This window comes from Aegilops tauschii, chromosome 2, assembly GCF_002575655.3.
Source record: "Aegilops tauschii subsp. strangulata cultivar AL8/78 chromosome 2, Aet v6.0, whole genome shotgun sequence".
Taxonomy (NCBI): domain Eukaryota; kingdom Viridiplantae; phylum Streptophyta; class Magnoliopsida; order Poales; family Poaceae; genus Aegilops; species Aegilops tauschii.
Genome location: NC_053036.3, coordinates 384,811,991 through 384,883,927, shown reverse-complemented (window position 1 = coordinate 384,883,927; position 71,937 = coordinate 384,811,991).

Here is a 71,937-nt window from a genome sequence, read left to right as displayed (position 1 = left end):
ATCAATAACATGTATATCAAATATACTTTTGTTCACTCTGCCATCCTTCTTATCCGCCAATTATTTGGTGTAGTTCCGCTTCCAGTGATTAATCCCTTGTAGTAGAAGCACTCAGTTTCAGGCTTAAGTCTAGCTTTGGGTTTCTTCACGGGAGTGACAGCTTGCTTGTCATTCTTCTTGAAGTTCCCTTTCTATCCCTTTGCCTTTTTTTCTTGAAACTAGTGGTCTTGTTAATCATAAACACTTGATGCTCTTTCTTGATTCCTACCTTCGCTGATTTCAGCATCGCGAAGAGCTCGGGAATTACTTTCGTCATCCCTTGCATATTATAGTCCATCACGAAGTTCTAGTAACTTGGTGATAGTGACTAGAGAACTTTGTCAATTACAATCTTATCTGGAAGATTAACTCCCACTTGATTCAAGCACTTGTAGTACCCAGACAATCTGAGCACATGCTCACTGGTTGAGCTATTCTCCTCCATCTTGTAGGCAAAGTACTGTCAGAGGTCTCATACCTCTCGACACGGGCATGAGTATGACATACCAATTTCAAATCTTGGAACATCTTATATGCTCCGTGGCATTCAAAACATTTTTGAAGTCCCGGTTCTAAGCCGTAAAGCATGGTGCACTAAACTATCAAGTAGTCATCATACAGAGCTTTGTCAAACGTTCATAACGTCTGCATCTGCTCCTGCAATAGGTGTGTCACCTAGCGGTGCATCAAGGACATAATTATTCTATGCAGCAATGAGGATAATCCTCAGATCACGGAGCTAGTCTGCATCATTGCTACTAACATCTTTCAACTTATTTTTCTCTAGGAACATATCAAAAATAAATGAGGAGCTACATCACGAGCTATTGATCTACAACATAATTTGAAAATACTATCAGGACTAAGTTCGTGATAAATTAAAGTTCAATTAATCATATTACTTAAGAACTCCCACTTAGATAGACATCCCTCTAGTCATCTAAATGATCACGTGATCCAAATCAACTAAACCATGTCCGATCATCACGTGAGATGGAGTAGTTTTAAATGGTGAACATCACTATGTTGATCATATCTACTATATGATTCACGCTCGATCTTTCGATGTCTGTGTTCCGAGGCCATATCTGCATATGCTAGGTTCGTCAAGTTTAACCCGAGTATTCTGTATGTGTAAAACTGGCTTGCACCAGTTGTATGTGAACGTAGAGCTTATCACGCCCGATCATCACGTGGTGTCTCGGCACGACGAACTGTAGCAATGGTGCATACTCAGGGAGAACACTTATACCTTGAAATTTAGCAAGGGATCATCTTATAATGCTACCGCCGTTCTAACCAAAATAAGATGCATAAAAAGATAAACATCATATGCAATCAAAATATGTGACATGATATGGCCATCATCATCTTGTGCCTTTGATCTCCATCTCCAAAGTACCGTCATGATCTCCATCATCATCGACATGACACTATGATATCTATCATCTTGATCTTTATCAATGTGTCGTCACATGGTCGTCTCGCCAACTATTGCTTTTGCAACTATTGCTATCGCATAGCGATAAAGTAAAGCAATTATATGGCGCTTGCATCTTATGCAATAAAGAGACAACCATAAGGCTACCGCTAGCTGCCGATAACTTTAACAAAACATGATCATCTAATACAACAATTTATATCTCATCACGTCTTGACCATATCACATCACAACATGCCCTGCAAAAACAAGTTAGACGTCCTCTACTTTGTTGTTGCAAGTTTTACGTGGCTGCTACGGGCTTCTAGCAAGAACCTTTCTTACCTACGCATTAAAACCACAACGATTTTTCGTCAAGTGTACTGTTTTAACCTTCAACAAGGACTGGGTGTAGCCACACTCGATTCAACTAAAGCTGGAGAAACAGACACCCACCAGCCACCTTTGTGCAAAGCACGTCGGTAGAACCAGTCTCGCGTAAGCGTACGTGTAATGTCGGTCTGGGCCGCTTCATCCAACAATACCGCCGAACCAAAGTATGACATGCTGGTAAGCAGTATGACTATTATCACCCACAACTCTTCGTGTTCTACCCGTGCATATAACATCTACGCATAGACCTGGCTCGAATGCCACTGTTGGGGAACGCGGTGATTTCAAAAAAAATCCTACGATCACGCAAGATCTATCTAGGAGATGCATAGCAACGAGATGGGATAGTGTTGTCCACGTACCCTCGTAGACCGAAAGCGGAAGCGTTTAGTAACGCGGTTGATGTAGTCGAACGTCTTCCCGATTCAACCGATCCAAGTACCGAACGTACGGCACCTCTGTGATCTGCACACGTTCAGCTCGGTGACATCCCACGAACTCTTGATCCAGTTGAGGTCGCGGGAGAGTTCCGTCAGCACAACGGCGTGGTGACGATGATGATGAAGTTACCGGCGCAGGGCTTCGCCTAAGCACTACGACGATATGACCAAGGTGGAAATATGTGGAGGGGGGCACCGCACACGGCTAAACAATGAACTTGTGTGTTCTAGGGTGCCCCCCTGCCCCCGTATATAAAGGAGCAAGGGGGGGGGCGGCCGGCTCTCATAGGCGCGCCAAGGGGGGAGGAATCCTCCTCCTAGTACGAGTAGGACTTCCCCCTTTCCTAGTCCTACTAGGAGAAGAAGGAAGGGGGGAAAGAGAAGGAAGGAGGGGGCGCCGCCCCTTCCCCTAGTACAATTCGTACTAGGCCCATGGGGGGGGGTGCGGCCAGCCCTTGGCAGCCCCTCTCTCTCTCCCCTAGGCCCAATAAGGCCCATTACTTCTCCGGTCGTTCGGATAACCCTTCCGGCACTCCGATATTTATGCGGTGACCCCCGGAACTCATCCGGTGTCCGAATAACATCATCCAATATATCATTATTTATGTCTCGGCCATCTCGAGACTCCTCGTCATGTCCGTGATCACATCCGGGACTCTGAACAACCTTTGGTACATCAAAACACATAACTCATAATACCGATCGTCATTGAACGTTAAGCGTGCAGACCCTACGAGTTCGAGAACTATGTAGACATGACCGAGACACATCTCCGGTCAATAACCAATAGCGGAACCTGGATGCTCATATTGGCTCCCACATATTCTATGAAGATCTTTATCGGTCAAACCGCATAACAACATATGTTGTTCCCTTTGTCATCGGTATGTTACTTGCCCGAGATTCGATCGTCGATATCATCATACCTAGTTCAATCTCATTACCGGCAAGTCTCTTTACTCGTTTCATAATACTTCATCCCGCAACTAACTCATTAGTCACATTGCTTGCAAGGCTTATAGTGATGAGCATTACCGAGAGGGCCCAGAGATACCTCTCTGAAACACGGAGTGACAAATCCTAATCTCGATCTATGTCAACCCAACAAACACCTTCGGAGACACCTGTAGAGCATCTTTATAATCACCCATTTACGTTGTGACGTTTGATAGCACACAAAGTGTTCCTCCGGTATTCGGGAGTTGCATAATCTCATAGTCTGAGGAACATGTATAAGTCATGACGAAAGCAGTAGCAACGAAACTGTAACGATCATAATGCTAAGCTAACGAATGGGTCTTGTCCATCACATCATTAGGATGTGATCACGTTCATCAAATGACAACACATGTCTATGGTTAGGAAACATAACCATCTTTTATAAATGAGCTAGTCAAGTAGAGGCATACTAGGGACACTTTGTTTTGTCTATGTATTCACACATGTACTAAGTTTCCTGGTTAATACAATTCTAGCATGAATAATAAACATTTATCATGAAATAAGGAAATAAATAATAACTTTATTATTGCCTCTAGGGCATATTTCCTTCAGGTGGAGCTATCAAGATGTAATGGCAAGGAAGGAAAAGTTTATGACGGAATTGATACCTCCGTCACACTTAACCTTTCACAAAGTCAGGGGTAACCGGCCTTGCTTCCGGTTGAAGATGGTCTCAAAGGATGGATGGTCGTCGTCGATGTGTAATGTCGTGGAGGATGTAGTCGATGGAGCGATACAAGTGTCCGGTGGTGGATGAAGATGTAACCGTCCCTAAGTAGCCGAAACACCTTAAGAGACTCAAATCACAATTCAAACAACCACAAATGCAATGCAATAAGAACCAAAATTGGTTAGGTTGCGGAATATTTTGTGGTGGTGCAAAAGTTATGGCGGAGGGCCTAGGCAAAGATGCCAAAATGCACAAAATTTAATGGAGTCAAATGGTGGTAAAAAAAACAAGATGAGTAGCTCGGGCACGTTGCTAGCTTTCAAACGAGCCAAAGAACACTTAGATCGGAGCTTTGGAGTGGGACATATGGCCGAAACAAGTAATCAGACGAAGTAGTTTTTGAACTAGCGGACAGTCCAGTCCTAAGGAGCGCACAGTCCGGTCCTCGTCTGAAACCCTTCTGAAACGAGCGGACAGTCCAATATGGGGGAGCGGACAGTCCGGTCTGTGAGCGATTTGCTCCTGATGCGAGCGGACAGTCCGGTATGAGGGTCCGGACAGTCCGGTGTGGGCTGGGAAGGTACGAACTTGAATTTTTTGGGCGGAAATGGATGATTTCAAGCTCGAAATTGATGGGGGGAGAAAAAGGGACTAGGGAACGCCAAGGGAGGTAGATCCACTTGCCAAACACTAGATCCATGGATCAAAATCAACAAAAACTCACAAGAATTTTTTTTGGCTACTTTTTGGGGAAATTTTCGAAATTGGGGAGAAAAATTCAAACTAAGGCAAGAAAGTTGGGGATTGGGGCTCCAAATTCGTGAGAACCTTGCTCTGATCCAAGATGTAGTAGGGTGGAGACCCTAACTGGAGATCTTTCATGAATTGGAGGGGAACCCACGAAGAACGCGGAGAACACGAAGAACAAGAGGGGAAAACACAAGCAGAAAACACTCAAGAACAAGTCCAATCACACATCCACTAGACTCATAATCACACAAGATGCACAAAGGTACAAGAACAATAAAGGGAAAGATACAAGGTAAAGTTCATCCCAAATCCAAAGGAGATGAGGTCTTGATGATCTAGATAGATCCTTCCCTAGAAGGGGTCTTGAATCCCTAGGGATCTTCTCCAATGGAGCCTTCTCTCTCAAGAGGAATCCCACAAGGGGAGATACATGAGCTAAGCTCTAATGTCTAGATCTATTCTTAGCTAACCTAAAATGGAGGAGAAGGAGGGATATATATATAGGTCCAAGGCAAGGAAGGGGTAAGTGAGGGCGAAAGGGTAAAGTTACATGGGCCTTGCCCAAATTCAGCCAGCAGATGCACTACCGGACAGTCCTGTACGCGGGACCAGACAATCCGGTAGAAACCGAAACTTTTGGGCATTCAGAAATTGTACTACCGGACTGTCCGCTTGGGGGACCGGACTATCCGGTAGTGCAATTTCTGCACAGACCAAAACTGCTCTCTGGATGGACCGGACAGTCCGGTTGGGCGACCGGATCTGGTAGTGCAAATTTTGCACCGCCTTATTTCGTCGTTGCTTCCAAGCTTCCCTCGCAGAAGGTGTAGGCGTACACTTGCGCTTGCACTCCTCCTTGTCATTTGTGGTGCTCCAATGATACATATGCATGCACACGAGAGGAGTGTCAAGTAGTATACCATCCTCGATGGGGTCAGGTGAACACGTGTAAAGGAGATGATTCACCTTTGTGTATGTGAAGTAGATGTCGCACGTGTCACTCGCCAAACGGACTCTTGACATGATGATGTCTGTAGGATGCTCCGCATCAAAGAGCCAGTGTTCGACACCGAACCATATTACAGGCAGGGTCCTCTTTGCCAAGTTGATCACCAGCTAAAGGCATCATGTGATACCTTCCTCAATATGCGTGAGGAGGTCCGGGACCCACATGTGCATCAAGAACTGCAGCACGATCTGGTGGAGCACCTATGGAGGCTCAAGGGCAGCGCCTAGTTCGACGTGTGATGAACTATGAGTTTTAGTTCGTGTTTGAATTATGAGTTTGCTTCGTTGAATTATTTGACTTGTATTGATTTCTGTGATGAACTGTGTGATAAAAATTATTTTATGTTGAATTTTGTGCCGAAGAACGCCGAATTTGAGCCGATCGCCGGCTCGAGGCGAACTCCAGGGGCCGGCTAGAAACCCAACCCCCCCTTCCCACAAAAAAAATTATCGCTGATTCACCCCCAAGCGGCGATATTGTTTAAACTAATTAACCCCAGCGGTTAGTTAGGGGAATCCCCGCATTCCCGCACCATGCATGCGGTTGCCACTTTGGCAACTGCCCAACGGTTGCTCGTCTCCTCCCGATCGACGCCTTTTGCAACGGACGCTTCTCTTGGATGCCTCCTTCCCGATTGTATATATACGTGAACATGATCAATAAAGATGACACTTGAATCATTTTGCTTTGTCTCTCATTCTACTCTAAACACGTTATCAGCACGCTCGTAACCGAGAGCACCAGGCCTCAAAACTTGCCGCACGGCCGCACCTCGCGCCCTCGTCGCCGGCCGTGGCCACGTTCGCACGCGCCGTGGCCGTTCTTGGCCGCGTCAACGCCGCTCCCCGGCCTCCGCATGTCGCCCGCGCCAGGCCGTGGCCGGCTTCGCCCGGCCACGCCGCGCCTTGCGCCATCGCCGTCTGACTGCGTCGGCCCCGCTCACGCGCCCGTCCGCACCGCCGGACTTGCGCTTTCCGCGCCGCGCCCCAGACCACGGCCTCTGCGCTGCGAAGCGCCCCCGCGCCCGGCCGCCCGGCTGCGCGCCCTCCTGCCCATGGCCGCTGCCCGGCCGCGCCGCGCTCCCGCGCTCAGCCGCGGCCCCCTGGCTTCGTGCCCGTGGCATTCGCAGAACACGCTGACGCCAACGCGGGCTGGAGCAGGCTCGCGGAGAGGCTTTACGGCCGCACCATGGCCGCCATCGACCGCTGCGCCGGGACTTGAGCACCGTCCAGCCGGACGACGTCGTCATATCGACGACGATGACGAAACCGCGGCACTGCCGTCTCCAACCCCTGCGGTTGTTGAAGCTGAAGCCAGCGATGTGGTTGTCGACGCGGACACTGCCGGCCGTCGCGCCTGCCGTCCCCGACACCCGCCACTCCTCCGCCTGCGCCACGCTCCGGCGCCCGCCGCCGTCTTATCGGCCTTCTCCTCCTAGAGCGAGAGGATTTCTATGGTAGTCTCTGTGAGTGAGGGATCCAGCGCTGGAGATTTCATCTCTAGTGGGGACTTGTTTCCTTATCTCTTTGGTTGACCAGACCGTGGGCTGCCACACATGCCTTCACGTGGCATACGCGCATGTGGCTGGTAATTAAGCCATGGCCCACGAGCGGCTAAAACATGCCGTCTAGCACATTTCAGCTTTTAGTTTATTTGTGCTTTAACAGTATTTTTAAGCGATGGTTAGTTCCCGCTTTAAACTGTTAAAATCAGTACATCTAGTACTGTCTTCTCTTGAATATCAATGTATTCCAGATCCTAAATTGATGTTATATATCTTCACGTTTAACACGTGTCGAGATTAATTACATCTATTTGCAATTGAGATTTTTAATCTCTTGCATACATAAATTCAGTATTTCTACAGTACTGTTTCTTCGTTGAGTACAATGTATTCCGAAATATTTCTATGATGTATCTATCTCCATGTTAAACACATGTCGAGATTAATACGTCTATTTACAATTGAGATTTTCAATTTCTTGCAAATACAGATGCAAAATTCTTAGTGATTTCCTCAAATTGATGTATTGAGATCACAAGGTAGTGTGTAGATCTACTGCTTTGCAGATTATCACCACTACAGTTAAAGCCTACATTTTGTCATTTTGACATTATGATTGCTTGACAAAGTGCTCTCCCACATATTTTACTATGTCGTGACATAAGGCATTACGAGTGAGTATCTGCTGATTTCATCAGATTATACTCCATAGTGCTGCGAGATCTACTCCATTTTGGAGATTATCTTCAAGGTGTCATACTTAGCAATTTGAGATTCACACTATTGGTTTCAAGCTAAGTTCTTGAAATATCCATTAATTTTGCAAAATTTATTACAACACTGACCATGATGGTCTTTAATTTACTACTCGTAAATTAATTATCTCTGGTTTGCCCCTATAAGTAATTGATGGCTAAGTAATTTGAGGCGCTTGTCCTTAATGGCTACAACTTACTTAAGCAGGTCATGGACATCAAGATCAGTCTTGCCTCCCACGGGATAGCGCGTGTAATCCAAGACACACCACCGGGACGCAAAGAACCTCAAGGGTAAAGGTTTGAAACTCACTTCAAACCTTAAACCTGACACCATCATGGAAGTCAGTTGTTTGCATAATGTTCTTCTAGAACCGAGCAATGAAATGACTACCCTGCTATCACGAGACCCTATGGGCATGGAGAACATGAAGGTTGAATATGCATCAACTGACATGTTTGGAGACTACATTTAGTCCCTCAATCTCCTTAGTGATCAATTTATTTATGTCCATTTCTGATGTTCTAATATGAACATGATTATTGTTGTCATCATATATTGTATATCACAATATATTGTATCAGCACTTTGGTACAAATACATTTATATGTATTATATATATTTGACAGTGATTTTCTTGAGAATCCTCATGTCTATATATAGATTTCTACGGGGGTCAATCTGATGAAAGATGACTTGTGCCTTGTGGACATATGCACCACGAACTCTATACTCAGGGAAGTAAATGTTTTCGCTCTAGTTGAGAGAAAGGGCATATTCTAAAATCGCTAGACGCGATGAGGTATTTTTTGGCTCAACTCGAGTCATATTTACTATTCCTGTGGGTACTCGAGCAACGTCAGGATGCTTTATTGCTTCCCGATTTAACTCGTACCCTACTAAACTATAGAGGTATCCGTCAAAATAGTTTCCATAACGAAACTTATGATGACAACAAAGAGGACTAACTTCTCTTTAACATATGCAACGGATATGGCAAGCACATTCTCTGTGTATCATCTGGATTGTACTGCACATACGACACAACCCATAGCACATGTTGTGTACGAGATAGTTTTTCAGAGTGTCTTGTACATGACAAACTTGGCATACTCGCCTTGTTCATCGAGACATTAGGTTGAAACCGAAACTATCAGCAATTCCAATAGTTTATGATTATTATGATGCTAAATTCTAATAACATTTGGATTTTATGTGCACTATAATTGACACAGGGAAGCTAATTTTAAGGCTCGCACACCTTAAAGTCTACGTTGAACCACTCAGACTCCTTGAATACATCAAGTTGAGGTAAGTGGCTCTTCTCATCCATTGACTAGACTATTCAGGTACTCCATGGTTCTAAAAGACATATCTACATGATGGTCTTAAGTGTGTGCTTTATTCACACGAAACTGTTGGCTCATTATCCTGACATCGACTTCAAGCAAATCGAATGGATAGCATTGCAGAATTCTCCTTGAGTGCCTTCTCTATGGCCTTGGATTGAAGTTTAGCGATTTGTCCTAATGTCTGGACTAAAAATGGTTTGGTAGAATCCTATCCAAAGAGTTAAGCTCATTGCATTATCTTTACTTTGGAATTGCAACTTACCAACTTTATGTTGGAGTCATGCAGTTTTACACGCTCATGACAGAACTGCATAATATTATTCCCCTCTATCTTTGATGCATGGAAATCTACCAAGTATTTTCCATCTGCGGTAATTCGGTTGCATACCGATATCACCACCCGGCATACATCATTGGCCCCTCAACATATAGTTGGGATCTATGTGAGGAATAACTGTATTTCCGTCAATACCTCAAGCCCCTCGCATGGGGAGTTATTCAAGGCCAGTATGCTAATTCAATGAGGAACATTTCCAGGCATTAGGGGGAGATTTCAAGTACCATAAAGAATGCCAGGAAATTAGTGGAATGTTCAACACATTTCTACCTCAAATCCATGTACTCAAAGATCTGAACCATGCGTTCAGAAGATTTGTAACACATTGCAAATAACCTGCCAGATTCATTTACTGACTATAAAGGTGTCACACAATCCTACAATCATGTAAAAGTACGCCTGAAAGAGTGGAGGTACCAGCAAAATCCACTTCACTCCCCGTTCAAAGCAACAGGGGGAGATGTATGGGAGAAATATATCAGGATTCAGCTTCTCGCAAGCAAGGATGTCAAGGCCTGTGAATCAGTAAATGCAAGTCAACTTCACGTTGAGAGACACCTAATGGGTAGTATACACCCAATGGACGGGAAACCTCCACCAACCCAGGTCATAGTGCACACAATGACCGGGACATCGGAATACTCGACTCAATCGCATTGGGAAATCGCGAGCAGTCACCATGGGTAACGATATTTCCATCAACTATATATTCATATATAGATTCTGGAGAATCATATAACCGGAAGTCTACAAATTGTCGACATACATTTCTCAACTAGATTGCAAAAACCTTTCGAATGATTCAGATCCAAAGACCATGGCCATGGCAAAGTGTGAACAACACTCGAACTGAGCTCAAGCAAAGGGTATAATCTAGGTAGAAATGATCTTGCTCAATAATGGGAAGGTATTCATAAGCAATACCTACACCAGTTTTCTTCTGGGAACATAATTGAGAACAATGAGGTGGTGAAAACAAAGAGAAAGTATTGTAGCATAAGGGTTCACGCAGATACCCAACTATTCTCCAGAGGTGGAATCTCTTTCCAATAACTTATATCATTGGCAGTACAAAATCATCTATCTCTGCAGTTGATAGTGTTGGGGAACATTGCAGAAAATAAAAAATTTCTACGCTTCACCAAGATCAATCTATGGAGTCATCTAGCAATGAGAGAGGGGAGTGCATCTACATACCCTTGTAGATCGCGAGCGGAAGCGTTCAAGAGAACGGGGTTGAGGGAGTCGTACTCGTCGTGATCCAAATCACCGAAGATCCTAGCGCCGAACGGACGGCACCTCCGCGTTCAACACACGTACAGAGCGGAGACGTCTCCCGCGCCTTGATCCAGCAAGGAGGAGGGAGAGGTTGAGGAAGAGAGCTCCAGCAGCAGCACGACGGTGTGGTGGTGGTGGAGAGGCAGTACTCCGGCAGGGCTTCGCCAAGCTCTTAACAGAGGAGGAGAGGTGTTGGGGAGGGGAGGGGCTGCGCCTTGGATGTGGTGTGCAGCCCTCCCCTCGCCCCTCTATTTATAGGGGAAGGGGGGAGGGGGCCGGCTCCCTCTAGATGAGATCTAGAGGGGGGGCGGCGGCCAAGGGGAGGGGGCTTGCCCCCCAAGCAAGGGGGCGCCCCCACTAGGGTTCCCCCCCAACCCTAGGCGCATGGGCCCAAGGGGGGATGCGCCCAGCCCTCCAGGGGCTGGTTCCCTACCCACTACGGCCCATGAGGCCCTCCGAGAGAGGTGGCCCCTCCCGGTGGACCCCCGGAACCCCTCCGGTGGCCCCGGTACAATACCGATATGCCCCCGAACCTTTCCGGTGACCGTATGACAACTTCCCATATATAAATCTTCACCTCTGGACCATTCCGGAACTCCTCGTGACGTCCGGGGTCTCATCCGGGACTCCGAACAACATTCCGTAATCACATACAAGTCTTCCTAATAACCCTAGCGTCACCAAACCTTAAGTGTGTAGACCCTACGGGTTCGGGAGACACGCAGACATGACCGAGACGACTCTCCGGCCAATAACCAACAGCGGGATCTGGATACCCATGTTTGCTCCCATGTGTTCCATGATGATCTCATCGAATGAACCACGATGTCGAGGATTCAAGTAATCCCGTATACAATTCCCTTTGTCAATCGGTACGTTACTTGCCCGAGATTCGATCGTCGGTATCCCAATACCTTGTTCAATCTCGTTACCGGCAAGTCACTTTACTCATACCGTAATGCATGATCCCGTGACCAACCACTTAGTCACTTTGAGCTCATTATGATGATGCATTACCGAGTGGGCCCAGAGATACCTCTCCGTCATACGGAGTGACAAATCCCAGTCTTGATCCGTGTCAACCCAACAGACACTTTCGGAGATACCTGTAGTATACCTTTATAGTCACCCAGTTACGTTGTGACGTTTGGTACACCCAAAGCACTCCTACGGCATCCGGGAGTTACACGATCTCATGGTCTAAGGAAATGATACTTGACATTGGAGAAGCTCTAGCAAACAAACTACACGATCTTGTGCTATGCTTAGGATTGGGTCTTGTCCATCACATCATTCTCCCAATGATGTGATCCCGTTATCAATGACATCCAATGTCCATGTTCAGGAAACGAGCTAGTCAACTAGAGGCTCACTAGGGACATGTTGTGGTCTATGTATTCACACATGTATTACGATTTCTGGATAACACAATTATAGCATGAATAATAGACAATTATCATGAACGAGGAAATATAATAATAACCATTTTATTATTGCCTCTAGGGCATATTTCCAACAGATAGATGTAGTGATTACATATCCATGTGCATCACTAGATTCAGACATATATGATTGATTCCCGATGGAATCTCAATTCTGAATCGAAATACAAAATGCAACATACATTGTGTAAAATCAGTAAGTCACCATACGACTTATTGTTGTCGGTACATTTGGTACAGCCGACTTAGTGAGTTCCTTTCCACAAGGATTACTCCTACGATGATGATTATCCATGTTTGTGTGTCTGCAATGACGACACATGTAATCATCTAAATGACGGAGTTTAAAATGAAGGATCTGGGTAAACCAAAACACTGCTCGTTACTACAACTTGAGCACCTTCATTCATACATTATGGTACACCATGTTGTCTATATCCAAAACATATTGGAGAAACTCATTATGGACAAATCTTATCCATCCATAACTCTCATGGTAGTTCATTCTCTAGATGTAGAGAAAGATCTATTTAGACCAAGAGATGATGGAAATGAGATATTGGGACTCAATGTTCCATAATGCCATTGGATCCACCAAACACAATTGGTTGGTACTCAAGAATATCTTTCGATATCTGCAAGGCATCAAACATCTTGTCCTAGTTTTCAGTTTCACAGGAATGTGAACTCCGATATCATTGGATACATCGATCAGATCCCACTATGTTGGATCGTAGACAAGCTTAGTGTTCCTATTAGGTGTGGTAGCCCTCTCATGGAGAGTCTTCGAAACAGACCTCATGGCTACATCCATCAACCATTATCTCAACGATAATGTTTCTTGTGTTGTCCGGATGCAAACAGGTTACTAATAAGCAATATATTTATATTGCATATCTTGCAAGTCAAATCATGCAACTGATTTGTTCACCAAGTTTCTACCAACTTTTACATTCCAGAAACATGTTCATGGAATTGGTATCTGACGACTTTGGAATTTGCAAGAATCAGGGGGAGTATCTTCCTGAATTGTTCCTGTTCAAAGCATCATATTATACTCTTTTTTCCTTCATGAGTTTACTTTACAAGTTCTCATAAAGGTTTTTAATGAGGTAATATCAACATGAGATCATATGTCATACTTTCTGTTTTACCCCACCCGGGTTTTTAGGAAAGTATAAACGACATATTTATTGTCCTCTTGATTCTATGAGTTTTCTCGTATTGAATTGAAAGAGACAATAACCATTATATGTTGCATAATTTTCTCCTTATTTTTCCCACTGGGTTTGAAGGAGTTTTGGCAACATATCAAATACTATACTCCTCACATTTTTCCCACAGGGTTTTTGAGGAGACTTAATCAAGATGATGATCAAACAAACAGTTAAGCGGTGATTAGAGGGAGTGTTAAAACTAATTAACCTCAGTGGTTAGTTAGGGGAATCCCCGCATTCCCGCACCATGCGTGCGGTTGCCACTTTGGCAACTACCCAACGGTTGCTCGTCTCCTCCCGATCGACGCCTTTTGCAACGGACGCTTCTCTTGGATGCATCCTTCCCGATTGTATATATACGTGAACATGATCAATAAAGATGACACTTGAATCATTTTGCTTTGTCTCTCGTTCTACTCTAAACAGATATTTCACGTCCCTTGGGGCCGAACGACTAGAGATGCTCTCAGGCACTCAACGGTGGAAAAATGAATGGCTAGAAAGCGCATGTGTGACGGGATAAGGAAAGCTGAAGCGGTGTGTGAGTGGGCCCGTTGATGTGACCGGCGGAGTTTCGGCCGGTCATCCAAGGGGCCGAACGACTGGAGATGCTCTCAGGCACTCAACGGTGGAAAAATGAATGTCTAGAAAGCGCATGTGTGACGGGATAAGGAAAGCTGAAGCGGTGTGTGAGTGGGCCCGTTGATGTGACCGGCGGAGTTTCGGCCGGTCATCCAAGGGACCGAACGACTGGAGATGCTCTCAGGCACTCAACGGTGGAAAAATGAATGGCTAGAAAGCGCATGTGTGACGGGATAAGGAAAGCTGAAGCGGTGTGTGAGTGGGCCTGTTGATGTGACCGGCGGAGTTTCGGCCGGTCATCCAAGGGGCCGAACGACTGGAGATGCTCTCAGGCACTCAACGGTAGAAAAATGAATGGCTAGAAAGTGCATCTGTGACGGGATAAGGAAAGCTGAAGCGGTGTGTGAGTGGGCCCGTTGATGTGACCGGCGGAGTTTCGGCCGGTCATCCAAGGGACCGAACGACCGGAGATGCTCTCAGGCACTCAACGGTGGAAAAATGAATGGCTAGAAAGCGCATGTGTGACGTGATAAGGAAAGCTGAAGCGGTGTGTGAGTGGGCCCGTTGATGTGACCGGCGGAGTTTCGGCCGGTCATCCAAGGGGCCGAACGACTAGAGATGCTCTCAGGCACTCAACGATGGAAAAATGAATGGCTAGAAAGCGCATGTGTCACGGGATAAGGAAAGCTGAAGCGGTGTGTGAGTGGGCCCGTTGATGTGACCGGCAGAGTTTCGGCCGGTCATCCAAGGGAGCGAACGACTGGAGATGCTCTCAGGCACTCAACGATGGCAAAATGAATGCCTAGAAAGCGCATGTGTGACGGGATAAGGAAAGCTGAAGCGGTGTGTGAGTGGGCCCGTTGATGTGACCGGCAGAGTTTTGGCCGGTCATCCAAGGGGCCGAACGACTGGAGATGCTCTCAGGCACTCAACGGTGGAAAAATGAATGGCTAGAAAGCGCATGTGTGACGGGATAAGGAAAGCTGAAGCGGTGTGTGAGTGGGCCCGTTGATGTGACCGGCGGAGTTTCGGCCGGTCATCCAAGGGGCCGAACGACTGGAGATGCTCTCAGGCACTCAACGGTGGAAAAATGAATGGCTAGAAAGCGCATGTGTGACGGGATAAGGAAAGCTGAAGCGGTGTGTGAGTGGGCCCGTTGATGTGACCGGCGGAGTTTCGGCCGGTCATCCAAGGGACCGAACGACTGGAGATGCTCTCAGGCACTCAACGGTGGAAAAATGAATGGCTAGAAAGCGCATGTGTGACGGGATAAAGAAAGCTGAAGCGGTGTGTGAGTGGGCCCGTTGATGTGATCGGCGGAGTTTCGGCCGGTCATCCAAGGGGCCGAACGACAGGAGATGCTCTCTGGCACTCAACGGTGGAAAAATGAATGGCTAGAATGCGCATGTGTGACGGGATAAGGAAAGCTGAAGTGGTGTGTGAGTGGGCCCGTTGTTGTGACCGGCGGAGTTTCGGCCGGTCATCCAAGGGACCGAACGACTAGAGATGCTCTCAGGCACTCAACGGTGGAAAAATGGCTAGAAAGCGCATGTGTGACGGGATAAGGAAAGCTGAAGCGGTGTGTGAGTGGGCCCGTTGATGTGACCGGCGGAGTTTCGGCCGGTCATCCAAGGGGCCGAACGACTGGAGATGCTCTCAGGCACTCAACGGTGGAAAAATGAATGGCTAGAAAGCGCATGTGTGACGTGATAAGGAAAGCTGAAGCAGTGTGTGAGTGGGCCCGTTGATGTGACCGGCGGAGTTTCGGCCGGTCATCCAAGGGGCCGAACGACCGGAGATGCTCTCAGGCACGTAACGGTGGAAAAATGAATGGCTATAAAGCGCGTGTGACGGGATAAGGAAAGCTGAAGCGGTGTGTCAGTGGGCCCGTTGATATGACCGGCGGAGTTTCGGCCGGTTATCCAAGGGATCGAACGACTGGAGATGCTCTCAGGCACTCAACGGTGGAAAAATGAATGGCTAGAAAGCGCATGTCTGACGGGATAAGGAAAGCTAAACGGTGTGTGAGTGGGCCCGTTGATGTGACCGGCGGAGTTTCGGCCGGTCATCCAAGGGGCCGAACGACTGGAGATGCTCTCAGGCACTCAACGGTGGAAAAATGAATGGCTAGAAAGCGCATGTGTGACGGGATAAGGAAAGCTGAAGCAGTGTGTGAGTGGGCCCGTTGATGTGATCGGCGGAGTTTCGGTCGGTCATCCAAGGCGCCGAACGACCGGAGATGCTCTCAGGCACGTAATGGTGGACAAATGAATGGCTAGAAAGCGCATGTGTGACGGGATAAGGAAAGCTGAAGCGGTGTGTGAGTGGGCCCGTTGGTGTGACCGGCGGAGTTTCGGCCGGTCATCCAAGGGACCGAACGACTGCAGATGCTCTCAGGAACTCAACGGTGGAAAAATGAATGGCTAGAAAGCGCATGTGTGACGGGATAAGGAAAGCTGAAGCGGTGTGTGAGTGGGCCCGTTGATGTGACCGGCGGAGTTTCGGCCGGTCATCCAAGGGGCCGAACGACTGGAGATGCTCTCAGGCACTCAACGGTGGAAAAATGAATGGCTAGAAAGCGCATGTGTGACGGGATAAGGAAAGCTGAAGCGGTGTGTGAGTGGGCCCGTTGATGTGACCGGCGGAGTTTCGGCCGGTCATCCAAGGGGCCGAACGACTGGAGATGCTCTCAGGCACTCAACGGTGGAAAAATGAATGGCTAGAAAGCGCATGTGTGACGGGATAAGGAAAGCTGAAGCGGTGTGTGAGTGGGCCCGTTGATGTGACCGGCGGAGTTTCGGCCGGTCATCCAAGGGGCCGAACGACTGGAGATGCTCTCAGGCACTCAACGGTGGAAAAATGAATGGCTAGAAAGCGCATGTGTGACGGGATAAGGAAAGCTGAAGCAGTGTGTGAGTGGGCCCGTTGATGTGATCGGCGGAGTTTCGGTCGGTCATCCAAGGCGCCGAACGACCGGAGATGCTCTCAGGCACGTAATGGTGGACAAATGAATGGCTAGAAAGCGCATGTGTGACGGGATAAGGAAAGCTGAAGCGGTGTGTGAGTGGGCCCGTTGGTGTGACCGGCGGAGTTTCGGCCGGTCATCCAAGGGACCGAACGACTGCAGATGCTCTCAGGAACTCAACGGTGGAAAAATGAATGCCTAGAAAGCGCATGTGTGACGGGATAAGGAAAGCTGAAGCGGTGTGTGAGTGGGCCCGTTGATGTGACCGGCAGAGTTTTGGCCGGTCATCCAAGGGGCCGAACGACTGGAGATGCTCTCAGGCACTCAACGGTGGAAAAATGAATGGCTAGAAAGGGCATGTGTGACGGGATAAGGAAAGCTGAAGCGGTGTGTGAGTGGGCCCGTTGATGTGACCGGCGGAGTTTCGGCCGGTCATCCAAGGGACTGAACGACGGGAGATGCTCTCAGGCACTCAATGGTGGAAAAATGAATGGCTAGAAAGCGCATGTGTGACGGGATAAGGAAAGTTGAAGCGGTGTGTGAGTGGGCCCGTTGATGTGACCGACGGAGTTTCGGCCGGTCATCCAAGGGGCCGAACGACTGGAGATGCTCTCAGGCACTCAACGGTGGAAAAATAAATGGCTAGAAAGCGCATGTGTGACGGGATAAAGCAAGCTGAAGCGGTGTGTGAGTGGGCCCGTTGATGTGACCTGCGGAGTTTTGGCCGGTCATCCAAGGGACCGAACGACTGGAGATGCTCTCAGGCACTCAACGGTGGAAAAATGAATGGCTAGAAAGCACATGTGTGACGGGATAAGGAAAGCTGAAGCGGTGTGTGAGTGGGCCCGTTGATGTGACCGGCGGAGTTTCGGCCGGTCATCCAAGGGGTCGAACGACTGGAGATGCTCTCAGGCACTCAACGGTGGAAAAATGAATGGCTAGAAAACGCATGTATGACGGGATAAGGAAAGCTGAAGCGGTGTGTGAGTGGGCCCGTTGATGTGACCGGCGGAGTTTCGGCCGGTCATCCAAGGGGACCGAACGACTTGAGATGATCTCAGGCACTCAACGGTGGAAAAATGAATGGCTAGAAAGCGCATGTGTGACGGGATAAGGAAAACTGAAGCAGTGTGTGAGTGGGCCCGTTGATGTGACCGGCGGAGTTTCGGCCGGTCATCCAAGGGGCTGAACGACCGGAGATGCTCTCAGGCACGTAACGGTGGAAAAATGAATGGCTAGAAAGCGCATGTGTGACGGGATAAGGAAAGCTGAACGGTGTGTGAGTGGGCCCGTTGATGTGACCGGCGGAGTTTCGGCCGGTCATCCAAGGGGCCGAACGACTGGAGATGCTCTCAAGCACTCAACGGTGGAAAAATGAATGGCTAGAAAGCGCATGTGTGACGGGATAAGGAAAGCTGAACGGTGTGTGAGTGGGCCCGTTGATGTGACCGGCGGAGTTTCGGCCGGTCATCCAAGGGGCCGAACGACTGGAGATGCTCTCAAGCACTCAACGGTGGAAAAATGAATGGCTAGAAAGCGCATGTGTGACGGGATAAGGAAAGCTGAAGCAGTGTGTGAGTGGGCCCGTTGATGTGACCGGCGGAGTTTCGGCCGGTCATCCAAGGGGCGGAACAACCGGAGATGCTCTCAGGCACGTAACGGTGGAAAAATGAATGGCTAGAAAGCGCATGTGTGACGGGAAAAGGAAAGCTGAAGCGGTGTGTCAGTGGGCCCGTTGATATGACCGGCGGAGTTTCGGCCGGTCATTCAAGGGACCGAACGACTGGAGATGCTCTCAGGCACGTAACGGTGGAAAAATGAATGGCGAGAAAGCGGATGTGTGACGGGATAAGGAAAGCTGAACGGTGTGTGAGTGGGCCCGTTGATGTGACCGGCGGAGTTTCGGCCGGTCATCCAAGGGACCGAACGACTGGAGATGCTCTCAGGCACTCAACGGTGGAAAAATGAATGGCTAGAAAGCGCATGTGTGACGGGATAAGGAAATCTGAAGCGGTGTGTGAGTGGGCCCGTTGATGTGACCGGCACAGTTTCAGCCGGTCATCCAAGGAACCGAACGACTGGAGATGCTCTCAGGCACTCAACGGTGGAAAAATGAATGGCTAGAAAGCGCATGTGTGACGGGATAAGGAAAGCTGAAGCGGTGTGTGAGTGGGCCCGTTGATGTGACCGGCGGAGTGTCGGCCGGTCATCCAAGGGGCCGAACGACTGGAGATGCTCTTAAGCACTCAACGGTGAAAAAATGAATGGCTAGAAAGCGCATGTGTGACGGGATAAGGAAAGCTGAAGCGGTGTGTGAGTGGGCCCGTTGATGTGACCGGCGGAGTTTCGGCCGGTCATCCAAGGGGTCGAACGACTGGAGATGCTCTCAGGCACTCAACGGTGGAAAAATGAATGGCTAGAAAACGCATGTGTGACGGGATAAGGAAAGCTAAAGCGGTGTGTGAGTGGGCCCGTTGATGTGACCGGCGGAGTTTCGGTCGGTCATCCAAGGGGCCGAACGACTGGAGATGCTCTCAGGCACTCAACGGTGGAAAAATGAATGGCTAGAAAGCGCATGTGTGACGGGATAAGGAAAGCTGAAGCGGTGTGTGAGTGGGCCCGTTGGTGTGACCGGCGGAGTTTCGGCCGGTCATCCAAGGGACCGAACGACTGCAGATGCTCTCAGGCACTCAACGGTGGAAAAATGATTGGCTAGAAAGCGCATGTGTGACGGGATAAGGAAAGCTGAAGCGGTGTGTGAGTGGGCCCGTTGATGTGACCGGCGGAGTTTCGGCCGGTCATCCAAGGGGCCGAACGACTGGAGATGCTCTCAGGCACTCAACGGTGGAAAAATGAATGGCTAGAAAGCGCATGTGTGACGGGATAAGGAAAGCTGAAGCGGTGTGTGAGTGGGCCCGTTGATGTGACCGGCGGAGTTTCGGCCGGTCATCCAAGGGGCCGAACGACTGGAGATGCTCTCAGGCACTCAACGGTGGAAAAATGAATGGCTAGAAAGCGCATGTGTGACGGGATAAGGAAAGCTGAAGCGGTGTGTGAGTGGGCCCGTTGATGTGACCGGCGGAGTTTCGGTCGGTCATCCAAGGGGCCGAACGACTGGAGATGCTCTCAGGCACTCAACGGTGGAAAAATGAATGGCTAGAAAGGGCATGTGTGACGGGATAAGGAAAGCTGAAGCGGTGTGTGAGTGGGCCCGTTGATGTGACCGGCGGAGTTTCGGCCGGTCATCCAAGGGACCGAACGACGGGAGATGCTCTCAGGCACTCAACGGTGGAAAAATGAATGGCTAGAAAGCGCATGTGTGACGGGATAAGGAAAGTTGAAGCGGTGTGTGAGTGGGCCCGTTGATGTGACCGACGGAGTTTCGGCCGGTCATCCAAGGGGCCGAACGACTGGAGATGCTCTCAGGCACTCAACGGTGGAAAAATAAATGGCTAGAAAGCGCATGTGTGACGGGATAAAGCAAGCTGAAGCGGTGTGTGAGTGGGCCCGTTGATGTGACCTGCGGAGTTTTGGCCGGTCATCCAAGGGACCGAACGACTGGAGATGCTCTCAGGCACTCAACGGTGGAAAAATGAATGGCTAGAAAGCACATGTGTGACGGGATAAGGAAAGCTGAAGCGGTGTGTGAGTGGGCCCGTTGATGTGACCGGCGGAGTTTCGGCCGGTCATCCAAGGGGTCGAACGACTGGAGATGCTCTCAGGCACTCAACGGTGGAAAAATGAATGGCTAGAAAACGCATGTATGACGGGATAAGGAAAGCTGAAGCGGTGTGTGAGTGGGCCCGTTGATGTGACCGGCGGAGTTTCGGCCGGTCATCCAAGGGGACCGAACGACTTGAGATGATCTCAGGCACTCAACGGTGGAAAAATGAATGGCTAGAAAGCGCATGTGTGACGGGATAAGGAAAGCTGAAGCAGTGTGTGAGTGGGCCCGTTGATGTGACCGGCGGAGTTTCGGCCGGTCATCCAAGGGGCTGAACGACCGGAGATGCTCTCAGGCACGTAACGGTGGAAAAATGAATGGCTAGAAAGCGCATGTGTGACGGGATAAGGAAAGCTGAACGGTGTGTGAGTGGGCCCGTTGATGTGACCGGCGGAGTTTCGGCCGGTCATCCAAGGGGCCGAACGACTGGAGATGCTCTCAAGCACTCAACGGTGGAAAAATGAATGGCTAGAAAGCGCATGTGTGACGGGATAAGGAAAGCTGAACGGTGTGTGAGTGGGCCCGTTGATGTGACCGGCGGAGTTTCGGTCGGTCATCCAAGGGGCCGAACGACTGGAGATGCTCTCAGGCACTCAACGGTGGAAAAATGAATGGCTAGAAAGGGCATGTGTGACGGGATAAGGAAAGCTGAAGCGGTGTGTGAGTGGGCCCGTTGATGTGACCGGCGGAGTTTCGGCCGGTCATCCAAGGGACCGAACGACGGGAGATGCTCTCAGGCACTCAACGGTGGAAAAATGAATGGCTAGAAAGCGCATGTGTGACGGGATAAGGAAAGTTGAAGCGGTGTGTGAGTGGGCCCGTTGATGTGACCGACGGAGTTTCGGCCGGTCATCCAAGGGGCCGAACGACTGGAGATGCTCTCAGGCACTCAACGGTGGAAAAATAAATGGCTAGAAAGCGCATGTGTGACGGGATAAAGCAAGCTGAAGCGGTGTGTGAGTGGGCCCGTTGATGTGACCTGCGGAGTTTTGGCCGGTCATCCAAGGGACCGAACGACTGGAGATGCTCTCAGGCACTCAACGGTGGAAAAATGAATGGCTAGAAAGCGCATGTGTGACGGGATAAGGAAAGCTGAAGCGGTGTGTAAGTGGGCCCGTTGATGTGACCGGTGGAGTTTCGGCCGGTCATCCAAGGGGTCAAACGACTGGAGATGCTCTCAGGCACTCAACGGTGGAAAAATGAATGGCTAGAAAACGCATGTGTGACGGGATAAGGAAAGCTAAAGCGGTGTGTGAGTGGGCCCGTTGATGTTACCGGCGGAGTTTCGGCCGGTCATCCAAGGGGACCGAACGACTGGAGATGCTCTCAAGCACTCAACGGTGGAAAAATGAATGGCTAGAAAGCGCATGTGTGATGGGATAAGGAAAGCTGAAGCGGTGTGTGAGTGGGCCCGTTGATGTGACCGGCGGAGTTTCGGCCGGTCATCCAAGGGGCTGAACGACCGGAGATGCTCTCAGGCACGTAACGGTGGAAAAATGAATGGCTAGAAAGCGCATGTGTGACGGGATAAGGAAAGCTGAAGCGGTGTGTCAGTGGGCCCGTTGATATGACCGGCGGAGTTTCGGCCGGTCATCCAAGGGACCGAACGACTGGAGATGCTCTCAGGCACGTAACGGTGGAAAAATGAATGGCTAGAAAGCGCATGTGTGACGGGATAAGGAAAGCTGAACGGTGTGTGAGTGGGCCCGTTGATGTGACCGGCGGAGTTTCGGCCGGTCATCCAAGGGGCTGGACGACCGGAGATGCTCTCAGGCACGTAACGGTGGAAAAATGAATGGCTAGAAAGCGCATGTCTGACGTGAAAAGGAAAGCTGAAGCGGTGTGTCAGTGGGCCCGTTGATGTGACCGGCGGAGTTTCGGCCGGTCATCCAAGGGGCTGAACGACCGGAGATGCTCTCAGGCACGTAACGGTGGAAAAATGAATGGCTAGAAAGCGCATGTGTGACGGGAAAAGGAAAGCTGAAGCGGTGTGTCAGTGGGCCCGTTGATATGACCGGCGGAGTTTCGGCCGGTCATCCAAGGGACCGAACGACTGGAGATGCTCTCAGGCACGTAACGGTGGAAAAATGAATGGCTAGAAGCGCATGTGTGACGGGATAAGGAAAGCTGAACGGTGTGTGAGTGGGCCCGTTGATGTGACCGGCGGAGTTTCGGCCGGTCATCCAAGGGACCGAACGACTGGAGATGCTCTCAGGCACTCAACGGTGGAAAAATGAATGGCTAGAAAGCGCATGTGTGACGGGATAAGGAAATCTGAAGCGGTGTGTGAGTGGGCCCGTTGATGTGACCGGCACAGTTTTGGCCGGTCATCCAAGGAACCGAACGACTGGAGATGCTCTCAGGCACTCAACGGTGGAAAAATGAATGGCTAGAAAGCGCATGTGTGACGGGATAAGGAAAGCTAAAGCGGTGTTTGAGTGGGCCCGTTGATGTGACCGACGGAGTGTCGGCCGGTCATCCAAGGGGCCGAACGACTGGAGATGCTCTTAAGCACTCAACGGTGGAAAAATAAATGGCTAGAAAGCGCATGTGTGACAGGATAAGGAAAGCTGAAGCGGTGTGTGAGTGGGCCCGTTGATGTGACCGGCGGAGTTTCGGCCGGTCATCCAAGGGGTCGAACGACTGGAGATGCTCTCAGGCACTCAACGGTGGAAAAATGAATGGCTAGAAAGCGCATGTGTGACGGGATAAGGAAATCTGAAGCGGTGTGTGAGTGGGCCCGTTGATGTGACCGGCACAGTTTCGGCCGGTCATCCAAGGAACCGAACGACTGGAGATGCTCTGAGGCACTCAACGGTGGAAAAATGAATGGCTAGAAAGCGCATGTGTGACGGGATAAGGAAAGCTGAAGCGGTGTGTGAGTGGGCCCGTTGATGTGACCGGCGGAGTGTCGGCCGGTCATCCAAGGGGCGGAACGACTGGAGATGCTCTTAAGCACTCAACGGTGGAAAAATGAATGGCTAGAAAGCGCATGTGTGACAGGATAAGGAAAGCTGAAGCGGTGTGTGAGTGGGCCCGTTGATGTGACCGGCGGAGTTTCGGCCGGTCATCCAAGGGGTCGAACGACTGGAGATGCTCTCAGGCACTCAACGGTGGAAAAATGAATGGCTAGAAAGCGCATGTGTGACGGGATAAGGAAAGCTGAAGCGGTGTGTGAGTGGGCCCGTTGATGTGACCGGCGGAGTTTCGGCCGGTCATCCAAGGGGCTGAACGACCGGAGATGCTCTCAGGCACGTAACGGTGGAAAAATGAATGGCTAGAAAGCGCATCTGTGACGGGATAAGGAAAGCTGAAGCGGTGTGTCAGTGGGCCCGTTGATATGACCGGCGGAGTTTCGGCCGGTCATCCAAGGGACCGAACGACTGGAGATGCTCTCAGGCACGTAACGGTGGAAAAATGAATGGCTAGAAAGCGCATGTGTGACGGGCTAAGGAAAGCTGAACGGTCTGTGAGTGGGCCCGTTGATGTGACCGGCGGAGTTTCGGCCGGTCATCCAAGGGGCCGAACGACTGGAGATGCTCTCAGGCACTCAACGGTGGAAAAATGAATGGCTAGAAACCGCATGTGTGACGGGATAAGGAAAGCTGAAGCAGTGTGTGAGTGGGCCCGTTGATGTGACCGGCGGAGTTTCGGCCGGTCATCCAAGGGGCTGAACGACCGGAGATGCTCTCAGGCACGTAACGATGGAAAAATGAATGGCTAGAAAGCGCATGTCTGACGGGAAAAGGAAAGCTGAAGCGGTGTGTCAGTGGGCCCGTTGATATGACCGGCGGAGTTTCGGCCAGTCATCCAAGGGACCGAACGACTGGAGATGCTCTCAGGCACGTAACGGTGGAAAAATGAATGGCTAGAAAGCGCATGTGTGACGGGATAAGGAAAGCTGAACGGTGTGTGAGTGGGCCCGTTGATGTGACCGGCGGAGTTTCGGCCGGTCATCCAAGGGGCCGAACGACTGGAGATGCTCTCAGGCACTCAACGTTGGAAAAATGAATGGCTAGAAAGCGCATGTGTGACGGGATAAGGAAAGCTGAAGCAGTGTGTGAGTAGGCCCGTTGATGTGACCGGCGGAGTTTCGGCCGGTCATCCAAGGGGCTGAACGACCGGAGATGCTCTCAGGCACGTAACGGTGGAAAAATGAATGGCTAGAAAGCGCATGTGTGACGGGAAAAGGAAAGCTGAAGCGGTGTGTCAGTGGGCCCGTTGATATGACCGGCGGAGTTTCGGCCGGTTATCCAAGGGACCGAACGACTGGAGATGCTCTCAGGCACGTAACGGTGGAAAAATGAATGGCTAGAAAGCGCATGTGTGACGGGATAAGGAAAGCTGAACGGTGTGTGAGTGGGCCCGTTGATGTGACCGGCGGAGTTTCGGCCGGTCATCCAAGGGACCGAACGACAGGAGATGCTCTCAGGCACTCAACGGTGGAAAAATGAATGGCTAGAAAGCGCATGTGTGACAGGATAAGGAAAGCTGAAGCGGTGTGTGAGTGGGCCAGTTGATGTGGCCGGCATAGTTTCAGCCGGTCATCCAAGGAACCGAACGACTGGAGATGCTCTCAGGCACTCAACGGTGGAAAAATAAATGGCTAGAAAGCGCATGTGTGACGGGATAAGGAAAGCTGAAACGGTGTGTGAGTGGGCCCGTTGATGTGACCGGCGGAGTTTTGGCCGGTCATCCAAGGGACCGAACGACTGGAGATGCTCTCAGGCACTCAACGGTGGAAAAATGAATGGCTAGAAAGCGCATGTGTGACAGGATAAGGAAAGCTGAAGCGGTGTGTGAGTGGGCCCGTTGATGTGATCGGCGGAGTTTCGGCCGGTCATCCAAGGGGCCGAACGACTGGAGATGCTCTCAGGCACTCAACGGTGGAAAAATGAATGGCTTGAATGCGCATGTGTGACGGGATAAGGAAAGCTGAAGCGGTGTGTGAGTGGGCCCGTTGATGTGACCGGCGGAGTTTCGGCCGGTCATCCAAGGGACCGAACGACTGGAGATGCTCTGAGGCACTCAACGGTGGAAAAATGAATGGCTAGAAAGCGCATGTGTGACGGGATAAGGAAAGCTGAAGCGGTGTGTGAGTGGGCCCGTTGATGTGACCGGCGGAGTTTCGGCCGGTCATCCAAGGGGCCGAACGACTGGAGATGCTCTCAGGCACTCAACGGTGGAAAAATGAATGGCTAGAAAGCGCGTGCGACGCGATAAGGAAAGCTGAAGCAGTGTGTGAGTGGGCCCGTTGATGTGACCGGCGGAGTTTCGGCTGGTCATCCAAGGGACCGAACGACTGGAGATGCTCTCAGGCACTCAACGGTGGAAAAATGAATGGCTAGAAAGCGCATGTGTGACGGGATAAGGAAAGCTGAAGCAGTGTTTGAGTGGGCCCGTTGATGTGACCGGCGGAGTTTTGGCCGGTCATCCAAGGGGCCGAATGACCGGAGATGCTCTAAGGCACATAACGGTGGAAAAATGAATGGCTAGATAGCGCATGTGTGACGGGATAAGGAAAGCTGAAGCGGTGTGTCAGTGGGCCCATTGATATGACCGGCGGAGTTTCGGCCGGTTATCCAAGGGACCGAACGACTGGAGATGCTCTCAGGCACGTAACGGTGGAAAAATGAATGGCTAGAAAGCGCATGTGTGACGGGATAAGGAAAGCTGAACGGTGTGTGAGTGGGCCCGTTGATGTGACCGGCGGAGTTTCGGCCGGTCATCCAAGGGGCCGAACGACTGGAGATGCTCTCAGGCACTCAACGTTGGAAAAATGAATGGCTAGAAAGCGCATGTGTGACGGGATAAGGAAACCTGAAGCAGTGTGTGAGTAGGCCCGTTGATGTGACCGGCGGAGTTTCGGCCGGTCATCCAAGGGGCTGAACGACCGGAGATGCTCTCAGGCACGTAACGGTGGAAAAATGAATGGCTAGAAAGCGCATGTGTGACGGGAAAAGGAAAGCTGAAGCGGTGTGTCAGTGGGCCCGTTGATATGACCGGCGGAGTTTCGGCCGGTTATCCAAGGGACCGAACGACTGGAGATGCTCTCAGGCACGTAACGGTGGAAAAATGAATGGCTAGAAAGCGCATGTGTGACGGGATAAGGAAAGCTGAACGGTGTGTGAGTGGGCCCGTTGATGTGACCAGCGGAGTTTCGGCCGGTCATCCAAGGGACCGAACGACAGGAGATGCTCTCAGGCACTCAACGGTGGAAAAATGAATGGCTAGAAAGCGCATGTGTGACAGGATAAGGAAAGCTGAAGCGGTGTGTGAGTGGGCCCGTTGATGTGGCCGGCATAGTTTCAGCCGGTCATCCAAGGAACCGAACGACTGGAGATGCTCTCAGGCACTCAACGATGGAAAAATAAATGGCTAGAAAGCGCATGTGTGACGGGATAAGGAAAGCTGAAACGGTGTGTGAGTGGGCCCGTTGATGTGACCGGCGGAGTTTCGGCCGGTCATCCAAGGGACCGAACGACTGGAGATGCTCTCAGGCACTCAACGGTGGAAAAATGAATGGCTAGAAAGCGCATGTGTGACAGGATAAGGAAAGCTGAAGCGGTGTGTGAGTGGGCCCGTTGATGTGATCGGCGGAGTTTCGGCCGGTCATCCAAGGGGCCGAACGACTGGAGATGCTCTCAGGCACTCAATGGTGGAAAAATGAATGGCTTGAATGCGCATGTGTGACGGGATAAGGAAAGCTGAAGCGGTGTGTGAGTGGGCCCGTTGATGTGACCGGCGGAGTTTCGGCCGGTCATCCAAGGGACCGAACGACTGGAGATGCTCTGAGGCACTCAACGGTGGAAAAATGAATGGCTAGAAAGCGCATGTGTGACGGGATATGGAAAGCTGAAGCGGTGTGTGAGTGGGCCCGTTGATGTGACCGGCGGAGTTTCGGCCGGTCATCCAAGGGGCCGAACGACTGCAGATGCTCTCAGGCACTCAACGGTGGAAAAATGAATGGCTAGAAAGCGCATGTGCGACGCGATAAGGAAAGCTGAAGCAGTGTGTGAGTGGGCCCGTTGATGTGACCGGCGGAGTTTCGGCTGGTCATCCAAGGGACCGAACGACTGGAGATGCTCTCAGGCACTCAACGGTGGAAAAATGAATGGCTAGAAAGCGCATGTGTGACGGGATAAGGAAAGCTGAAGCAGTGTTTGAGTGGGCCCGTTGATGTGACCGGCGGAGTTTTGGCCGGTCATCCAAGGGGCCGAACGACCGGAGATGCTCTAAGGCACGTAACGGTGGAAAAATGAATGGCTAGATAGCGCATGTGTGACGGGATAAGGAAAGCTGAAGCGGTGTGTCAGTGGGCCCATTGATATGACCGGCGGAGTTTCGGCCGGTTATCCAAGGGACCGAACGACTGGAGATGCTCTCAGGCACGTAACGGTGGAAAAATGAATGGCTAGAAAGCGCATGTGTGACGGGATAAGGAAAGCTGAACGGTGTGTGAGTGGGCCCGTTGATGTGACCGGCGGAGTTTCGGCCGGTTATCCAAGGGGCCGAACGACTGGAGATGCTCTCAGGCACTCAACGGTGGAAAAATGAATGGCTAGAAAGCGCATGTGTGACGGGATATGGAAAGCTGAAGCGGTGTGTGAGTGGGCCCGTTGATGTGACCGGCGGAGTTTCGGCCGGTCATCCAAGGGACCGAACGACTGGAGATGCTCTCAGGCACTCAACGGTGGAAAAATGAATGGCTAGAAAGCGCATGTGTGACGGGATAAAGAAAGCTGAAGCGGTGTGTGAGTGGGCCCATTGATGTGATCGGCGGAGTTTCGGCCGGTCATCCAAGGGGCCGAACGACTGGAGATGCTCTCAGGCACTCAACGGTGGAAAAATAAATGGCTAGAAAGCGCATGTGTGACGGGATAAGGAAAGCTGAAGCGGTGTGTGAGTGGGCCCGTTGATGTGACCGGCGGAGTTTCGGCCGGTCATCCAAGGGACCGAACGACTGGAGATGCTCTGAGGCACTCAACGGTGGAAAAATGAATGGCTAGAAAGCGCATGTGTGACGGGATAAGGAAAGCTGAAGCGGTGTGTGAGTGGGCCCGTTGATGTGACCGGCGGAGTTTCGGTCGGTCATCCAAGGGGCTGAACGACCGGAGATGCTCTCAGGCACGTAACGGTGGAAAAATGAATGGCTAGAAAGCGCATGTGTGACGGGATAAAGAAAGCTGAAGCGGTGTGTGAGTGGGCCCGTTGATGTGACCGGCGGAGTTTCGGCCGGTCATCCAAGGGACCGAATGACTGGAGATGCTCTCAGGCACTCAACGGTGGAAAAATGAATGGCTAGAAAGCACATGTGTGACGGGATAAGGAAAGCTGAAGCGGTGTGTGAGTGGGCCCGTTGATGTGACCGGCGGAGTTTCAGCCGGTCATCCAAGGGGCCGAACGACTGGAGATGCTCTCAGGCACTCAACGGTGGAAAAATGAATGGCTAGAAAGCGCATGTGTGACGGGATAAGGAAAGCTGAAGCGGTGTGTGAGTGGGCCCGTTGATGTGACCGGCGGAGTTTCGGCCGGTCATCCAAGGGGCCGAACGACTGGAGATGCTCTCAGGCACTCAACGGTGGAAAAATGAATGGCTAGAAGCGCATGTGCGACGCGATAAGGAAAGCTGAAGCAGTGTGTGAGTGCGCCCGTTGATGTGACCGGCGGAGTTTCGGCCGGTCATCCAAGGGACCGAACGACTGGAGATGCTCTCAGGCACTCAACGGTGGAAAAATGAATGGCTAGAAAGCGCATGTGTGACGGGATAAGGAAAGCTGAAGCAGTGTTTGAGTGGGCCCGTTGATGTGACCGGCGGAGTTTTGGCCGGTCATCCAAGGGGCCGAACGACCGGAGATGCTCTCAGGCACGTAACGGTGGAAAAATGAATGGCTAGATAGCGCATGTGTGACGGGATAAGGAAAGCTGAAGCGGTGTGTCAGTGGGCCCGTTGATATGACCGGCGGAGTTTCGGCCGGTTATCCAAGGGACCGAACGACTGGAGATGCTCTCAGGCACGTAACGGTGGAAATATGAATGGCTAGAAAGCGCATGTGTGACGGGATAAGGAAAGCTGAACGGTGTGTGAGTGGGCCCGTTGATGTGACCGGCGGAGTTTCGGCCGGTTATCCAAGGGGCCGAACGACTGGAGATGCTCTCAGGCACTCAACGGTGGAAAAATGAATGGCTAGAAAGCGCATGTGTGACGGGATAAGGAAAGCTGAAGCAGTGTGTGAGTGGGCCCGTTGATGTGACCGGCGGAGTTTTGGCCGGTCATCCAAGGGGCCGAACGACTGGAGATGCTCTCAGGCACTCAACGGTGGAAAAATGAATGGCTAGAAAGCGCATGTGTGACGGGATAAGGAAAGCTGAAGCGGTGTGTGAGTGGGCCCGTTGATGTGACCGGCGGAGTTTCGGTCGGTCATCCAAGGGGCTGAACGACCGGAGATGCTCTCAGGCACGTAACGGTGGAAAAATGAATGGCTAGAAAGCGCATGTGTGACGGGATAAAGAAAGCTGAAGCGGTGTGTGAGTGGGCCCGTTGATGTGACCGGCGGATTTTCGGCCGGTCATCCAAGGGACCGAATGACTGGAGATGCTCTCAGGCACTCAACGGTGGAAAAATGAATGGCTAGAAAGCACATGTGTGATGGGATAAGGAAAGCTGAAGCGGTGTGTGAGTGGGCCCGTTGATGTGACCGGCGGAGTTTCGGCCGGTCATCCAAGGGGCCGAACGACTGGAGATGCTCTCAGGCACTCAACGGTGGAAAAATGAATGGCTAGAAAGCGCATGTGTGACAAGATAAGGAAAGCTGAAGCGGTGTGTGAGTTGGCCCGTTGATGTGACCGGCGGAGTTTCGGCCGGTCATCCAAGGGGCCGAACGACTGGAGATGCTCTCAGGCACTCAACGGTGGAAAAATGAATGGCTAGAAAGCGCATGTGTGACGGGATAAGGAAAGCTAAAGCGGTGTGTGAGTGGGCCCGTTGATGTGACCGGCGGAGTTTCGGCCGGTCATCCAAGGGGACGAACGACTGGAGATGCTCTCAGGCACTCAACGGTGGAAAAATGAATGGCTAGAAAGCGCATGTGTGACGGGATAAGGAAAGCTGAAGCGGTGTGTGAGTGGGCCCGTTGATGTGACCGGCGGAGTTTCTGCCGGTCATCCAAGGGACCGAACGACTGGAGATGCTCTCAGGCACTCAACGGTGGAAAAATGAATGGCTAGAAAGCGCATGTGTGACGGGATAAGGAAAGCTGAAGCGGTGTGTGAGTGGGCCCGTTGATGTGACCGGCGGAGTTTCGGCCGGTCATCCAAGGGGCCGAACGACTGGAGATGCTCTCAGGCACTCAACGGTGGAAAGATGAATGGCTAGAAAGCGCATGTGTGACGGGATAAGGAAAGCTGAAGCGGTGTGTGAGTGGGCCCGTTGATGTGACCTGCGGAGTTTCGGCCGGTCATCCAAGGGGCCGAACGACTGGAGATGCTCTCAGGCACTCAACGGTGGAAAAATGAATGGCTAGAAAGCGCATGTGTGACGTGATAAGGAAAGCTGAAGCGGTGTGTGAGTGGGCCCGTTGATGTGACCGGCGGAGTTTCGGCCGGTCATCCAAGGGGCCGAACGACTGGAGATGCTCTTAAGCACTCAACGGTGGAAAAATGAATGGCTAGAAAGCGGATGTGTGACGGGATAAGGAAAGCTGAAGCGGTGTGTGAGTGGGCCCGTTGATGTGACCGGCGGAGTTTCGGCCGGTCATCCAAGGGGTCGAACGACTGGAGATGCTCTCAGGCACTCAACGGTGGAAAAATGAATGGCTAGAAAACGCATGTGTGACGGGATAAGGAAAGCTGAAGCGGTGTGTGAGTGGGCCCGTTGATGTTACCGGCGGAGTTTCGGCCGGTCATCCAAGGGGACCGAACGACTGGAGATGCTCTCAGGCACTCAACGGTGGAAAAATGAATGGCTAGAAAGCGCATGTGTGACGGGATAAGGAAAGCTGAAGCGGTGTGTGAGTGGGCCCGTTGATGTGATCGGCGGAGTTTCGGCCGGTCATCCAAGGGGCCGAACGACTGGAGATGCTCTCAGGCACTCAACGGTGGAAAAATGAATGGCTAGAAAGCGCATGTGTGACGGGATAAGGAAAGCTGAAGCGGTGTGTGAGTGGGACCGTTGACGTGACCGGCACAGTTTCGGCCGGTCATCCAAGGAACCGAACGACTGGAGATGCTCTCAGGCACTCAATGGTGGAAAAATGAATGGCTAGAAAGCGCATGTGTGACGGGATAAGGAAAGCTGAAGCGGTGTGTGAGTGGGCCCGTTGATGTGACCGGCGGAGTGTCGGCCGGTCATCCAAGGGGCCGAACGACTGGAGATGCTCTTAAGCACTCAATGGTGGAAAAATGAATGGCTAGAAAGCGCATGTGTGACGGGATAAGGAAAGCTGAAGCGGTGTGTGAGTGGGCCCGTTGATGTGACCGGCGGAGTTTCGGCCGGTCATCCAAGGGGCTGAACGACTGGAGATGCTCTCAGGCACTCAACGGTGGAAAAATGAATGGCTAGAAAGCGCATGTGTGACGGGATAAGGAAAGCTGAAGCGGTGTGTGAGTGGGCCGTTGATGTGACCGGCGGAGTTTCGGCCGGTCATCCAAGGGGCTGAACGACCGGAGATGCTCTCAGGCACGTAACGGTGGAAAAATGAATGGCTAGAAAGCGCATGTGTGACGGGATAAGGAAAGCTGAAGCGGTGTGTCAGTGGGCCCGTTGATATGACCGGCGGAGTTTCGGCCGGTCATCCAAGGGACCGAACGACTGGAGATGCTCTCAGGCACGTAACGGTGGAAAAATGAATGGCTAGAAAGCGCATGTGTGACGGGATAAGGAAAGCTGAACGGTGTGTGAGTGGGCCCGTTGATGTGACCGGCGGAGTTTCGGCCGGTCATCCAAGGGGCCGAACGACTGGAGATGCTCTCAGGCACTCAACGGTGGAAAAATGAATGGCTAGAAAGCGCAAGTGTGACGGGAAAAGGAAAGCTGAAGCGGTGTGTCAGTGGGCCCGTTGATATGACCGGCGGAGTTTCGGCCAGTCATCCAAGGGACCGAACGACTGGAGATGCTCTCAGGCACGTAACGGTGGAAAAATGAATGGCTAGAAAGCGCATGTGTGACGGGATAAGGAAAGCTGAACGGTGTGTGAGTGGGCCCGTTGATGTGACCGGCGGAGTTTCGGCCGGTCATCCAAGGGACCAAACGACTGGAGATGCTCTCAGGCACTCAACGGTGGAAAAATGAATGGCTAGAAAGCGCATGTGTGACGGGATAAGGAAAGCTGAAGCGGTGTGTGAGTGGGCCGTTGATGTGACCGGCGGAGTTTCGGCCGGTCATCCAAGGGGCTGAACGACTGGAGATGCTCTCAGGCACTCAACGGTGGAAAAATGAATGGCTAGAAAGCGCATGTGTGACGGGATAAGGAAAGCTGAAGCGGTGTGTGAGTGGGCCGTTGATGTGACCGGCGGAGTTTCGGCCGGTCATCCAAGGGGCTAAACGACCGGAGATGCTCTCAGGCACGTAATAGTGGAAAAATGAATGGCTAGAAAGCGCATGTGTGACGGGATAAGGAAAGCTGAAGCGGTGTGTCAGTGGGCCCGTTGATATGACCGGCGGAGTTTCGGCCGGTCATCCAAGGGACCGAACGACTGGAGATGCTCTCAGGCACGTAACGGTGGAAAAATGAATGGCTAGAAAGCGCATGTGTGACGGGATAAGGAAAGCTGAACGGTGTGTGAGTGGGCCCGTTGATGTGACCGGCGGAGTTTCGGCCGGTCATCCAAGGGGCCGAACGACTGGAGATGCTCTCAGGCACTCAACGGTGGAAAAATGAATGGCTAGAAAGCGCATGTGTGACGGGATAAGGAAAGCTGAAGCAGTGTGTGAGTGGGCCCGTTGATGTGACCGGCGGAGTTTCGGCCGGTCATCCAAGGGGCTGAATGACCGGAGATGCTCTCAGGCACGTAACGGTGGAAAAATGAATGGCTAGAAAGCGCATGTGTGACGGGAAAAGGAAAGCTGAAGCGGTGTGTCAGTGCGCCCGTTGATATGACCGGCGGAGTTTCGGCCAGTCATCCAAGGGACCGAACGACTGGAGATGCTCTCAGGCACGTAACGGTGGAAAAATGAATGGCTAGAAAGCGCATTTGTGACGGGATAAGGAAAGCTGAACGGTGTGTGAGTGGGCCCGTTGATGTGACCGGCGGAGTTTCGGCCGGTCATCCAAGGGACCGAACGACTGGAGATGCTCTCAGGCACTCAACGGTGGAAAAATGAATGGCTAGAAAGCGCATGTGTGACGGGATAAGGAAAGCTGAAGCGGTGTGTGAGTGGGCCCGTTGATGTGACCGGCGGAGTTTCTGCCGGTCATCCAAGGGACCGAACGACTGGAGATGCTCTCAGGCACTCAACGGTGGAAAAATGAATGGCTAGAAAGCGCATGTGTGACGGGATAAGGAAAGCTGAAGCGGTGTGTGAGTGGGCCCGTTGATGTGACCGGCGGAGTTTCGGCCGGTCATCCAAGGGGCCGAACGACTGGAGATGCTCTCAGGCACTCAACGGTGGAAAAATGAATGGCTAGAAAGCGCATGTGTGACGGGATAAGGAAAGCTGAAGCGGTGTGTGAGTGGGCCCGTTGATGTGACCTGCGGAGTTTCGGCCGGTCATCCAAGGGGCCGAACGACTGGAGATGCTCTCAGGCACTCAACGGTGGAAAAATGAATGGCTAGAAAGCGCATGTGTGACGGGATAAGGAAAGCTGAAGCGGTGTGTGAGTGGGCCCGTTGATGTGACCGGCGGAGTTTCGGCCGGTCATCCAAGGGGCCGAACGACTGGAGATGCTCTTAAGCACTCAACGGGGGAAAAATGAATGGCTAGAAAGCGCATGTGTGACGGGATAAGGAAAGCTGAAGCGGTGTGTGAGTGGGCCCGTTGATGTGACCGGCGGAGTTTCGGCCGGTCATCCAAGGGGTCGAACGACTGGAGATGCTCTCAGGCACTCAACGGTGGAAAAATGAATGGCTAGAAAACGCATGTGTGACGGGATAAGGAAAGCTGAAGCGGTGTGTGAGTGGGCCCGTTGATGTTACCGGCGGAGTTTCGGCCGGTCATCCAAGGGGACCGAACGACTGGAGATGCTCTCAGGCACTCAACGGTGGAAAAATGAATGGCTAGAAAGCGCATGTGTGACGGGATAAGGAAAGCTGAAGCGGTGTGTGAGTGGGCCCGTTGATGTGATCGGCGGAGTTTCGGCCGGTCATCCAAGGGGCCGAACGACTGGAGATGCTCTCAGGCACTCAACGGTGGAAAAATGAATGGCTAGAAAGCGCATGTGTGACGGGATAAGGAAAGCTGAAGCGGTGTGTGAGTGGGACCGTTGACGTGACCGGCACAGTTTCGGCCGATCATCCAAGGAACCGAACGACTGGAGATGCTCTCAGGCACTCAACGGTGGAAAAATGAATGGCTAGAAAGCGCATGTGTGACGGGATAAGGAAAGCTGAAGCGGTGTGTGAGTGGGACCGTTGACGTGACCGGCACAGTTTCGGCCGATCATCCAAGGAACCGAACGACTGGAGATGCTCTCAGGCACTCAATGGTGGAAAAATGAATGGCTAGAAAGCGCATGTGTGACGGGATAAGGAAAGCTGAAGCGGTGTGTGAGTGGGCCCGTTGATGTGACCGGCGGAGTTTCGGCCGGTCATCCAAGGGGCCGAACGACTGGAGATGCTCTCACGCACTCAACGGTGGAAAAATGAATGGCTAGAAAGCGCATGTGTGACGGGATAAGGAAAGCTGAAGCGGTGTGTGAGTGGGCCCGTTGATGTGACCGACGGAGTTTCTGCCGGTCATCCAAGGGGCCGAACGACTGGAGATGCTCTTAGGCACTCAACGGTGGAAAAATGAATGGCTAGAAAGCGCATGTGTGACGGGATAAGGAAAGCTGAAGCGGTGTGTGAGTGGGCCCGTTGATGTGACCGGCGGAGTGTCGGCCGGTCATCCAAGGGGCCGAACGACTGGAGATGCTCTTAAGCACTCAATGGTGGAAAAATGAATGGCTAGAAAGCGCATGTGTGACGGGATAAGGAAAGCTGAAGCGGTGTGTGAGTGGGCCCGTTGATGTGACCGGCGGAGTTTCGGCCGGTCATCCAAGGGGCTGAACGACTGGAGATGCTCTCAGGCACTCAACGGTGGAAAAATGAATGGCTAGAAAGCGCATGTGTGACGGGATAAGGAAAGCTGAAGCGGTGTGTGAGTGGGCCGTTGATGTGACCGGCGGAGTTTCGGCCGGTCATCCAAGGGGCTGAACGACCGGAGATGCTCTCAGGCACGTAACGGTGGAAAAATGAATGGCTAGAAAGCGCATGTGTGACGGGATAAGGAAAGCTGAAGCGGTGTCTCAGTGGGCCCGTTGATATGACCGGCGGAGTTTCGGCCGGTCATCCAAGGGACCGAACGACTGGAGATGCTCTCAGGCACGTAACGGTGGAAAAATGAATGGCTAGAAAGCGCATGTGTGACGGGATAAGGAAAGCTGAACGGTGTGTCAGTGGGCCCGTTGATGTGACCGGCGGAGTTTCGGCCGGTCATCCAAGGGGCCGAACGACTGGAGATGCTCTCAGGCACTCAACGGTGGAAAAATGTATGGCTAGAAAGCGCATGTGTGACGGGATAAGGAAAGCTGAAGCAGTGTGTGAATGGGCCCGTTGATGTGACCGGCGGAGTTTCGGCCGGTCATCCAAGGGGCTGAACGACCGGAGATGCTCTCAGGCACGTAACGGTGGAAAAATGAATGGCTAGAAAGCGCATGTGTGACGGGAAAAGGAAAGCTGAAGCGGTGTGTCAGTGGGCCCGTTGATATGACCGGCGGAGTTTCGGCCAGTCATCCAAGGGACCGAACGACTGGAGATGCTCTCAGGCACGTAACGGTGGAAAAATGAATGGCTAGAAAGCGCATGTGTGACGGGATAAGGAAAGCTGAACGGTGTGTGAGTGGGCCCGTTGATGTGACCGGCGGAGTTTCGGCCGGTCATCCAAGGGACCGAACGACTGGAGATGCTCTCAGGCACTCAACGGTGGAAAAATGAATGGCTAGAAAGCGCATGTGTGACGGGATAAGGAAAGCTGAAGCGGTGTGTGAGTGGGCCGTTGATGTGACCGGCGGAGTTTCGGCCGGTCATCCAAGGGGCTGAACGACTGGAGATGCTCTCAGGCACTCAACGGTGGAAAAATGAATGGCTAGAAAGCGCATGTGTGACGGGATAAGGAAGCTGAAGCGGTGTGTCAGTGGGCCCGTTGATATGACCGGCGGAGTTTCGGCCGGTCATCCAAGGGGCTGAACGACCGGAGATGCTCTCAGGCACGTAACGGTGGAAAAATGAATGGCTAGAAAGCGCATGTGTGACGGGATAAGGAAAGCTGAACGGTGTGTCAGTGGGCCCGTTGATGTGACCGGCGGAGTTTCGGCCGGTCATCCAAGGGGCCGAACGACTGGAGATGCTCTCAGGCACTCAACGGTGGAAAAATGAATGGCTAGAAAGCCTATGTGTGACGGGATAAGGAAAGCTGAAGCAGTGTGTGAGTGGGCCCGTTGATGTGACCGGCGGAGTTTCGGCCGGTCATCCAAGGGGCTGAACGACCGGAGATGCTCTCAGGCACGTAACGGTGGAAAAATGAATGGCTAGAAAGCGCATGTGTGACGGGAAAAGGAAAGCTGAAGCGGTGTGTCAGTGGGCCCGTTGATATGACCGGCGGAGTTTCGGCCAGTCATCCAAGGGACCGAACGACTGGAGATGCTCTCAGGCACGTAACGGTGGAAAAATGAATGGCTAGAAAGCGCATGTGTGACGGGATAAGGAAAGCTGAACGGTGTGTGAGTGGGCCCGTTGATGTGACCGGCGGAGTTTCGGCCGGTCATCCAAGGGACCGAACGACTGGAGATGCTCTCAGGCACTCAACGGTGGAAAAATGAATGGCTAGAAAGCGCATGTGTGACGGGATAAGGAAAGCTGAAGCGATGTGTGAGTGGGCCCGTTGATGTGACCGGCATAGTTTCAGCCGGTCATCCAAGGAACCGAACGACTTGAGATGCTCTCAGGCACTCAACGGTGGAAAAATGAATGGCTAGAAAGCGCATGTGTGACGGGATAAGGAAAGCTGAAGCGGTGTGTCAGTGGGCCCGTTGATATGACCGGCGGAGTTTCGACCGGTCATCCAAGGGACCGAACGACTGGAGATGCTCTCAGGCACGTAACGGTGGAAAAATGAATGCCTAGAAAGCGCATGTGTGACGGGATAAGGAAAGCTGAAGCGGTGTGTCAGTGGGCCCGTTGATATGACCGGCGGAGTTTCGACCGGTCATCCAAGGGACCGAACGACTGGAGATGCTCTCAGGCACGTAACGGTGGAAAAATGAATGCCTAGAAAGCGCATGTGTGACGGGATAAGGAAAGTTGAACGGTGTGTGAGTGGGCCCGTTGATGTGACCGGCGGAGTTTCGGCCGGTCATCCAAGGTGCCGAACGACTGGAGATGCTCTCAGGCACTCAACGGTGGAAAAATGAATGGCTAGAAAGCGCATGTGTGACGGGATAAGGAAAGCTGAAGCGGTGTGTGAGTGGGCCCGTTGATGTGACCGGCGGAGTTTCGGCCGGTCATCCAAGGGACCGAACGACTGGAGATGCTCTCAGGCACTCAACGGTGGAGAAATGAATGGCTAGAAAGCGCATGTGTGACGGGATAAGGAAAGCTGAAGCGGTGTGTGAGTGGGCCCGTTGATGTGATCGGCGGAGTTTCGGCCGGTCATCCAAGGGGCCGAACGACTGGGGATGCTCTCAGGCACTCAACGGTGGAAAAATGAATGGCTAGAAAGCGCATGTGTGACGGGATAAGGAAAGCTGAAGCACTGTGTGAGTGGGCCCGTTGATGTGACCGGCGGAGTTTCGGTCGGTCATCCAAGGGGCCGAACGACCGGAGATGCTCTCAGGCACGTAACGGTGGAAAAATGAATGGCTAGAAAGCGCATGTGTGACGGGATAAGGAAAGCTGAAGCGGTGTGTGAGTGGGCCCGTTGATGTGACCGGCGAAGTTTCGGCCGGTCATCCAAGGGACCGAATGACTGGAGATGCTCTCAGGCACTCAACGGTGGAAAAATGAATGGCTAGAAAGCGCATGTGTGACGGGATAAGGAAAGCTGAAGCGGTGTGTGAGTGGGCCCGTTGATGTGACCGGCGGAGTTTCGGCCGGTCATCCAAGGGGCCGAACGACTGGAGATGCTCTCAGGCACTCAACGGTGGAAAAATGAATGGCTAGAAAGCGCATGTGTGACGGGATAAGGAAAGCTGAAGCGGTGTGTGAGTGGGCCCGTTGATGTGACCGACGGAGTTTCGGCCGGTCATCCAAGGTGCCGAACGACTGGAGATGCTCTTAGGCACTCAACGGTGGAAAAATGAATGGCTAGAAAGCGCATGTGTGACGGGATAAGGAAAGCTGAAGCGGTGTGTGAGTGGGCCCGTTGATGTGACCGGCGGAGTTTCGGCCGGTCATCCAAGGGGCCGAACGACTGGAGATGCTCTCAGGCACTCAACGGTGGAAAAATGAATGGCTAGAAAGCGCATGTGTGACGGGATAAGGAAAGCTGAAGCGGTGTGTGAGTGGGCCCGTTGATGTGACCGGCGGAGTTTCTGCCGGTCATCCAAGGGACCGAACGACTGGAGATGCTCTCAGGCACTCAACGGTGGAAAAATGAATGGCTAGAAAGCGCATGTGTGACGGGATAAGGAAAGTTGAAGCGGTGTGTGAGTGGGCCCGTTGATGTGACCGGCGGAGTTTCGGCCGGTCATCCAAGGGGCCGAACGACTGGAGATGCTCTCAGGCACTCAACGGTGGAAAAATGAATGGCTAGAAAGCGCATGTGTGACGGGATAAGGAAAGCTGAAGCGGTGTGTGAGTGGGCCCGTTGATGTGACCGGCGGAGTTTCGGCCGGTCATCCAAGGGGCCGAACGACTGGAGATGCTCTCAGGCACTCAACGGTGGAAAAATGAATGGCTAGAAAGCGCATGTGTGACGGGATAAGGAAAGCTGAAGCGGTGTGTGAGTGGGACCGTTGATGTGACCGGCGGAGTTTCGGCCGGTCATCCAAGGGGCCGAACGACTGGAGATGCTCTCAGGCACTCAACGGTGGAAAAATGAATGGCTAGAAAGCGCATGTGTGACGGGATAAGGAAAGCTGAAGCGGTGTGTGAGTGGGACCGTTGATGTGACCGGCATAGTTTCGGCTGGTTATCCAAGGAACCGAACGACTGGAGATGCTCTCAGGCACTCAACGGTGGAAAAATGAATGGCTAGAAAGCGCATGTGTGACGGGATAAGGAAAGCTGAAGCGGTGTGTGAGTGGGCCCCTTGATATGACCGGCGGAGTGTCGGCCGGTCATCCAAGGGGCCGAACGACCGGAGATGCTCTCAGGCACGTAACGGTGGAAAAACGAATGGCTAGAAAGCGCATGTGTGACGGGATAAGGAAAGCTGAAGCGGTGTGTGAGTGGGCCCGTTGATGTGACCGGCGAAGTTCGGCCGGTCATCCAAGGGACCGAATGACTGGAGATGCTCTCAGGCACTCAACGGTGGAAAAATGAATGGCTAGAAAGCGCATGTGTGACGGGATAAGGAAAGCTGAAGCGGTGTGTGAGTGGGCCCGTTGATGTGACCGACGGAGTTTCGGCCGGTCATCCAAGGGGCCGAACGACTGGAGATGCTCTTAGGCACTCAACGGTGGAAAAATGAATGGCTAGAAAGCGCATGTGTGACGGGATAAGGAAAGCTGAAGCGGTGTGTGAGTGGGCCCATTAATGTGACCGGCGGAGTTTCGGCCGGTCATCCAAGGGGCCGAACGACTGGAGCTGCTCTCAGGCACTCAACGTTGGAAAAATGAATGGCTAGAAAGCGCATGTGTGACGGGATAAGGAAAGCTGAAGCGGTGTGTGAGTGGGCCCGTTGATGTGACCGGCGGAGTTTCTGCCGGTCATCCAAGGGGCCGAACGACTGGAGCTGCTCTCAGGCACTCAACGTTGGAAAAATGAATGGCTAGAAAGCGCATGTGTGACGGGATAAGGAAAGCTGAAGCGGTGTGTGAGTGGGCCCGTTGATGTGACCGGCGGAGTTTCTGCCGGTCATCCAAGGGGCCGAACGACTGGAGATGCTCTCAGGCACTCAACGGTGGAAAAATGAATGGCTAGAAAGCGCATGTGTGACGGGATAAGGAAAGTCGAAGCGGTGTGTGAGTGGGCCCGTTGATGTGACCGGCGGAGTTTCGGCCGGTCATCCAAGGGGCCGAACGACTGGAGATGCTCTCAGGCACTCAACGGTGGAAAAATGAATGGCTAGAAAGCGCATGTGTGACGGGATAAGGAAAGCTGAAGCGGTGTGTGAGTGGGCCCGTTGATGTGACCTGCGGAGTTTCGGCCGGTCATCCAAGGGGCCGAACGACTGGAGATGCTCTCAGGCACTCAACGGTGGAAAAATGAATGGCTAGAAAGCGCATGTGTGAAGGGATAAGGAAAGTTGAAGCGGTGTGTGAGTGGGCCCGTTGATGTGACCGGCGGAGTTTCGGCCGGTCATCCAAGGGGCGGAACGACTGGAGATGCTCTCAGGCACTCAACGGTGGAAAAATGAATGGCTAGAAAGCACATGTGTGACGGGATAAGGAAAGCTGAAGCGGTGTGTGAGTGGGACCGTTGATGTGACCGGCATAGTCTCGGCCGGTTATCCAAGGAACCGAACGACTCGAGATGCTCTCAGGCACTCAACGGTGGAAAAATGAATGGCTAGAAAGCGCATGTGTGACGGGATAAGGAAAGCTGAAGCGGTGTGTGAGTGGGCCCATTGATATGACCGGCGGAGTGTCGGCCGGTCATCCAAGGGGCCGAACGACTGGAGATGCTCTTAAGCACTCAACGGTGGAAAAATGAATGGCTAGAAAGCGCATGTGTGACGGGATACGGAAAGCTGAAGCGGTGTGTGAGTGGGCCCGTTGATGTGACCGGCGGAGTTTCGGCCGGTCATCCAAGGGGTCGAACGACTGGAGATGCTGTCAGGCACTCAACGGTGGAAAAATGAATGGCTAGAAAACGCATGTGTGACGGGATAAGGAAAGCTGAAGCGGTGTGTGAGTGGGCCCGTTGATGTTACCGGCGGAGTTTCGGCCGGTCATCCAAGGGGACCGAACGACTGGAGATGCTCTCAGGCACTCAACGGTGGAAAAATGAATGGCTAGAAAGCGCATGTGTGACGGGATAAGGAAAGCTGAAGCGGGTGTGAGTGGGCCCGTTGATGTGACCGGCGGAGTTTCGGCCGGTCATCCAAGGGGCTGAACGACCGGAGATGCTCTCAGGCACGTAACGGTGGAAAAATGAATGGCTAGAAAGCGCATGTGTGACGGGATAAGGAAAGCTGAAGCGGTGTGTCAGTGGGCCCGTTGATATGACCGGCGGAGTTTCGGCCGGTCATCCAAGGGACCGAACGACTGGAGATGCTCTCAGGCACGTAACGGTGGAAAAATGAATGGCTAGAAAGCGCATGTGTGACGGGATAAGGAAAGCTGAACGGTGTGTGAGTGGGCCCGTTGATGTGACCGGCGGAGTTTCGGCCGGTCATCCAAGGGGCCGAACGACTGGAGATGCTCTCAGGCACTCAACGGTGGAAAAATGAATGGCTAGAAAGCGCATGTGTGACGGGATAAGGAAAGCTAAAGCGGTGTGTGAGTGGGCCCGTTGATGTGACCGGCGGAGTTTTGGCCGGTCATCCAACGGGCCGAACGACTGGAGATGCTCTCAGGCACTCAACGGTGGAAAAATGAATGGCTAGAAAGCGCATGTGTGACGGGATAAGAAAAGCTGAAGCGGTGTGTGAGTGGGCCCTTTGATGTAACCGGCGGAGTTTCGGCCGGTCATCCAAGGGGCCGAACGACTGGAGATGCTCTCAGGCACTCAACGGTGGAAAAATGAATGGCTAGAAAGCGCATGTGTGATGGGATAAGGAAAGCTGAAGCGGTGTGTGAGTGGGCCCGTTGATGTGACCGACGGAGTTTCGGCCGGTCATCCAAGGGGCCGAACGACTGGAGATGCTCTCAGGCACTCAACGGTGGAAAAATGAATGGCTAGAATGCGCATGTGTGACGGGATAAGGAAAGCTGAAGCGGTGTGTGAGTGGGCCCGTTGATGTGACCGGCGGAGTTTCGGCCGGTCATCCAAGGGACCGAACGACTGGAGATGCTCTCAGGCACTCAACGGTGGAAAAATGAATGGCTAGAAAGCGCATGTGTGACGGGATAAGGAAAGCTGAAGCGGTGTGTGAGTGGGCCCGTTGATGTGACCGGCGGAGTTTCGGCCGGTCATCCAAGGGACCGAACGACTGGAGATGCTCTCAGGCACTCAACGGTGGAAAAATGAATGGCTAGAAAGCGCATGTGTGACGGGATAAGGAAAGCTGAAGCGGTGTGTGAGTGGGCCCATTGATGTGACCGGCGGAGTTTCGGCCGGACATCCAAGGGGCCGAACGACTGGAGATGCTCTCAGTCACTCAACGGTGGAAAAATGAATGGCTAGAAAGCGCATGTGTGACGGGATAAGGAAAGCTGGAACAGTGTGTGAGTGGGCCCGTTGATGTGACCGGCGGAGTTTCGGCCGGTCATCCAAGGGGCCGAACGACCTGAGATGCTCTCAGGCACGTAACGGTGGAAAAATGAATGGCTAGAAAGCGCATGTGTGACGGGATAAGGAAAGCTGAAGCGGTGTGTCAGTGGGCCCGTTGATATGACCAGCGGAGTTTCGGCCGGTTATCCAAGGGACCGAACGACTGGAGATGCTCTCAGGCACATAACGGCGGAAAAATGAATGGCTAGAAAGCGCATGTGTGACGGGATAAGGAAAGCTGAACGGTGTGTGAGTGGGCCCGTTGATGTGACCGGCGGAGTTTCGGCCGGTTATCCAAGGGGCCGAATGACTGGAGATGCTCTCAGGCACTCAACGGTGGAAAAATGAATGGCTAGAAAGCGCATGTGTGACGGGATAAGGAAAGCTGAAGCAGTGTGTGAGTGGGCCCGTTGATGTGACCGGCGGAGTTTTGGTTGGTCATCCAAGGGGCCGAACGACCGGAGATGCTCTCAGGCACGTAACGGTGGAAAAATGAACGGCTAGAAAGCGCATGTGTGACGGGATAAGGAAAGCTGAAGTGGTGTGTGAGTGGGCCCGTTGATGTGACCGGCGGAGTTTCGGCCGGTCATCCAAGGGACCGAATGACTTGAGATGCTCTCAGGCACTCAACGGTGGAAAAATGAATGGCTAGAAAGCGCATGTGTGACGGGATAAGGAAAGCTGAAGCGGTGTGTGAGTGGGCCCGTTGATGTGACCGGCGGAGTTTCGGCCGGTCATCCAAGGGGCCGAACGACTGGAGATGCTCTCAGGCACTCAACGGTGGAAAAATGAATGGCTAGAAAGCGCATGTGTGACGGGATAAGGAAAGCTGAAGCGGTGTGTGAGTGGGCCCGTTGATGTGACCGGCGGAGTTTCGGTCGGTCATCCAAGGGGCCGAACGACTGGAGATGCTCTCAGGCACTCAACGGTGGAAAAATGAATGGCTAGAAAGCGCATGTGTGACGGGATAAGGAAAGCTAAAGTGGTGTTTGAGTGGGCCCGTTGCTGTGACCGGCGGAGTTTCGGCCGGTCATCCAACGGGCCGAACGACTGGAGATGCTCTCAGGCACTCAACGGTGGAAAAATGAATGGCTAGAAAGCGCATGTGTGACGGGATAAGAAAAGCTGAAGCGGTGTGTGAGTGGGCCCTTTGATGTAACCGGCGGAGTTTCGCCGGTCATCCAAGGGCCGAACGACTGGAGATGCTCTCAGGCACTCAACGGTGGAAAAATGAATGGCTAGAAAGCGCATGTGTGACGGGATAAAAAAGCTGAAGCGGTGTGTGAGTGGGCCCGTTGATGTGACCGACGGAGTTTCGGCCGGTCATCCAAGGGGCCGAACGACTGGAGATGCTCTCAGGCACTCAACGGTGGAAAAATGAATGGCTAGAATGCGCATGTGTGACGGGATAAGGAAAGCTGAAGCGGTGTGTGAGTGGGCCCGTTGATGTGACCGGCGGAGTTTCGGCCGGTCATCCAAGGGACCGAACGACTGGAGATGCTTTCAGGCACTCAACGGTGGAAAAATGAATGGCTAGAAAGCGCATGTGTGACGGGATAAGGAAAGCTGAAGCGGTGTGTGAGTGGGCCCGTTGATGTGACCGGCGGAGTTTCGGCCGGTCATCCAATGGGTCGAACGACTGGAGATGCTCTCAGGCACTCAACGGTGGAAAAATGAATGGCTAGAAAGCGCATGTGTGACGGGATAAGGAAAGCGGAAGCGGTGTGTGAGTGGGCCCATTGATGTGACCGGCGGAGTTTCGGCCGGACATCCAAGGGGCCGAACGACTGGAGATGCTCTCAGTCACTCAACGGTGGAAAAATGAATGGCTAGAAAGCGCATGGGTGACAGGATAAGGAAAGCTGAAGCAGTGTGTGAGTGGGCTCGTTGATGTGACCGGCGGAGTTTCGGCCGGTCATCCAAGGGGCCGAACGACCTGAGATGCTCTCAGGCACGTAACGGTGGAAAAATGAATGGCTAGAAAGCGCATGTGTGACGGGATAAGGAAAGCTGAAGCGGTGTGTCAGTGGGCCCGTTGATATGACCAGCGGAGTTTCGGCCGGTTATCCAAGGGACCGAACGACTGGAGATGCTCTCAGGCACGTAACGGCGGAAAAATGAATGGCTAGAAAGCGCATGTGTGACGGGATAAGGAAAGCTGAACGGTGTGTGAGTGGGCCCGTTGATGTGACCGGCGGAGTTTCGGCCGGTTATCCAAGGGGCCGAATGACTGGAGATGCTCTCAGGCACTCAACGGTGGAAAAATTAATAGCTAGAAAGCGCATGTGTGACGGGATAAGGAAAGCTAAAGCAGTGTGTGAGTGGGCCCGTTGATGTGACCGGCGGAGTTTTGGTTGGTCATCCAAGGGGCCGAACGACCGGAGATGCTCTCAGGCACGTAACGGTGGAAAAATGAATGGCTAGAAAGCGCATGTGTGACGGGATAAGGAAAGCTGAAGCGGTGTGTGAGTAGGCCCGTTGATGTGACCGGCGGAGTTTCGGCCGGTCATCCAAGGGACCGAATGACTTGAGATGCTCTCAGGCACTCAACGGTGGAAAAATGAATGGCTAGAAAGCGCATGTGTGACGGGATAAGGAAAGCTGAAGCGGTGTGTGAGTGGGCCCGTTGATGTGACCGGCGGAGTTTCGGCCGGTCATCCAAGGGGCCGAACGACTGGAGATGCTCTCAGGCACTCAACGGTGGAAAAATGAATGGCTAGAAAGCGCATGTGTGACGGGATAAGGAAAGCTGAAGCGGTGTGTGAGTGGGCCCGTTGATGTGACCGGCGGAGTTTCGGCCGGTCATCCAAGGGGTCGAACGACTGGAGATGCTCTCAGGCACTCAACGGTGGAAAAATGAATGGCTAGAAAGCGCATGTGTGACGGGATAAGGAAAGCTGAAGCGGTGTGTGAGTGGGCCCGTTGATGTGACCGGCGTTGTTTCGGCCGGTCATCCAAGGGGCCGAACGACTGGAGATGCTCTCAGGCACTCAACGGTGGAAAAATGAATGGCTAGAAAGCGCATGTGTGACGGGATAAGGAAAGCTGAAGCGGTGTGTGAGTGGGCCCGTTGATGTGACCGGCGGAGTTTCGGCCGGTCATCCAAGGGACCGAACGACTGCAGATGCTCTCAGGCACTCAGCGGTGGAAAAATGAATGGCTAGAAAGCGCATGTGTGACGGGATAAGGAAAGCTGAAGCGGTGTGTGAGTGGGCCCGTTGATGTGACCAGCGGAGTTTCAGCCGGTCATCCAAGGGGCCGAACGACTGGAGATGCTCTCAGGCACTCAACGGTGGAAAAATGATTGGCTAGAAAGCGCATGTGTGACGGGATAAGGAAAGCTGAAGCGGTGTGTGAGTGGGCCCGTTGATGTGACCACCGGAGTTTGGGCCGGTCATCCAAGGGACCGAACGACTGGAGATGCTCTCAGGCACTCAACGGTGGAAAAATGAATGGCTAGAAAGCGCATGTGTGACGGGATAAGGAAAGCTGAAGCGGTGTGTGAGTGGGCCCGTTGATGTGACCAGCGGAGTTTCGGCCGGTCATCCAAGGGGCCGAACGACTGGAGATGCTCTCAGGCACTCAACGGTGGAAAAATGAATGGCTAGAAAGCGCATGTGTGACGGGATAAGGAAAGCTGAAGCGGTGTGTGAGTGGGCCCGTTGATGTGACCGCCGGAGTTTCGGCCGGTCATCCAAGGGACCGAACGACTGGAGATGCTCTCAGGCACTCAACGGTGGAAAAATGAATGGCTAGAAAGCGCATGTGTGACGGGATAAGGAAAGCTGAAGCGGTGTGTGAGTGGGCCCGTTGATGTGATCGGCGGAGTTTCGGCCTATCATCCAAGGGGTCGAACGACTGGAGATGCTCTCAGGCACTCAACGGTGGAAAAATGAATGGCTAGAATGCGCATGTGTGACGGGATAAGGAAAGCTGAAGCGGTGTGTGAGTGGGCCCATTGATGTGACCGGCGGAGTTTCGGCCGGACATCCAAGGGGCCGAACGACTGGAGATGCTCTCAGTCACTCAACGGTGGAAAAATGAATGGCTAGAAAGCGCATGTGTGACGGGATAAGGAAAGCTGAAGCAGTGTGTGAGTGGGCCCGTTGATGTGACCGGCGGAGTTTCGGCCGGTCATCCAAGGGGCCGAACGACCTGAGATGCTCTCAGGCACGTAACGGTGGAAAAATGAATGGCTAGAAAGCGCATGTGTGACGGGATAAGGAAAGCTGAACGGTGTGTGAGTGGGCCCGTTGATGTGACCGGCGGAGTTTCGGCCGGTTATCCAAGGGGCCGAATGACTGGAGATGCTCTCAGGCACTCAACGGTGGAAAAATGAATGGCTAGAAAGCGCATGTGTGACGGGATAAGGAAAGCTGAAGCAGTGTGTGAGTGGGCCCGTTGATGTGACCGGCGGAGTTTTGGTTGGTCATCCAAGGGGCCGAACGACCGGAGATGCTCTCAGGCACGTAACGGTGGAAAAATGAACGGCTAGAAAGCGCATGTGTGACGGGATAAGGAAAGCTGAAGTGGTGTGTGAGTGGGCCCGTTGATGTGACCGGCGGAGTTTCGGCCGGTCATCCAAGGGACCGAATGACTTGAGATGCTCTCAGGCACTCAACGGTGGAAAAATGAATGGCTAGAAAGCGCATGTGTGACGGGATAAGGAAAGCTGAAGCGGTGTGTGAGTGGGCCCGTTGATGTGACCGGCGGAGTTTCGGCCGGTCATCCAAGGGGCCGAACGACTGGAGATGCTCTCAGGCACTCAACGGTGGAAAAATGAATGGCTAGAAAGCGCATGTGTGACGGGATAAGGAAAGCTGAAGCGGTGTGTGAGTGGGCCCGTTGATGTGACCGGCGGAGTTTCGGTCGGTCATCCAAGGGGCCGAACGACTGGAGATGCTCTCAGGCACTCAACGGTGGAAAAATGAATGGCTAGAAAGCGCATGTGTGACGGGATAAGGAAAGCTAAAGTGGTGTTTGAGTGGGCCCGTTGCTGTGACCGGCGGAGTTTCGGCCGGTCATCCAACGGGCCGAACGACTGGAGATGCTCTCAGGCACTCAACGGTGGAAAAATGAATGGCTAGAAAGCGCATGTGTGACGGGATAAGAAAAGCTGAAGCGGTGTGTGAGTGGGCCCTTTGATGTAACCGGCGGAGTTTCGCCGGTCATCCAAGGGGCCGAACGACTGGAGATGCTCTCAGGCACTCAACGGTGGAAAAATGAATGGCTAGAAAGCGCATGTGTGACGGGATAAAAAAAGCTGAAGCGGTGTGTGAGTGGGCCCGTTGATGTGACCGACGGAGTTTCGGCCGGTCATCCAAGGGGCCGAACGACTGGAGATGCTCTCAGGCACTCAACGGTGGAAAAATGAATGGCTAGAATGCGCATGTGTGACGGGATAAGGAAAGCTGAAGCGGTGTGTGAGTGGGCCCGTTGATGTGACCGGCGGAGTTTCGGCCGGTCATCCAAGGGACCGAACGACTGGAGATGCTTTCAGGCACTCAACGGTGGAAAAATGAATGGCTAGAAAGCGCATGTGTGACGGGATAAGGAAAGCTGAAGCGGTGTGTGAGTGGGCCCGTTGATGTGACCGGCGGAGTTTCGGCCGGTCATCCAATGGGTCGAACGACTGGAGATGCTCTCAGGCACTCAACGGTGGAAAAATGAATGGCTAGAAAGCGCATGTGTGACGGGATAAGGAAAGCTGAAGCGGTGTGTGAGTGGGCCCATTGATGTGACCGGCGGAGTTTCGGCCGGACATCCAAGGGGCCGAACGACTGGAGATGCTCTCAGTCACTCAACGGTGGAAAAATGAATGGCTAGAAAGCGCATGGGTGACAGGATAAGGAAAGCTGAAGCAGTGTGTGAGTGGGCTCGTTGATGTGACCGGCGGAGTTTCGGCCGGTCATCCAAGGGGCCGAACGACCTGAGATGCTCTCAGGCACGTAACGGTGGAAAAATGAATGGCTAGAAAGCGCATGTGTGACGGGATAAGGAAAGCTGAAGCGGTGTGTCAGTGGGCCCGTTGATATGACCAGCGGAGTTTCGGCCGGTTATCCAAGGGACCGAACGACTGGAGATGCTCTCAGGCACGTAACGGCGGAAAAATGAATGGCTAGAAAGCGCATGTGTGACGGGATAAGGAAAGCTGAACGGTGTGTGAGTGGGCCCGTTGATGTGACCGGCGGAGTTTCGGCCGGTTATCCAAGGGGCCGAATGACTGGAGATGCTCTCAGGCACTCAACGGTGGAAAAATTAATAGCTAGAAAGCGCATGTGTGACGGGATAAGGAAAGCTAAAGCAGTGTGTGAGTGGGCCCGTTGATGTGACCGGCGGAGTTTTGGTTGGTCATTAAAGGGGCCGAACGACCGGAGATGCTCTCAGGCACGTAACGGTGGAAAAATGAATGGCTAGAAAGCGCATGTGTGACGGGATAAGGAAAGCTGAAGCGGTGTGTGAGTAGGCCCGTTGATGTGACCGGCGGAGTTTCGGCCGGTCATCCAAGGGACCGAATGACTTGAGATGCTCTCAGGCACTCAACGGTGGAAAAATGAATGGCTAGAAAGCGCATGTGTGACGGGATAAGGAAAGCTGAAGCGGTGTGTGAGTGGGCCCGTTGATGTGACCGGCGGAGTTTCGGCCGGTCATCCAAGGGGCCGAACGACTGGAGATGCTCTCAGGCACTCAACGGTGGAAAAATGAATGGCTAGAAAGCGCATGTGTGACGGGATAAGGAAAGCTGAAGCGGTGTGTGAGTGGGCCCGTTGATGTGACCGGCGGAGTTTCGGCCGGTCATCCAAGGGGTCGAACGACTGGAGATGCTCTCAGGCACTCAACGGTGGAAAAATGAATGGCTAGAAAGCGCATGTGTGACGGGATAAGGAAAGCTGAAGCGGTGTGTGAGTGGGCCCGTTGATGTGACCGGCGTTGTTTCGGCCGGTCATCCAAGGGGCCGAACGACTGGAGATGCTCTCAGGCACTCAACGGTGGAAAAATGAATGGCTAGAAAGCGCATGTGTGACGGGATAAGGAAAGCTGAAGCGGTGTGTGAGTGGGCCCGGTGATGTGACCGGCGGAGTTTCGGCCGGTCATCCAAGGGACCGAACGACTGCAGATGCTCTCAGGCACTCAGCGGTGGAAAAATGAATGGCTAGAAAGCGCATGTGTGACGGGATAAGGAAAGCTGAAGCGGTGTGTGAGTGGGCCCGTTGATGTGACCAGCGGAGTTTCAGCCGGTCATCCAAGGGGCCGAACGACTGGAGATGCTCTCAGGCACTCAACGGTGGAAAAATGATTGGCTAGAAAGCGCATGTGTGACGGGATAAGGAAAGCTGAAGCGGTGTGTGAGTGGGCCCGTTGATGTGACCACCGGAGTTTGGGCCGGTCATCCAAGGGACCGAACGACTGGAGATGCTCTCAGGCACTCAACGGTGGAAAAATGAATGGCTAGAAAGCGCATGTGTGACGGGATAAGGAAAGCTGAAGCGGTGTGTGAGTGGGCCCGTTGATGTGACCAGCGGAGTTTCGGCCGGTCATCCAAGGGGCCGAACGACTGGAGATGCTCTCAGGCACTCAACGGTGGAAAAATGAATGGCTAGAAAGCGCATGTGTGACGGGATAAGGAAAGCTGAAGCGGTGTGTGAGTGGGCCCGTTGATGTGACCGCCGGAGTTTCGGCCGGTCATCCAAGGGACCGAACGACTGGAGATGCTCTCAGGCACTCAACGGTGGAAAAATGAATGGCTAGAAAGCGCATGTGTGACGGGATAAGGAAAGCTGAAGCGGTGTGTGAGTGGGCCCGTTGATGTGATCGTCGGAGTTTCGGCCTGTCATCCAAGGGGTCGAACGACTGGAGATGCTCTCAGGCACTCAACGGTGGAAAAATGAATGGCTAGAATGCGCATGTGTGACGGGATAAGGAAAGCTGAAGCGGTGTGTGAGTGGGCCCATTGATGTGACCGGCGGAGTTTCGGCCGGACATCCAAGGGGCCGAACGACTGGAGATGCTCTCAGTCACTCAACGGTGGAAAAATGAATGGCTAGAAAGCGCATGTGTGACGGGATAAGGAAAGCTGAAGCAGTGTGTGAGTGGGCCCGTTGATGTGACCGGCGGAGTTTCGGCCGGTCATCCAAGGGGCCGAACGACCTGAGATGCTCTCAGGCACGTAACGGTGGAAAAATGAATGGCTAGAAAGCGCATGTGTGACGGGATAAGGAAAGCTGAACGGTGTGTGAGTGGGCCCGTTGATGTGACCAGCGGAGTTTCGGCCGGTCATCCAAGGGGCCGAACGACTGGAGATGCTCTCAAGCACTCAACGGTGGAAAAATGAATGGCTAGAAAGCGCATGTGTGACGGGATAAGGAAAGCTAAAGCGGTGTGTGAGTGGGCCCGTTGCTGTGACCGGCGGAGTTTCGGCCGGTCATCCAACGGGCCGAACGACTGGAGATGCTCTCTGGCACTCAATGGTGGAAAAATGAATGGCTAGAAAGCGCATGTGTGACGGGATAAGAAAAGCTGAAGCGGTGTGTGAGTGGGCCCTTTGATGTAACCGGCGGAGTTTCGGCCGGTCATCCAAGGGGCCGAACGACTGGAGATGCTCTCAGGCACTCAACGGTGGAAAAATGAATGGCTAGAAAGCGCATGTGTGATGGGATAAGGAAAGCTGAAGCGGTGTGTGAGTGGGCCCGTTGATGTGACCGACGGAGTTTCGGCCGGTCATCCAAGGGGCCGAACGACTGGAGATGCTCTCAGGCACTCAACGGTGGAAAAATGAATGGCTAGAATGCGCATGTGTGACGGGATAAGGAAAGCTGAAGCGGTGTGTGAGTGGGCCCGTTGATGTGACCGGCGGAGTTTCGGCCGGTCATCCAAGGGACCGAACGACTGGAGATGCTCTCAGGCACTCAACGGTGGAAAAATGAATGGCTAGAAAGCGCATGTGTGACGGGATAAGGAAAGCTGAAGCGGTGTGTGAGTGGGCCCGTTGATGTGACCGGTGGAGTTTCGGCCGGTCATCCAAGGGACCGAACGACTGGAGATGCTCTCAGGCACTCAGGGGTGGAAAAATGAATGGCTAGAAAGCGCATGTGTGACGGGATAAGGAAAGCTGAAGCGGTGTGTGAGTGGGCCCATTGATGTGACCGGCGGAGTTTCGGCCGGACATCCAAGGGGCCGAACGACTGGAGATGCTCTCAGTCACTCAACGGTGGAAAAATGAATGGCTAGAAAGCGCATGTGTGACGGGATAAGGAAAGCTGAAGCAGTGTGTGAGTGGGCCCGTTGATGTGACCAGCGGAGTGTCGGCCGGTCATCCAAGGGGCCGAACGACCTGAGATGCTCTCAGGCACGTAACGGTGGAAAAATGAATGGCTAGAAAGCGCATGTGTGACGGGATAAGGAAAGCTGAAGCGGTGTGTCAGTGGGCCCGTTGATATGACCAGCGGAGTTTCGGCCGGTTATCCAAGGGACCGAACGACTGGAGATGCTCTCGGGCACGTAACGGCGGAAAAATGAATGGCTAGAAAGCGCATGTGTGACGGGATAAGGAAAGCTGAACGGTGTGTGAGTGGGCCCGTTGATGTGACCGGCGGAGTTTCGGCCGGTTATCCAAGGGGCCGAATGACTGGAGATGCTCTCAGGCACTCAACGGTGGAAAAATGAATGGCTAGAAAGCGCATGTGTGACGGGATAAGGAAAGCTGAAGCAGTGTGTGAGTGGGCCCGTTGATGTGACCGGCGGAGTTTTGGTTGGTCATCCAAGGGGCCGAACGACCGGAGATGCTCTCAGGCATGTAACGGTGGAAAAATGAACGGCTAGAAAGTGCATGTGTGACGGGATAAGGAAAGCTGAAGTGGTGTGTGAGTGGGCCCGTTGATGTGACCGGCGGAGTTTCGGCCGGTCATCCAAGGGACCGAATGACTTGAGATGCTCTCAGGCACTCAACGGTGGAAAAATGAATGGCTAGAAAGCGCATGTGTGACGGGATAAGGAAAGCTGAAGCGGTGTGTGAGTGGGCCCGTTGATGTGACCGGCGTTGTTTCGGCCGGTCATCCAAGGGGCCGAACGACTGGAGATGCTCTCAGGCACTCAACGGTGGAAAAATGAATGGCTAGAAAGCGCATGTGTGACGGGATAAGGAAAGCTGAAGCGGTGTGTGAGTGGGCCCGTTGATGTGACCGGCGGAGTTTCGGCCGGTCATCCAAGGGACCGAACGACTGCAGATGCTCTCAGGCACTCAGCGGTGGAAAAATGAATGGCTAGAAAGCGCATGTGTGACGGGATAAGGAAAGCTAAAGTGGTGTTTGAGTGGGCCCGTTGCTGTGACCGGCGGAGTTTCGGCCGGTCATCCAACGGGCCGAACGACTGGAGATGCTCTCAGGCACTCAACGGTGGAAAAATGAATGGCTAGAAAGCGCATGTGTGACGGGATAAGAAAAGCTGAAGCGGTGTGTGAGTGGGCCCTTTGATGTAACCGGCGGAGTTTCGGCCGGTCATCCAAGGGGCCGAACGACTGGAGATGCTCTCAGGCACTCAACGGTGGAAAAATGAATGGCTAGAATGCGCATGTGTGACGGGATAAGGAAAGCTGAAGCGGTGTGTGAGTGGGCCCGTTGATGTGACCGGCGGAGTTTCGGCCGGTCATCCAAGGGACCGAACGACTGGAGATGCTCTCAGGCACTCAACGGTGGAAAAATGAATGGCTAGAAAGCGCATGTGTGACGGGATAAGGAAAGCTGAAGCGGTGTGTGAGTGGGCCCGTTGATGTGACCGGCGGAGTTTCGGCCGGTCATCCAATGGGTCGAACGACTGGAGATGCTCTCAGGCACTCAACGGTGGAAAAATGAATGGCTAGAAAGCGCATGTGTGACGGGATAAGGAAAGCTGAAGCGGTGTGTGAGTGGGCCCATTGATGTGACCGGCGGAGTTTCGGCCGGACATCCAAGGGGCCGAACGACTGGAGATGCTCTCAGTCACTCAACGGTGGAAAAATGAATGGCTAGAAAGCGCATGGGTGACAGGATAAGGAAAGCTGAAGCAGTGTGTGAGTGGGCTCGTTGATGTGACCGGCGGAGTTTCGGCCGGTCATCCAAGGGGCCGAACGACCTGAGATGCTCTCAGGCACGTAACGGTGGAAAAATGAATGGCTAGAAAGCGCATGTGTGACGGGATAAGGAAAGCTGAAGCGGTGTGTCAGTGGGCCCGTTGATATGACCAGCGGAGTTTCGGCCGGTTATCCAAGGGACCGAACGACTGGAGATGCTCTCAGGCACGTAACGGCGGAAAAATGAATGGCTAGAAAGCGCATGTGTGACGGGATAAGGAAAGCTGAACGGTGTGTGAGTGGGCCCGTTGATGTGACCGGCGGAGTTTCGGCCGGTTATCCAAGGGGCCGAATGACTGGAGATGCTCTCAGGCACTCAACGGTGGAAAAATGAATAGCTAGAAAGCGCATGTGTGACGGGATAAGGAAAGCTAAAGCAGTGTGTGAGTGGGCCCGTTGATGTGACCGGCGGAGTTTTGGTTGGTCATCCAAGGGGCCGAACGACCGGAGATGCTCTCAGGCACGTAACGGTGGAAAAATGAATGGCTAGAAAGCGCATGTGTGACGGGATAAGGAAAGCTGAAGCGGTGTGTGAGTAGGCCCGTTGATGTGACCGGCGGAGTTTCGGCCGGTCATCCAAGGGACCGAATGACTTGAGATGCTCTCAGGCACTCAACGGTGGAAAAATGAATGGCTAGAAAGCGCATGTGTGACGGGATAAGGAAAGCTGAAGCGGTGTGTGAGTGGGCCCGTTGATGTGACCGGCGGAGTTTCGGCCGGTCATCCAAGGGGCCGAACGACTGGAGATGCTCTCAGGCACTCAACGGTGGAAAAATGAATGGCTAGAAAGCGCATGTGTGACGGGATAAGGAAAGCCGAAGCGGTGTGTGAGTGGGCCCGTTGATGTGACCGGCGGAGTTTCGGCCGGTCATCCAAGGGGTCGAACGACTGGAGATGCTCTCAGGCACTCAACGGTGGAAAAATGAATGGCTAGAAAGCGCATGTGTGACGGGATAAGGAAAGCTGAAGCGGTGTGTGAGTGGGCCCGTTGATGTGACCGGCGTTGTTTCGGCCGGTCATCCAAGGGGCCGAACGACTGGAGATGCTCTCAGGCACTCAACGGTGGAAAAATGAATGGCTAGAAAGCGCATGTGTGACGGGATAAGGAAAGCTGAAGCGGTGTGTGAGTGGGCCCGTTGATGTGACCGGCGGAGTTTCGGCCGGTCATCCAAGGGACCGAACGACTGCAGATGCTCTCAGGCACTCAGCGGTGGAAAAATGAATGGCTAGAAAGCGCATGTGTGACGGGATAAGGAAAGCTGAAGCGGTGTGTGAGTGGGCCCGTTGATGTGACCAGCGGAGTTTCAGCCGGTCATCCAAGGGGCCGAACGACTGGAGATGCTCTCAGGCACTCAACGGTGGAAAAATGATTGGCTAGAAAGCGCATGTGTGACGGGATAAGGAAAGCTGAAGCGGTGTGTGAGTGGGCCCGTTGATGTGACCACCGGAGTTTGGGCCGGTCATCCAAGGGACCGAACGACTGGAGATGCTCTCAGGCACTCAACGGTGGAAAAATGAATGGCTAGAAAGCGCATGTGTGACGGGATAAGGAAAGCTGAAGCGGTGTGTGAGTGGGCCCGTTGATGTGACCAGCGGAGTTTCGGCCGGTCATCCAAGGGGCCGAACGACTGGAGATGCTCTCAGGCACTCAACGGTGGAAAAATGAATGGCTAGAAAGCGCATGTGTGACGGGATAAGGAAAGCTGAAGCGGTGTGTGAGTGGGCCCGTTGATGTGACCGCCGGAGTTTCGGCCGGTCATCCAAGGGACCGAACGACTGGAGATGCTCTCAGGCACTCAACGGTGGAAAAATGAATGGCTAGAAAGCGCATGTGTGACGGGATAAGGAAAGCTGAAGCGGTGTGTGAGTGGGCCCGTTGATGTGATCGGCGGAGTTTCGGCCTGTCATCCAAGGGGTCGAACGACTGGAGATGCTCTCAGGCACTCAACGGTGGAAAAATGAATGGCTAGAATGCGCATGTGTGACGGGATAAGGAAAGCTGAAGCGGTGTGTGAGTGGGCCCGTTGATGTGACCGGCGGAGTTTCGGCCGGTCATCCAAGTGACCGAACGACTGGAGATGCTCTCAGGCACTCAACGGTGGAAAAATGAATGGCTAGAAAGCGCATGTGTGACGGGATAAGGAAAGCTGAAGCGGTGTGTGAGTGGGCCCGTTAATGTGACCGGCTGAGTTTCGGCCGGTCATCCAAGGGGCCGAACGACTGGAGATGCTCTCAGGCACTCAACGTTTGAAAAATGAATGGTTAGAAAGCGCATGTGTGACGGGATAAGGAAAGCTGAAGCAGTGTGTGAGTGGGCCCGTTGATGTGACCGGCGGAGTTTCGGCCGGTCATCCAAGGGGCCGAACGACCGGAGATGCTCTCAGGCACGTAACGGTGGAAAAATGAATGGCTAGAAAGCGCATGTGTGACGGGATAAGGAAAGCTGAAGCGGTGTGTCAGTGGGCCCGTTGATATGACCGGCGGAGTTTCGGCCGGTTATCCAAGGGACCGAACGACTGGAGATGCTCTCAGGCACGTAACGGTGGAAAAATGAATGGCTAGAAAGCGCATGTGTGACGGGATAAGGAAAGCTGAACGGTGTGTGAGTGGGCCCATTGATGTGACCGGCGGAGTTTCGGCCGGTTATCCAAGGGGCCGAACGACTGAAGATGCTCTCAGGCACTCAACGGTGGAAAAATGAATGGCTAGAAAGCGCATGTTTGACGGGATAAGGAAAGCTGAAGCAGTGTGTGAGTGGGCCCGTTGATGTGACCGGCGGAGTTTCGGTCGGTCATCCAAGGGGCCGAACGACCGGAGATGCTCTCAGGCACGTAACGGTGGAAAAATGAATGGCTAGAAAGCGCATGTGTGACGGGATAAGGAAAGCTGAAGCGGTGTGTGAGTGGGCCCGTTGATGTGACCGGCGGAGTTTCGGCCGGTCATCCAAGGGACCGAATGACTGGAGATGCTCTCAGGCACTCAACGGTGGAAAAATGAATGGCTAGAAAGCACATGTGTGACGGGATAAGGAAAGCTGAAGCGGTGTGTGAGTGGGCCCGTTGATGTGACCGGCGGAGTTTCGGCCGGTCATCCAAGGGGTCGAATGACTGGAGATGCTCTCAGGCACTCAACGGTGGAAAAATGAATGGCTAGAAAGCGCATGTGTGACGGGATAAGGAAAGCTGAAGCGGTGTGTGAGTGGGCCCATTGATATGACCGGCGGAGTGTCGGCCGGTCATCCAAGGGGCCGAACGACTGGAGATGCTCTTAAGCACTCAACGGTGGAAAAATGAATGGCTAGAAAGCGCATGTGTGACGGGATAAGGAAAGCTGAAGCGGTGTGTGAGTGGGCCCGTTGATGTGACGAGCGGAGTTTCGGCCGGTCATCCAAGGGGCCGAACGACTGGAGATGCTCTCAGGCACTCAACGGTGGAAAAATGAATGGCTAGAAAGCGCATATGTGACGGGATAAGGAAAGCTGAAGCGGTGTGTGAGTGGGCCCGTTGATGTGACCGGCGGAGTTTCGGCCGGTCATCCAAGGGCCCGAACGACTGGAGATGCTCTCAGGCACTCAACGGTGGAAAAATGAATGGCTAGAAAGCGCATGTGTGACGGGATAAGGAAAGCTGAAGCGGTGTGTGAGTGGGCCCGTTGATGTGACCGGCTGAGTTTCGGCCGGTCATCCAAGGGGCCGAACGACTGGAGATGCTCTCAGGCACTCAACGGTGGAAAAATGAATGGCTAGAAAGCGCATGTGTGACGGGATAAGGAAAGCTGAAGCGGTGTGTGAGTGGGCCCGTTGCTGTGACCGGCGTTGTTTCGGCCGGTCATCCAAGGGGCCGAACGACTGGAGATGCTCTCAGGCACTCAACGGTGGAAAAATGAATGGCTAGAAAGCGCATGTGTGACGAGATAAGGAAAGCTGAAGCGGTGTGTGAGTGGGCCCGTTGATGTGACCGGCGGAGTTTCGGCCGGTCATCCAAGGGACCGAACGACTGGAGATGCTCTCAGGCACTCAGCGGTGGAAAAATGAATGGCTAGAAAGCGCATGTGTGACGGGATAAGGAAAGCTGAAGCGGTGTGTGAGTGGGCCCGTTGATGTGACCAGCGGAGTTTCGGCCGGTCATCCAAGGGGCCGAACGACTGGAGATGCTCTCAGGCACTCAACGGTGGAAAAATGAATGGCTAGAAAGCGCATGTGTGACGGGATAAGGAAAGCTGAAGCGGTGTGTGAGTGGGCCCGTTGATGTGACCGCCGGAGTTTCGGCCGGTCATCCAAGGGACCGAACGACTGGAGATGCTCTCAGGCACTCAACGGTGGAAAAATGAATGGCTAGAAAGCGCATGTGTGACGGGATAAGGAAAGCTGAAGCGGTGTGTGAGTGGGCCCGTTGATGTGATCGGCGGAGTTTCGGCCGGTCATCCAAGGGGCCGAACGACTGGAGATGCTCTCAGGCACTCAACGGTGGAAAAATGAATGGCTAGAATGCGCATGTGTGACGGGATAAGGAAAGCTGAAGCGGTGTGTGAGTGGGCCCGTTGATGTGACCGGCGGAGTTTCGGCCGGTCATCCAAGGGACCGAACGACTGGAGATGCTCTCAGGCACTCAACGGTGGAAAAATGAATGGCTAGAAAGCGCATGTGTGACGGGAAAAGGAAAGTTGAAGCGGTGTGTGAGTGGGCCCGTTGATGTGACCGGCTGAGTTTCGGCCGGTCATCCAAGTGGCCGAACGACTGGAGATGCTCTCAGGCACTCAACGTTTGAAAAATGAATGGTTAGAAAGCGCATGTGTGACGGGATAAGGAAAGCTGAAGCAGTGTGTGAGTGGGCCCGTTGATGTGACCGGCGGAGTTTCGGCCGGTCATCCAAGGGGCCGAACGACCGGAGATGCTCTCAGGCACGTAAATGTGGAAAAATGAATGGCTAGAAAGCGCACGTGTGACAGGATAAGGAAAGCTGAAGCGGTGTGTCAGTGGACCCGTTGATATGACCGGCGGAGTTTCGGCCGGTTATCCAAGGGACCGAACAACTGGAGATGCTCGCAGGCACGTAACGGTGGAAAAATGAATGGCTAGAAAGCGCATGTGTGACGGGATAAGGAAAGCTGAACGGTGTGTGAGTGGGCCCGTTGATGTGACCGGCGGAGTTTCGGCCGGTTATCCAAGGGGCCGAACGACTGGAGATGCTCTCAGGCACTCAACGGTGGAAAAATGAATGGCTAGAAAGCGCATGTATGACGGGATAAGGAAAGCTGAAGCAGTGTGTGAGTGGGCCCGTTGATGTGACCGGCGGAGTTTCGGTCGGTCATCCAAGGGGCCGAACGACCGGAGATGCTCTCAGGCACGTAACGGTGGAAAAATGAATGGCTAGAAAGCGCATGTGTGACGGGATAAGGAAAGCTGAAGCGGTGTGTGAGTGGGCCCGTTGTTGTGACCGGCGGAGTTTCGGCCGGTCATCCAAGGGACCGAATGACTGGAGATGCTCTCAGGCACTCAACGGTGGAAAAATGAATGGCTAGAAAGCACATGTGTGACGGGATAAGGAAAGCTGAAGCGATGTCTGAGTGGGCCCGTTGATGTGACCGGCGGAGTTTCGGCAGGTCATCCAAGGGGCCGAACGACTGGAGATGCTCTCAGGCACTCAACGGTGGAAAAATGAATGGCTAGAAAGCGCATGTGTGACGGGATAAGGAAAGCTGAAGCGGTGTGTGAGTGGGCTCATTGATATGACCGGCGGAGTGTCGGCCGGTCATCCAAGGGGCCGAACGACTGGAGATGCTCTTAAGCACTCAACGGTGGAAAAATGAATGGCTAGAAAGCGCATGTGTGACGGGATAAGGAAAGCTGAAGCGGTGTGTGAGTGGGCCCGTTGATGTGACCGGAGGAGTTTCGGCCGGTCATCCAAGGGGTCGAACGACTGGAGATGCTGTCAGGCACTCAACGGTGGAAAATGAATGGCTAGAAACCGCATGTGTGACGGGATAAGGAAAGCTGAAGCGGTGTGTGAGTGGGCCCGTTGATGTTACCGACGGAGTTTCGGCCGGTCATCCAAGGGGACCGAATGACTTGAGATGCTCTCAGGCACTCAACGGTGGAAAAATGAATGGCTAGAAAGCGCATCTGTGACGGGATAAGGAAAGCTGAAGCGGTGTGTGAGTGGGCCCGTTGATGTGACCGGCGGAGTTTCGGCCGGTCATCCAAGGGGCTGAACGACCGGAGATGCTCTCAGGCACGTAACGGTGGAAAAATGAATGGCTAGAAAGCGCATGTGTGACGGGATAAGGAAAGCTGAAGCGGTGTGTCAGTGGGCCCGTTGATATGACCGGGCGGAGTTTCGGCCGGTCATCCAAGGGACCGAACGACTGGAGATGCTCTCAGGCACGTAACGGTGGAAAAATGAATGGCTAGAAAGCGCATGTGTGACGGGATAAGGAAAGCTGAACGGTGTGTGAGTGGGCCCGTTGATGTGGCGGCGGAGTTTCGGCCGGTCATCCAAGGGGCCGAACGACTGGAGATGCTCTCAGGCACTCAACGGTGGAAAAATGAATGGCTAGAAAGCGCATGTGTGACGGGATAAGGAAAGCTGAAGCAGTGTGTGAGTGGGCCCGTTGATGTGACCGGCGGAGTTTCGGCCGGTCATCCAAGGGGCTGAACGACAGGAGATGCTCTCAGGCACGTAACGGTGGAAAAATGAATGGCTAGAAAGCGCATGTGTGACGGGAAAAGGAAATTTGAAGCGGTGTGTCAGTGGGCCCGTTGATATGACCGGCGGAGTTTCGGCCGGTCATCCAAGGGACCGAACGACTGGAGATGCTCTCAGGCACGTAATGGTGAAAAAATGAATGGCTAGAAAGCGCATGTGTGACGGGATAAGGAAAGCTGAACGGTGTGTGAGTGGGCCCGTTGATGTGACCGGCGGAGTTTCGGCCGGTCATCCAAGGGGCCGAACGACTGGAGATACTCTCAGGCACTCAACGGTGGAAAAATGAATGGCTAGAAAGCGCATGTGTGACGGGATAAGGAAAGCTAAAGCGGTGTGTGAGTGGGCCCGTTGCTGTGACCGGCGGAGTTTCGGCCGGTCATCCAACGGGCCGAACGACTGGAGATGCTCTCAGGCACTCAACGGTGGAAAAATGAATGGCTAGAAAGCACATGTGTGACGGGATAAGGAAAGCTGAAGCGGTGTGTGAGTGGGCCCGTTGATGTGACCGGCGGAGTTTCGGCCGGTCATCCAAGGGGCCGAACGACCGGAGATGCTCTCAGGCACGTAACGGTGGAAAAATGAATGGCTAGAAAGCGCATGTGTGACGGGATAAGGAAAGCTGAAGCGGTGTGTCAGTGGGCCCGTTGATATGACCGGCGGAGTTTCGGCCGGTTATCCAAGGGACCGAACGACTGGAGATGCTCTCAGGCACGTAACAGTGGAAAAATGAATGGCTAGAAAGCGCATGTGTGACGGGATAAGGAAAGCTGAACGGTGTGTGAGTGGGCCTGTTGATGTGACCGGCGGAGTTTCGGCCGGTTATCCAAGGGGCCGAACGACTGGAGATGCTCTCAGGCACTCAACGGTGGAAAAATGAATGGCTAGAAAGCGCATGTATGACGGGATAAGGAAAGCTGAAGCAGTGTGTGAGTGGGCCCGTTGATGTGACCGGCGGAGTTTCGGTCGGTCATCCAAGGGGCCGAACGACCGGAGATGCTCTCAGGCACGTAACGGTGGAAAAATGAATGGCTAGAAAGCGCATGTGTGATGGGATAAGGAAAGCTGAAGCGGTGTGTGAGTGGGCCCGTTGATGTGACCGGCGGAGTTTCGGCCGGTCATCCAAGGGACCGAATGACTGGAGATGCTCTCAGGCACTCAACGGTGGAAAAATGAATGGCTAGAAAGCACATGTGTGACGGGATAAGGAAAGCTGAAGCGGTGTGTGAGTGGGCCCGTTGATGTGACAGGCGGAGTTTCGGCCGGTCATCCAAGGGGCCAAACGACTGGAGATGCTCTCAGGCACTCAACGGTGGAAAAATGAATGGCTAGAAAGCGCATGTGTGACGGGATAAGGAAAGCTGAAGCGGTGTGTGAGTGGGCCCATTGATATGACCGGCGGAGTGTCGGCCGGTCATCCAAGGGGCCGAACGACTGGAGATGCTCTTAAGCACTCAACGGTGGAAAAATGAATGGCTAGAAAGCGCATGTGTGACGGGATAAGGAAAGTTGAAGCGGTGTGTGAGTGGGCCCGTTGATGTGACCGGAGGAGTTTCGGCCGGTCATCCAAGGGGTCGAACGACTGGAGATGCTGTCAGGCACTCAACGGTGGAAAAATGAATGGCTAGAAAACGCATGTGTGACGGGATAAGGAAAGCTGAAGCGGTGTGTGAGTGGGCCCGTTGATGTTACCGACGGAGTTGCGGCCGGTCATCCAAGGGGACCGAATGACTGGAGATGCTCTCAGGCACTCAACGGTGGAAAAATGAATGGCTAGCAAGCGCATGTGTGACGGGATAAGGAAAGCTGAAGCGGTGTGTGAGTGGGCCCGTTGATGTGACCGGCGGAGTTTCGGCCGGTCATCCAAGGGGCCGAACGACCGGAGATGCTCTCAGGCACGTAACGGTGGAAAAATGAATGGCTAGAAAGCGCATGTGTGACGGGATAAGGAAAGCTGAAGCGGTGTGTCAGTGGGCCCGTTGATATGACCGGGCGGAGTTTCGGCCGGTCATCCAAGGGACCGAACGACTGGAGATGCTCTCAGGCACGTAACGGTGGAAAAATGAATGGCTAGAAAGCGCATGTGTGACGGGATAAGGAAAGCTGAACGGTGTGTGAGTGGGCCCGTTGATGTGACCGGCGGAGTTTCGGCCGGTCATCCAAGGGGCCGAACGACTGGAGATGCTCTCAGGCACTCAACGGTGGAAAAATGAATGGCTAGAAAGCGCATGTGTGACGGGATAAGGAAAGCTGAAGCAGTGTGTGAGTGGGCCCGTCGATGTGACCGGCGGAGTTTCGGCCGGTCATCCAAGGGGCTGAACGACAGGAGATGCTCTCAGGCACGTAACGGTGGAAAAATGAATGGCTAGAAAGCGCATGTGTGACGGGAAAAGGAAATTTGAAGCGGTGTGTCAGTGGGCCCGTTGATATGACCGGCGGAGTTTCGGCCGGTCATCCAAGGGACCGAACGACTGGAGATGCTCTCAGGCACGTAATGGTGGAAAAATGAATGGCTAGAAAGCGCATGTGTGACGGGATAAGGAAAGCTGAACGGTGCGAGAGTGGGCCCGTTGATGTGACCGGCGGAGTTTCGGCCGGTCATCCAAGGGACCGAACGACTGGAGATACTCTCACGCACTCAACGGTGGAAAAATGAATGGCTAGAAAGCGCATGTGTGACGGGATAAGGAAAGCTAAAGCGGTGTGTGAGTGGGCCCGTTGCTGTGACCGGCGGAGTTTCGGCCGGTCATCCAACGGGCCGAACGACTGGAGATGCTCTCAGGCACTCAACGGTGGAAAAATGAATGGCTAGAAAGCGCATGTGTGACGGGATAAGAAAAGCTGAAGCGGTGTGTGAGTGGGCCCGTTGATGTAACCGGCGGAGTTTCGGCCGGTCATCCAAGGGGCCGAACGACTGGAGATGCTCTCAGGCACTCAACGGTGGAAAAATGAATGGCTAGAAAGCGCATGTGTGACGGGATAAGGAAAGTTGAAGCGGTGTGTGAGTGGGCCCGTTGATGTGACCGACGGAGTTTCGGCCGGTCATCCAAGGGACCGAACGACTGGAGATGCTCTCAGGCACTCAACGGTGGAAAAATGAATGGCTAGAAAGCGCATGTGTGACGGGATAAGGAAAGCTGAAGCGGTGTGTGAGTGGGCCCATTGATGTGACCGGCGGAGTTTCGGCCGGACATGCAAGGGGCCGAACGACTGGAGATGCTCTCAGTCACTCAACGGTGGAAAAATGAATGGCTAGAAAGCGCATGAGTGACGGGATAAGGAAAGCAGAAGCAGTGTGTGAGTGGGCCCGTTGATGTGACCGGCGGAGTTTCGGCCGGTCATCCAAGGGGCCGAACGACCTGAGATGCTCTCAGGCACGTAACGGTGGAAAAATGAATGGCTAGAAAGCGCATGTGTGACGGGATAAGGAAAGCTGAAGCGGTGTGTGAGTGGGCCCGTTGATGTGACCGGCCGAGTTTCGGCCGGTCATCCAAGGGGCCGAACGACTGGAGATGCTCTCAGGCACTCAACGGTGGAAAAATGAATGGCTAGAAAGCGCATGTGTGACGGGATAAGGAAAGCTGAAGCAGTGTGTGAGTGGGCCCGTTGATGTGACCGGCGGAGTTTCGGCCGGTCATCCAAGGGGCTGAACGACAGGAGATGCTCTCACGCACGTAACGGTGGAAAAATGAATGGCTAGAAAGCGCATGTGTGACGGGAAAAGGAAATTTGAAGCGGTGTGTCAGTGGGCCCGTTGATATGACCGGCGGAGTTTCGGCCGGTCATCCAAGGGACCGAACGACTGGAGATGCTCTCAGGCACGTAACGGTGGAAAAACGAATGGCTAGAAAGCGCATGTGTGACGGGATAAGGAAAGCTGAACGGTGTGTGAGTGGGCCCGTTGATGTGACCGGCGGAGTTTCGGCCGGTCATCCAAGGGGCCGAACGACTGGAGATGCTCTCAGTCACTCAACGGTGGAAAAATGAATGGCTAGAAAGCGCATGTGTGACGGGATAAGGAAAGCTGAAGCAGTGTGTGAGTGGGCCCGTTGATGTGACCGGCGGAGTTTCGGTTGGTCATCCAAGGGGCCGAACGACCGGAGATGCTCTCAGGCACGTAACGGTGGAAAAATGAATGGCTAGAAAGCGCATGTGTGACGGGATAAGGAAAGCTGAAGCGGTGTGTGAGTGGGCCCGTTGATGTGACCGGCGGAGTTTCGGCCGGTCATCCAAGGGACCGAATGACTTGAGATGCTCTGAGGCACTCAACGGTGGAAAAATGAATGGCTAGAAAGCGCATGTGTGACGGGATAAGGAAAGCTGAAGCGGTGTGTGAGTGGGCCCGTTGATGTGACCGGCGGAGTTTCGGCCGGTCATCCAAGGGGCCGAACGACTGGAGATGCTCTCAGGCACTCAACGGTGGAAAAATGAATGGCTAGAAAGCGCATGTGTGACGGGATAAGGAAAGCTGAAGCGGTGTGTGAGTGGGCCCGTTGATGTGACCGGCGGAGTTTCGGCCGGTCATCCAAGGGGTCGAACGACTGGAGATGCTCTCAGGCACTCAACGGTGGAAAAATGAATGGCTAGAAAGCGCATGTGTGACAGGATAAGGAAAGCTGAAGCGGTGTGTGAGTGGGCCCGTTGATGTGACCGGCGTTGTTTCGGCCGGTCATCCAAGGGGCCGAACGACTGGAGATGCTCTCAGGCACTCAACGGTGGAAAAATGAATGGCTAGAAAGCGCATGTGTGACGGGATAAGGAAAGCTGAAGCGGTGTGTGAGTGGGCCCGTTGATGTGACCGGCGGAGTTTCGGCCGGTCATCCAAGGGACCGAACGACTGGAGATGCTCTCAGGCACTCAGCGGTGGAAAAATGAATGGCTAGAAAGCGCATGTGTGACGGGATAAGGAAAGCTGAAGTGGTGTGTGAGTGGGCCCGTTGATGTGACCAGCGGAGTTTCGGCCGGTCATCCAAGGGGCCGAACGACTGGAGATGCTCTCAGGCACTCAACGGTGGAAAAATGAATGGCTAGAAAGCGCATGTGTGACGGGATAAGGAAAGCTGAAGCGGTGTGTGAGTGGGCCCGTTGATGTGACCGGCGGAGTTTCGGCCGGTCATCCAAGGGACCGAACGACCGGAGATGTTCTCAGGCACTCAACGGTGGAAAAATGAATGGCTAGAAAGTGGATGTGTGACGGGATAAGGAAAGCTGAAGCGGTGTGTGAGTGGGCCCGTTGATGTGATCGGCGGAGTTTCGGCCGGTCATCCAAGGGGCCGAACGATTGGAGATGCTCTCAGGCACTCAACGGTGGAAAAATGAATGGCTAGAATGCGCATGTGTGACGGGATAAGGAAAGCTGAAGCGGTGTGTGAGTGGGCCCGTTAATGTGACCGGCGGAGTTTCGGCCGGTCGTCCAAGGGACCGAACGACTGGAGATGCTTTCAGGCACTCAACGGTGGAAAAATGAATGGCTAGAAAGCGCATGTGTGACGGGATAAGGAAAGCTAAAGCGGTGTGTGAGTGGGCCCGTTGATGTGACCGGCTGAGTTTCGGCCGGTCATCCAAGGGGCCGAACGACTGGAGATGCTCTCAGGCACTCAACGGTGGAAAAATGAATGGCTAGAAAGCGCATGTGTGACGGGATAAGAAAAGCTGAAGCGGTGCGTGAGTGGGCCCTTTGATGTAACCGGCGGAGTTTCGGCCGGTCATCCAAGGGGCCGAACGACTGGTTATGCTCTCAGGCACTCAACGGTGGAAAAATGAATTGCTAGAAAGCGCATGTGTGACGGGATAAGGAAAGCTGAAGCGGTGTGTGAGTGGGCCCGTTGATGTGACCGACGGAGTTTCGGCCGGTCATCCAAGGGGCCGAACGACTAGAGATGCTCTTAGGCACTCAACGGTGGAAAAATGAATGGCTAGAAAGCGCATGTGTGACGGGATAAGGAAAGCTGAAGCGGTGTGTGAGTGGGCCCGTTGATGTGACTGGCGGAGTTTCGGCCGGTCATCCAAGGGGCTGAACGACCGGAGATGCTCTAAGGCACGTAACGGTGGAAAAATGAATGGCTAGAAAGCGCATGTGTGACGGGATAAGGAAAGCTGAAGCAGTGTGTCAGTGGGCCCGTTGATATGACCGGCGGAGTTTCGGCCGGTCATCCAAGGGACCGAACGACTGGAGATGCTCTCAGGCACGTAACGGCGGAAAAATGAATGGCTAGAAAGCGCATGTGTGACGGGATAAGGAAAGCTGAACGGTGTGTGAGTGGGCCCGTTGATGTGACCGTCGGAGTTTCGGCCGGTCATCCAAGGGGCCGAACGACTGGAGATGCTCTCAGGCACTCAACGGTGGAAAAATGAATGGCTAGAAAGCGCATGTGTGACAGGATAAGGAAAGCTGAAGCAGTGTGTGAGTGGGCCCGTTGATGTGACCGGCGGAGTTTCGGCCGGTCATCCAAGGGGCTGAACGACAGGAGATGCTCTCAGGCACGTAACGGTGGAAAAATGAATGGCTAGAAAGCGCATGTGTGACGGGAAAAGGAAATTTGAAGCGGTGTGTCAGTGGGCCCGTTTATATGACCGGCGGAGTTTCGGCCGGTCATCCAAGGGACCGAACGACTGGAGATGCTCTCAGGCACGTAACGGTGGAAAAATGAATGGCTAGAAAGCGCATGTGTGACGGGATAAGGAAAGCTGAACGGTGTGTGAGTGGGCCCGTTGATGTGACCGGCGGAGTTTCGGCCGGTCATCCAAGGGGCCGAACGACTGGAGATGCTCTCAGGCACTCAACGGTGGAAAAATGAATGGCTAGAAAGTGAATGTGTGACGGGATAAGGAAAGCTAAAGCGGTGTGTGAGTGGGCCCGTTGCTGTGACCGGCGGAGTTTCGGCCGGTCATCCAACGGGCCGAACGACTGGAGATGCTCTCAGGCACTCAACGGTGGAAAAATGAATGGCTAGAAAGCGCATGTGTGACGGGATAAGAAAAGCTGAAGCGGTGTGTGAGTGGGCCCGTTGATGTAACCGGCGGAGTTTCGGCCGGTCATCCAAGGGGCCGAACGACTGGAGATGCTCTCAGTCACTCAACGGTGGAAAAATGAATGGCTAGAAAGCGCATGTGTGACGGGATGAGGAAAGCTGAAGCAGTGTGTGAGTGGGCCCGTTGATGTGACCGGCGGAGTTTCGGCCGGTCATCCAAGGGGCCGAACGACCTGAGATGCTCTCAGGCACGTAACGGTGGAAAAATGAATGGCTAGAAAGCGCATGTGTGACGGGATAAGGAAAGCTGAAGCGGTGTGTCAGTGGGCCCGTTGATATGACCAGCGGAGTTTCGGCCGGTTATCCAAGGGACCGAACGACTGGAGATGCTCTCAGGCACGTAACGGCGGAAAAATGAATGGCTAGAAAGCGCATGTGTGACAGGATAAGGAAAGCTGAACGGTGTGTGAGTGGGCCCGTTGATGTGACCGACGGAGTTTCGGCCGGTTATCCAAGGGGCCGAATAACTGGAGATGCTCTCAGGCACTCAGCGGTGGAAAAATGAATGGCTAGAATGCGCATGTGTGACGGGATAAGGAAAGCTGAAGAAGTGTGTGAGTGGGCCCGTTGATGTGACCGGCGCAGTTTCGGTTGGTCATCCAAGGGGCCGAACGACCGGAGATGCTCTCAGGTACGTAACGGTGGAAAAATGAATGGCTAGAAAGCGCATGTGTGACGGGATAAGGAAAGCTGAAGCGGTGTGTGAGTGGGCCCGTTGATGTGACCGGCGGAGTTTCGGCCGGTCATCCAAGGGACCGAATGACTTGAGATGCTCTCAGGCACTCAACAGTGGAAAAATGAATGGCTAGAAAGCGCATGTGTGACGGGATAAGGAAAGCTGAAGCGGTGTGTGAGTGGGCCCGTTGATGTGACCGGCGGAGTTTCTGCCGGTCATCCAAGGGGCCGAACGACTGGAGATGCTCTCAGGCACTCAACGGTGGAAAAATGAATGGCTAGAAAGCGCATGTGTGACGGGATAAGGAAAGCTGAAGCGGTGTGTGAGTGGGCCCGTTGATGTGACCGGCGGAGTTTCGGCCGGTCATCCAAGGGACTGAACGACTGGAGATGCTCTCAGGCACTCAACGGTGGAAAAATGAATGGCTAGAAAGCGCATGTGTGACGGGATAAGGAAAGCTGAAGCGGTGTGTGAGTGGGCCCGTTGATGTGACCGGCGGATTTTCGGCCGGTCATCCAAGGGGCCGAACGACTGAAGATGCTCTGAGGCACTCAACGGTGGAAAAATGAATGGCTAGAAAGCGCATGTGTGACGGGATAAGGAAAGCTGAAGCGGTGTGTGAGTGGGCCCGTTGATGTGACCGGCGTTGATTCGGCCGGTCATCCAAGGGGCCGAACGACTGGAGATGCTCTCAGGCACTCAACGGTGGAAAAATGAATGGCTAGAAAGCGCATGTGTGACGGGATAAGGAAAGCTGAAGCGGTGTGTGAGTGGGCCCGTTGATGTGACCGGCGGAGTTTCGGCCGGTCATCCAAGGGACCGAACGACTGGAGATTCTCTCAGGCACTCAGCGGTGGAAAAATGAATGGCTAGAAAGCGCATGTGTGACGGGATAAGGAAAGCTGAAGCGGTGTGTGAGTGGGCCCGTTGATGTGACCAGCGGAGTTTCGGCCGGTCATCCAAGGGGCCGAACGACTGGAGATGCTCTCAGGCACTCAACGGTGGAAAAATGAATGGCTAGAAAGCGCATGTGTGACGGGATAAGGAAAGCTGAAGCGGTGTGTGAGTGGGCCCGTTGATGTGACCGGCGGAGTTTCGGCCGGTCATCCAAGGGACCGAACGACTGGAGATGCTCTCAGGCACTCAACGGTGGAAAAATGAATGGCTAGAAAGCGCATGTGTGACGGGATAAGGAAAGCTGAAGCGGTGTGTGAGTGGGCCCGTTGATGTGACCGGCGGAGTTTCGGCCGGTCATCCCAGGGGCTGAACGACCGGAGATGCTCTCAAGCACGTAACGGTGGAAAAATGAATGGCTAGAAAGCGCATGTGTGACGGGATAAGGAAAGCTGAAGCGGTGTGTCAGTGGGCCCGTTGATATGACCGGCGGAGTTTCGGCCGGTCATCCAAGGGACCGAACGACTAGAGATGCTCTCAGGCACTCAACGGTGGAAAAATGAATGGCTAGAAAGCGCATGTGTGACGGGATAAGGAAAGCTGAAGCGGTGTGTGAGTGGGCCCGTTGATGTGACCGGCGGAGTTTCGGCCGGTCATCCAAGGGACCAAACGACTGGAGATGCTCTCAGGCACTCAACGGTGGAAAAATGAATGGCTAGAAAGCGCATGTGTGACGGGATAAGGAAAGCTGAAGCGGTGTGTGAGTGGGCCCGTTGATGTGACCGGCGGAGTTTCGGCCGGTCATCCAAGGGGCCGAACGACTGGAGATGCTCTCAGGCACTCAACGGTGGAAAAATGAATGGCTAGAAAGCGCATGTGTGACGGGATAAGGAAAGCTGAAGTAGTGTGTGAGTGGGCCCGTTGATGTGACCGGCGGAGTTTCGGTCGGTCATCCAAGGGGTCGAACGACTGGAGATGCTCTCAGGCACTCAACGGTGGAAAAATGAATGGCTAGAAAGCGCATGTGTGACGGGATAAGGAGAGCTGAAGCGGTGTGTGAGTGGGCCCGTTGATGTTACCGGCGGAGTTTCGGCCGGTCATCCAAGGGGAACGAACGACTGGAGATGCTCTCAGGCACTCAACGGTGGAAAAATGAATGGCTAGAAAGCGCATGTGTGACGGGATAAGGAAAGCTGAAGCGGTGTGTGAGTGGGCCCGTTGATGTGACCGGCGGAGTTTCGGCCGGTCATCCAAGGGGCTGAACAACCGGAGATGCTCTCAGGCACGTAACGGTGGAAAAATGAATGGCTAGAAAGCGCATGTGTGACGGGATAAGGAAAGCTGAAGCGGTGTGTCAGTGGGCCCGTTGATATGACCGGCGGAGTTTCGACCGGTCATCCAAGGGACCGAATGACTGGAGATGCTCTCAGGCACGTAACGGTGGAAAAATGAATGGCTAGAAAGCGCATGTGTGACGGGATAAGGAAAGCTGAACGGTGTGTGAGTGGGCCCGTTGATGTGACCGGCGGAGTTTCGGCCGGTCATCCAAGGTGCCGAACGACTGGAGATGCTCTCAGGCACTCAACGGTGGAAAAATGAATGGCTAGAAAGCGCATGTGTGACGGGATAAGGAAAGCTGAAGCGGTGTGTGAGTGGGCCCGTTTATGTGACCGGCGGAGTTTCGGCCGGTCATCCAAGGGGTTGAACGACAGGAGATGCTCTCAGGCACATAACGGTGGAAAAATGAATGGCTAGAAAGCGCATGTGTGACGGGAAAAGGAAAGCTGAAGCGGTGTGTCAGTGGGCCCGTTGATATGACCGGCGGAGTTTCGGCCGGTCATCCAAGGGACCGAACGACCGGAGATGCTCTCAGGCACGTAACGGTGGAAAAATGAATGGCTAGAAAGCGCATGTGTGACG